The sequence below is a fragment of the Melanerpes formicivorus genome, unplaced genomic scaffold, assembly GCF_026170545.1.
Source record: "Melanerpes formicivorus ecotype bairdi unplaced genomic scaffold, bMelFor1.0.p_v2 SCAF_3, whole genome shotgun sequence".
Lineage (NCBI taxonomy): Eukaryota > Metazoa > Chordata > Aves > Piciformes > Picidae > Melanerpes > Melanerpes formicivorus.
The window spans coordinates 35,177,101-35,248,985 of NW_027142355.1; the positions used below are offsets into that span (position 1 = coordinate 35,177,101).

The 71,885-nt window shown below is 44.8% G+C and overlaps 1 protein-coding gene across 1 annotated transcript; it reads right to left on the reverse strand.

The window, feature by feature from the left end:
- Window positions 1-11,887: 11,887 nt before the first annotated feature.
- Window positions 11,888-60,735, reverse strand: SLC38A1 (solute carrier family 38 member 1). The gene is made up of 16 exons (XM_068170344.1): window positions 60,394-60,735; window positions 50,461-50,673; window positions 41,750-41,825; window positions 40,852-40,967; window positions 35,347-35,420; window positions 32,772-32,864; window positions 31,894-31,975; window positions 30,626-30,708; window positions 29,041-29,099; window positions 28,783-28,908; window positions 26,581-26,660; window positions 25,272-25,372; window positions 21,857-21,975; window positions 20,318-20,459; window positions 19,216-19,313; window positions 11,888-18,178 (listed from the first exon to the last, which is right to left on the reverse strand). Exons 2-16 carry the CDS (start codon window positions 50,577-50,579, stop codon window positions 18,077-18,079), a joined length of 1,470 nt encoding a protein of 489 aa, XP_068026445.1. The 5' UTR covers window positions 50,580-50,673; window positions 60,394-60,735; the 3' UTR covers window positions 11,888-18,076.
- Between the last annotated feature and the right edge of the window lie 11,150 nt (window positions 60,736-71,885).

Below are 71,885 nucleotides of genomic sequence, written 5' to 3' on the forward strand. Positions count from 1 at the left end.
GTTACTGTGAACAGTGTGGTTGTCAAGCTTGGATGATAAAACAATGGAAACAAAAACTTCTTTCTTGCTTTTTAAAATAAAGAAAATGGGTAAAATGCTTACCTCCAGCTGAGACCTTGATGGGTGGCTTACACTGCCACAGCAGCTTTTTCAGGGTGGCCTATCTGATGCATAGGAAAGGGCAGTATGGTTGTCAGCTGTGGTAGGGATGCAGGCAGACAGTCCTCATTGCCCTCATGTTGTAACCACCTCACCAAATGGTGACACGATGGCAATTCCAGACAATGCCTCTTGTAGGTTTCCTTAGGCAAACAACAGGGGCATCACAGAGGCCTGACATCTCTGAAGTCTTGAGAGGTCTCTGCAATGCTGCAAATCCAGCCTTCTCCATTTCCCATATTTGCCATCCCCATGGTCACCCCTTGGAGAGCTTAGGGCTGCCTGTACTTGTCCCCATGGTCAACACATGCTCAGTGGGCAAACCATTGCCTTGCCCAAATCTAGATCTACTGGTTGCTGAACCAGGAGCACACTTAATCAGCTGGGACTGCATGTTCATGTGATACTACTTTTCTTTCATCCTTGTGTGAGAGAAACTCGTTGGCACAGCTTGCTGCATGTGGCACTGGTGAACATGCTGTATAACTGAAGCAGAAGATGGCAGCAGCAGCTGGCAGTGTGAGCAGCCAAGCTGGAAAGGAGTAGGAGGGACAGTGCACAAAAAGCACTTCTCAAATCATGGTACTTATCTCTCAATTTTTCTCTTCAAATTGAAAGGAAGAGGACAGGGTTTAACACAACACTAGAATGAGTCTAAATTTTGCTCATGATTGGTTTTGCTCTCTTGCTTACATAACCCACCTAATCCTGCCTCCCAGATTGGTAAATCACGGCCCTCTTCTTAGGCATCAACCTGGAGGATTGTGATGAAAAGCAAATCTCATTACCCATCAGAACTGCAAGCTATAGAGAATGGAAAATAAAGAGAATTGTAACATTGCTGCCTAGATTGAATCAATTTTATCTTCATTCTTATCTGGTATTACTTCTCAGGGACACAAAAAACATCGTGCCGGAGACGTGGGGAGTAAGAATTGGACCAAAGGAGACCAGATGTCATGCTGAAGGTGTGGGATTAGGGGATCAGGGGCAAAACGATTCTGTGTTTCTATGATTCTATGTTTATTCCAGTGTCCCCAGTTAAGCCCTCAAATGGGTAGTCAGGATTTACAAAGAGATATTGAACTCTCTGTGAGAGGGCTCTCACTGGCTTGGCCAGTAATAGCAAGTTGAGGCACTTCTTAAAAATATGCTCTTACATATTGACCTGACCATGAACTGTGCTCTTGTGGCAATTTATCCCTATTGGGTAGACCAAACATCTAAGACATCTGACCTTTCACACCCTCCTTTGGTACTGGACGAAATGCAGTTTTGTCTTCCACTCTTTAGGACTAAGGCAGTGCTGAAAATATTTGAGGGGAGCTGAAGTGACCCCTAATTCAGTCACTGCCACCTTGAAAAAGGTTGGTGTTTTACATTAGTGACTTTTCTTCAGACAGACTTTTGTCTTAAAGTAAATTTGCTCTTTGCTGAGACTGAAATAAGGTATGGTCAATAGGTGCACAAGGAGGAAGATGCACTAATGCAGCAGTCACTTGCAGGAGCCTTTATTCCTGAGTGTTCTGGGAAGTCATGCTAGCTAAATGTATGCTGTTCTCCAAACCAGTTTTCCTTCAGCTGGAAAACTGCTGTCCCAGAGGAAGGGCTGAGCTAGGTGTTCACACCAGCCCCTACAGATTTCAAGGATGAAGAAAAGAAGGAACTCCTGGTAAAACAGCACAATCTTTGCTAGGCTGTCCGTTACCAGAGCTATATCGAACCCCCAGCAGATCAGGGACATGGGATCATTGCTCCAGCCTGCAAATGATGGATGAAGGCAAAGCCTTCTGAGCATGTACAGCCTCATCTCTCTTCGACCAGCTCTGATTAGGAACCTTGTGTTTTGCAGCAGCAGCAGAACAAATGCAATCATGAAGGCCATATGCAGTCAATTTCTGTTTAATTATTCATTGCATACCTCTGTGCTGTACTGAGGAACCCTATAGTACCCAGCTACTTTGAGGCTGTCTTCCTGAAGGTAGGCATGTGACTCTGCTTTCAATTGCTGCTGTAAATATACAATTCTTTATAAACTACCTCACAGGGATCATGTGGTTGCCTTTTTGAATAAAAATGCACAGACAGAGCTGAAAGAGAGATCTGTGAAAGAGTGGCATAGTAAATTGATATGTAGCATGCCATCTGCTTCCATGTGTGAATGATGTTATAACAAACTGCAGGAGGCACAGCTAAGACAACTGTGGAGAGCCAACTCCTTTGTGGTGTTAGCAGATCTTCTGCTGGTCTTCAGCCTAGTATCAATTGTGTGTTGCCATTTGCTGTGGCCAGAAAGCTGTATTGGCTAACTTCTACAGGCCTGGGATTAACAACACTCTGTGGTTTCTCTTATGTAAGGGCACCCCTTAATTTAATCTCAATTGCATTTGAGTTTTGCTGGGTTTATGAAACACATTGAGTATCACTAATCCACTGGACTGCAGTTAAAAAGCTTATGGCAAAGTTTGTTCTGTTAAACAGCAAGAAAACTATTGTAGAATTTCCCATTTGTTGGTGTATTTTCCATACAGGACCAAGATTTTTTACAGAATTCTTTGGATGATGCCAGAATAATGTTTGTGTTGGTTCTCAGTTATTACAAAGACATCATGGAAGCTGTAGATATTTGTTTTATCATTATTAGTGTTGTGATATCAAGGTCTCCTAAGTACAGGTACCAAATGGAAGCATCGTTGATACTGCTTGTCTTATGGTGCAGCAGCATGAGCTGTTGAATGGGTCACTGGCATTGCAGGGATAGGTTAGCTCAGTACCAGGAAAAGGGCAAGGTAGGTAGTTATGGGTGTGAGCACATTGCTCTTTTCAGCATTAGAATAGAATAGAATAGAATAGAATAGAATAGAATAGAATAGAATAGAATAGAATAGAATAGACCAGGTTGGAAGAGACCTTCAAGATCATCATGTCCAACCTATCATCCAACACCACCCAACCAACTAAACCATGCAACCAAGCACCCCATCAAGTCTCCTCCTGAACACCTCCAGCGATGGTGACTCCACCACCTCCCTGGGCAGCCCATTCCAGTGGGCAATCACTCTCTCTGTGTAAAACTTCCTCCTGACCTCCACCCTAAACCTCCCCTGGTGCAGCCTGAGACTGTGTCCTCTTGTTCTGGTACTGGCTGCCTGGGAGAAGAGACCAACCTCTGCATTACAGGGGCTAGACTGCTGGTGGTGCCTCAAAAGCAGAAAAGCAATGACTGAAAAATGGGTTTATTGTAGCAAGAATAGAATGGGATGGATCACAGTCAGTCCTAGCACCAGACCCATGAAACTGGGAATGGTTCAGTGATTGTCTGGCACATGCAGTGAATTACTTCTGCTCTCATGGGGTTTGGGAACTCAGATGGGGCCTGAGAAGCTGACTCTTCCCTGTCTTCCTGGACCCTAAGAGCAGGCAGGCAGAGGGTAAGGTTTCCTGGGCCTTCCTACTGCAGAGGGAAAGGGAGCCTCAGATCTGAGCTGCCCCCATGAAAATCCAGCTATGGCTACACCACCTGGGCAAGGGGGAGAGTGGAGGTAACTGAAAATGCTCAGGATCTTTGTGAAAGCACACACACACACCAAAATTCCCACTAATAAGCAGAGGGAATGAACATTCTAAGAATACAAACAGCATGCATTTTCTAAGCTATTATGATAATGAAACAATATTATGAACAATAGTATTACTAATATCAAAATGCATTCAAATTGCTCATGTTTTGACACGGAAATTCCAACCACAGAGCAGAGCCTGAGTCAGTCAGAAAAGGACAAAAACATTAAAAAGGGAGTTATAAATAAGCTGAGCTGCCTTATTCTCCCCTGTCCTCCTCAAGGCCCTTAAATGCAGGACAGCAGGTGAGTAGACTTTCTGACCAACATCTTGCCTGACCAGTTCTGAGGAGGTGTTATGTCTCTTGTGGACACTTTCTCCTTTTGCAGAATACATTGTTTTGTGCCTCTTTGCAGAACACATTGAACAGAGACTTTGTTAACTTGACTGGCTGTGCATTAGGTGCAGTTTGAGACTCTGTCCTGAGAAACAGCAGCTCCTGAGAAAAGGCTGAGAGCAGCACCTTGCTAAAAATGGAAGCATGGCTCATCAAGGGACCTGTATTTTCACATGAAGCTTCCTGACCCTCTGCCAGTCTTTCCTTACTTCAACCAGTATTAAGGTTATGTGTGCTACCTCTAAGTCCACTTCTAGGCTTCCCAGGTGATGTGCAGATTGGTGGAGTATCTCTTTATGGGGTCTACTTTATGGGGTCTACAGAACAAGAGGACACAGTCTCAGGCTGCGCCAGGCGAGGTTTAGGTTGGATGTTAGAAAGAAGTTCTATACAGAAAGAGTGATTGCCCATTGGAATGGGCTGCCTGGGGAGGTGGTGGAGTCACCATCATTGGAGGTGTTCAGGAGGAGACTTGATGGGGGTGCTTGGTGCCATGGGTTAGTTGTTTAGGTGGGTTGGATTGGTTGATGGGTTGGACGCGATGATCTTGAAGGTCTCTTCCAACCTGGTCTGGTCTATTCTATTCTGTTCTATTCTATTCTATTCTATTCTATTCTACTAAACTCCTGTGGCTGTAAAGCAGCTGAGATGGAAGACAGTTCTAAAAGAAGCAGCTGCTGACTTGAGGCAGGAAAAGCTACAGGCACCTGATGTCTTGCTGATAGGTTAAGGCTGTCACAAGCAAGGTGAGCTGGGCTGCTACCTGACACACACACTAGTGTTGTGGTATGACTATCATTTTTTTCAGACGTGGAAGCAAAGCATGGGGTATCTGTCTTATCCCAAACCTAACTCTGTGAAAAGTGCTGTGAGTTCCATGGCTTATGGTTGCCTTTCATTTTGTTGCTGAGGTGGATTTGTTCCACACATCATCAGAAGATTGTACACAGGAGTAACACTTCAGCTTCTCTGTGTGCAGATACAAAACAGCAGTGCACGGGGAATTACTTTTGGTGACCTACTTTCACTGGGGTTAAGAGCAATGTGTTTTCTATAGCATGCAGTACTGCTGCAAAGGAGTCACCATCATTGGAGGTGTTCAGGAGGAGACTTGATGGGGTGCTTGGTGCCATGGGTTAGTTGTTTAGGTGGGTTGGATTGGTTGATGGGTTGGACGCGATGATCTTGAAGGTCTCTTCCAACCTGGTTTATTCTATGTGATTCTATGTAAAGCCTATTGGTGCTTAGGGACATAGTTTAGTGTCGACCCTTCCGTGATAGGTTGAAGGTTAGACTGGATGATCTTGCTCTTCCACCCAGGTATATTCTGTGATTCTGAATAGCTCTGTGTATCTAATTATTGAATTAATCTAGTCCTTTTCAGTCGTGTTCCTACCAGTTTGTGGGGACTGTTGGTGAGTGACCTTTGTGAAATAAATTCTGTGCCAACTCAAGATCTTTGTGGCTAAATTTCTTTGCTCATAAAAATGGACACTCTAAGTGACATTCTTGTGAGCCATTAATTAACTCTAAGTTTTTCCAAAATGACAGCATTTGTATGTAGGTGCTAGAGACTATTCTGGGCTTTTGTGACTAGACTGTGGATTTGACTAGCCTTTGACTCATCCAGATCTTCGTGGAAGGTCCCTGGGATTGAAAATTTGCTGGGGAGATCCATGGCAAGGATACCTCACATCTCTTTTGCACTTTTGAGCCATAGAACATTCCACAGTTAATACTTCCCCAGCAAAGTAACAGAGATGTTACCAGCTGTCTGCTGAAACAGTACTGCCTTTGGTGAAGCACTCAGGGAATCCACTGAGACTGCACCTATTAAGTAGTGGGATTTGAAACACTTTATGTTCTTGTGGGTAAATGCCCTTGTCTTGTCTGTCCTCTTGTAAAAAGTCTGTCTCTCAGGGTCAGTTTTGATGAATCCTGGTCTTTGTGGATGTTATTTTCATTGGTCAGCTGTGCTAACTGTGATGTTTTCTCTGAGGTAGGTGGGTAGGTGCAGAGCATGTTGCAAGAGGTGTTTTCTAGCTATTTGCTTTGACCTGTTTCGTTTCCTGGCATCTGGACTGTTTGTAAGTACCAAAATAAAGAAAAGCTTTTCAATTTTAGGTAACTATCCTGAACCCTCAAAGAGGTGTTCAGATGCCCTCAGATAAAGTACAGGTTAATTCTGAAGTAAACAGGACTGGTGGCCTCTTGTGCTGAATAGAGGGCTGTAATATAAATATAGCCACATTCTTACTTGAATGAGCTGATTTATAATTGTCCTCTCTTTTAGCATAGTGAGATTGTTCTCAGGGAAGTCAAGGTGTTGGTGATGTGTGTTGCCTGGCATGCTGTAGTGCCATCCCACTTGCTCAGTGCTCTAACTGCCTGCATGGGACTTGCAAACTGCATGGTTTCATCCTCTACTCTGTGGGCTCTTGCTCTGGTCAGTCATGAGAAGGAAATTCCTCCTTGCAGCTTTTCAGATCATGGGTCCCACCAAAAGCTGAGTTTGTCCTGGTGTAATCTGAAGCAGACAAGGACAAGCTGGAGCACTGGACAAAGGAAGAGAATTATGTGTCATGCATGTTTCTGAGCATACTTCCCAGTCCCTAGAGAGCACTCTGCATCTTGGCAGGCACTGGCAGCCCTGTACAAAAGATTATAGGCCATTCTTTATTCTTTGGCCCAGAGCAGAGGTGAGAATGTCCCCTCCCCTCTAGATTTGTTTGGTCCTGAATGGTAGAAGCCAGAGATCACATCTTACTTTAGGCAGTAGCATCCTGCATGAAGATGCTTCTATATCGATACTAAGTGTGTTGAAGCCGTCAGCACAGCTAGGCCTCATTCGGGCTTTTTCATCAGCTGAGCTGGATTATTTCACTACCACAACTCTTTAAGAAAACAAAGAATTTGTGCATCTCTCAGAACCCTCAGTCCTGGGTTTTATTCCATTAACTGGAAGGACTGTGAGATTCTGGTTACATTAATCTGCCTCTGGAAAACGGAGAAGTTGACCCTGTTTATTCTGCCCGGAAAGATGCCAATTAGTGCTCTGCTCAAGTCAAAATGCAACAAAGGCTTGAATGTTCCTGTGCCTGTTGCTCAACAAGATTTTTTTTTTATCAACTTACAGGGAGGCCACGCTGCCTTTTCAAAGTGCTGCTGGAGGCCTGCCAGCAGTAGTAATAGAGACTCTGCTCATTGTTTAAACGCTATTGCATGCAAGAACGGCAGACCGATGCCTGTTTTCCGTTCATTTTACGATGATCTAATTGTGAGAGATGTGTAATTCCATGTTATGTCAGGAAAGTTGTTTCTCTAAGCATCTGGTACTTCTCTGGTTATCTATAATTGGTATCTGAAAATTAATAGGAGATCCAGCTTTCATGTGAGAAATACTAGTGGGAATTGTTGCCTTCACCAAGCATGAGAAGACTTCAGAGTCTGCAAGAACTGGCTTTGTCAGGGAACCTGTAATTTTCTTTCTTTTTTCGTGTGTGTGTGTGTGTGTAACATCCTAGTAAATTACAGGCTTTGGTTGTGGTTTGCAGAAGTGTCTTTTACAAATGTTGTAGCATCTGTATGCTGCTGTTTTTAGTGCAGCTGTTGTACAGGTCATTAATCTGATCTCACGTCGTAACAATTTCTCCACCCTCTTCGTGAGTTTCTTTGTTATCATAAGACTTTCCAATACCTTGGCACCTAACTCTGCTTTGCTCTCTTACAATTACCTGGTGTAGAACAACTGCTTTATTATCCTCTCTGTGCTTGGCTCCTGCATCTCTGCAGCACACTGCACATTCAGGAGCTCTGGAGGGATGGTCCTGGCAGCTGGTGGGGCATCTGGCCAACAGACCCTCTCCTCTCCTCCTCATCAGCTGCTCACCAGCACAAGTTCATGGCACAAACCTAAAGAGGCAAAATGGTGACCATGGATGCTCTTGCATCTGGTACTTGGTTTTCACCCTTCTCTCACTGCCACACACCTCTGTGCATCATCCAGTGCTGTGCAAGAGGAATGGTTGAACAAACTTCTCCTAAATAAGGTGAGGGGATGGCAGCAGCTGTGGCTGTGGGGCAAGTCAGTAATGAGTATGGTCCAGCTGTTGCAAAGCGTATGTGAAGCGAGTCCTGCTAGGAAAATAATAGAGTTTGGAAAGAATCACTTTTGGGAACTGAGCATGGGTCCCTAAAGTGTTTGGGAAGGAAGTAAGTGGTCTTGGGGACTTGTTGCAGGCATGGTCAGTGCCTGGTACATTCAAAGGGTGCAGTCAGAGGTAATGGTTGTCATCAAAAACTAGGTGAATTTCACCAGCTTTTCACAACTGGCAAGAGGACAGTGCTTAACATTTGCTGACCACTGGGCAAACACTCTCCCAAGGGGACATACCAGGGAGGAGGAGGGGCACCTAGTTACCTCTGGGGAAACTTTAAGTCAAGTGACATTTTTCAAGGAGGGGCTATGGCACTTGTCTCTGCAGTACGTTCAGACTCCTGTTAATGATACTTTTCCCTCCATTTTATCAGGGCAGCAGCCTCTGTGGACCCATAGCATGGCGATCTCAGAGGGTGGCAGTCAGCTGGGTGCCACCATCAGCCTCACAAGGTGGCTTTGCTCTGCAGATTTGCTCTCAGACAGGGCTGGTGTGTGCCACCCCAGGCCATCATGATTTACTTTCCTGGCTCCTAAGCTTCAACTGAGCTACGCCTTCTTCCAAGAACCCAAATAGCCTCATGTTTATCAAGCAGTGAGCTGAGGCAAGGCTGAGGCACACTGAGCGAGCAGCATCATCCCTTGCCAGTGCCATGGCAATTAGCAGCTTTAAGAGCCTCCATTTTCTGTAACTGTAGTTGAAAGATAAATGTGTGGCAGTTAATGTTTGCAAAACTCAGATGCCAGGCTGCCTGAAAACTTCTCTCAAACCGCACTGGGATCTGCGTTAAGAAGTCAGTGTTTCAGCCAAAGATTGCTAGCACCATCAACTGCAAAGCAAGTGGTGGTGTTATCCTGCTATGGGTCTGAGGAGAGCTGGTTGTAGGAAGCGAAACCCATGCTCAGTTTGCTGTGGGTTTGTGTTTAGAAAAGCTGGAAATGGATTTATCACTTGCCCCTGCTCATATAATTTCCACTTTCTCCACACTATTTAAAGTTGGTCTCAGTGCTTACTTCCAGCTCTCAGCATACCAGGGAATGTGAGTTAACAGCAGCCTGAAACTGGTCTTCAGTCTGAAGACTAGGTGCAGTTTCACATGAAATTTAAGTCAATTTAAGTCAAAGTAGGACCCCACTTGAATCATATGGCATCACAGAATGTTAGCAGTTGGAAGGGAATCTCGGAAGCCCTTTCTTCAGACACAGCTGCATGCCTTGCCCTAGGAAATAGTAATTTAATGGTTTGTTTCCACCTCCAAGTAAGGACTAGTCAGATGAACTTAGAGATCTGGCTGACTTTGGGAATACAAGAAGACCACACCAAGGCAAAGTCAGAGGTGTGTGGCTGAAAAGAAGGTTGTTGTTTCTTTCCTTTGGCTGCATGGTTTTAGGTGAACTTGAGGTGAAACTGTCAGACTGTGCTCCAGAAGGTGACAGATATTTGTTGTTGTTTTTGCAAGCAAGGGGGGGAAAAGGAACTATAGCTTCTCTTTTTGACTTCACTCTACAATGCATGCTCCTATGTCTTAAGGTAGGGCTATGAGATAGGAAAGCTTTGTCTGGGTAGAGAAGTGAGTGCAAATGATATACTGAACAGAGAGGCTATTAGACCTAGTCAGAGCAGAAGGTTGTACCTCTGTGCTCCTGGGATTATGGCTTTGTGACACTTCCCTGCTCTTGGGGAACTGGACAAAGGTTTGCCAAGGATCCTCGGTACATAAACCCTTCCATCACTTCTCCTGCAGAGGGCCTCGAGGAGCTGTGCCACCGAGGTGTTGTCTGTACTCATCCTGTTCAGCCAAGTAAGCTCTTCAGGCATATAGCTGAGACTCTAGCCAAGAGGTAATTCTTCTATATTGGGTGCTACAACCTGAGCACAAGTGAAACTGGTAGTCAAAAGCAAAAATTAGCATTTTTCAGACCCTCTAAGGCTTGGACAGAGGTTTAAGATATTACTATCCTCAGGCAGCCTCCTCATCCATCTGCTAATGTCTTTTGCTTCCACAACAGAGAAGATCTGACAGGGCTTTAGTTACTTCAGGCACCAGTTTGGTATCTAAACTCAAACCTAACTCCAACAGCAGCACTTCAAGCTAAACTGCTTGACTTTACTGTGTAACACACTGGCAAGCATTTGGATGGTCTTAAGAAGTAGGTAGAAACAAGCACTATGATATACCATAATCTTGAGCCACACTAGCCTGTGCTGACCATACACCCTGGCTTCAGGTCTCCCTTACAGCTGTGCCAGAAACTTTACATTAATGCTCCAAAGCATATCTGCTGGTGTTTTGTGCTATATACTGCACTGAGTCTAATATAGTTGGCTTTGCAAGAGCTGCATGCCCTGCATTCAGTGAAAATACTTGCGTATGTAGTATACCTGGACTTCAGCAAGGCCTTTGACACCGTCCCCCCAGAGCAAACTCCTGGCCAAGCTGTCAGCCCGTGGCTTGGACGGGAGCACACTGCAATGGGTTAGGAACCGGCTGGAGGGCCAAGCCCAGAGAGTGGTGAATGGTGCCACATCCAGCTGGCAGCCAGTCACCAGTGGTGTGCCTCAAGGATTGGTGCTGGGCCCTGTGCTCTTTAACATCTTTATTGATGATCTGGATGAGGGCATTGAGTCCATCATCAGTAAATTTGCTGACGACACCAAGCTGGGGACAGGAGTTGATCTGCTGGAGGGTAGAGAGGCTCTGCAGAGGGACCTTGACAGGCTGAACAGATGGGCAGAGTCCAAGGGCATGAGATTGAACACATCCAAGTGCTGGGTTCTGCACACTGGCCACAACAACCCCATGCAGATATACAGGCTGGGGTCAGAGTGGCTGGAGAGCAGCCAGGTAGAGAGGGACCTGGGGGTACTGGTCGATGGTAGGCTGAACATGAGCCTGCAGTGTGCCCAGGCAGACAAGAGGGCCAATGGCATCCTGGCCTGCATCAGGAACAGTGTGGCCAGCAGGAGCAGGGAGGTCATTCTGCCCCTGTACACTGCACTGGCTAGGTCGCACCTCAAGTACTGTGTCCAGTTCTGGGCCCCTCAGTTTAGGAAGGACGTTAACTTGCTGGAATGAGTCCAGAGAAGGGCAACGAAGTTGGTGAGGGATTTGGAACACAAGCCCTATGAGGAGAGACTGAGGGAGCTGGGGTTGCTTAGCCTGGAGAGGAGGAGACTCAGGGGTGACCTTATTGCTCTCTACAACTACCTGAAGGGAGGTTGTAAACGGGCAGATGTTGGTCTCTTCTTCCAGGCAGTCAGTTCCAGAACAAGAGGACACAGTCTCAGGCTGTGCCAGGGGAGGTTTAGGTTGGATGTTAGGAAGAAGTTCTATACAGAGAGAGTGATTGCCTGTTGGAATGGGCTGCCTGGGGAGGTGGTGGAGTCGCTGTCATTGGAGGTGTTCAGAAGGAGACTTGATGGGGTGCTTGGTGCCATGGGTTACCTGTTTAGGTGGGTTGGATTGGTTGATGGGTTGGACACGATGATCTTGAAGGTCTCTTCCAACCTGGTTTATTCTGTTATTCTATTCTAAGAGCAGGCAGCACGTGCTGTTTAAGGCATTATAATGATTTATAGTCATCCCTCTGAAAGAACAAATATGGCTCCAACAGTGGTTTAGATCACAATTTTAATGTTTAAAAACTATAGAGGTAACAGAGAGATTATAGAACTTAATACATTTTATTATTATTATTATTATTATTTACACACAGAAACTGAAAAATTGCATCATTTATTTGGATATGAGCAGCACAAAGTATGGTGATGTTAGCAGGAGCAAAATAGTACCAATGACTCACTTCAACAATTAGAGACAAGCTCATATCAAGCGTACACCGTTCAAACACTATTGTTTATACTGGATCTGGGTGAGCCCTAACATACCTTGGGACACTAAAACCAGGCTTCTATAAACAAGTTAAAGTTCAAGTCTTGTGGAAAAATACCTTTACAGTTTGTATTTTGTTGGCTATAACACTTAAAACATACACTGGTATTAATTTGAAAAGCTCTGGAGAAGTGACTGAATATAGGTGTGTTTTTTCCCCTCAGATTTGTGCTTAACAGTGAAAGCAAATGTTATTTCAAGTTTCACTTTCATCCAAGACCACAAAGCAAACATGGAAATAAATTAGTTCTTTTTAGATGCATGTCTCAACCTCTATTTTCCAGCAATCCTGAACCCCACATTTCTGTGCTTTACCAGTGAGAAGGTCTGTGCAAGGCTCTCGACAGAGGCACTAGAAGGACATACACAACTCCCCCCTGCCTCTTGTCGTCCTCACCCCTGTACACACAGCTGTAGTACGACCAAAACACTGGCTTAGGCCTCTTCACAGGGAGGGATATGCTAGCAGTCCCTGGCTGGGGATGCTCTGTCAGCCTCGGTGTTTTGATTGTATGATAACAGCTTGCCTGGCGCCGCAGCGGAGGAGCAGTCAGCTGCAGGACTCTGCAGAGAGGCTGTGGGCTAGAAATGGCACAAATTGCTCTGGTTGCTGCTCACCCCTGGCATGTAGCTTTTTTTCCTGAACTTCAGGCATTTCTGGTGGCTGAAAATGAAAACGCAGGAGTCCTGCCCTGGCTTCTGTTTGTACTAGTTGGGTAAATACAGGCCTGGATACAACATGGCATAATGCAGGGTCAGGATGCTGGCTGCAGTTCGCTCTGGGTTCTGCATAAAACCTTTTCAGCACTACTACCACCTGTCCTCAGCTGAGGAGGTAAAAAGTACCTGGGTACCAAAGGGGCCCTTTACAAGGGAGATATTTTACCCAGAAGGAAAACTGGTAACTTGCTGTTGAGAAACCAGGGAGTCACGCACTGAATTAATCCCAGAAATTTCATTGGACCTTATTAATTCTCTTGTTCTTGTTACATTAGCAATGTGATTATAATTTGAAGGTTAGGATTCAACTTGTGAACTCTTGGGCCAAAGGAAAGGATATACATTTTGCTAAGTCAGAAGCTGAAGTATTTGGATATCTCTTAAATTTATTCTTAATATGCAGAGCCTACCTCAACACTTCTATATCATGGGGGATAAACAACTGCAAAAATATACAGCATCCTATTTATTTACAATATATATATGTACATTAAAATGAAATCTCCTACAATACAACACAACTGCATAGATTTGTCTTCAGAAACATAGGCATGAATACAATTTGTGAATTCTAGACCTTTTCAGCCCTGTACTTTTTATTAATTCATTATCTTTTTTTTTCTTTCTTTTTTTCTTTTTTTTTTTTCACAGTTTTATTACAGAAATCCTTACATTAGATACAAATAAAACATTCTTTGTGTACTTAATAGGAAATAAGGATTTTCCTGACACCAAGGGCTTCAGGAAATTGTTTTAAGAGAGCACCTTGGTGCCAGGCTATAAAGCCATCTTGTGGAGCTGCTGATGGAGCTGAGTACATTCTGCTGTGCCTTCCTCTGACAGGCACTGGGGTGGGACGGTAGGACTGGAGGTGGGATATCACCACATGGAAAGTTAGTTTTTGACCAAGATGCTCTTTAGCCTTAATGTAAGGTTCAAGCAAAGAAATGTATTCATTTAAAGATAAGCTAGAGATACCATTCATTGCTATTGTTAACACTATCAGAGAGAACTCTCGTGCTTACGCGTTGTAAGGCAGATGTACAGACACAACCCACATTTCATCCAGTCTGCATTTTCATGTGTGACCACTGCAAGTGAAGCACAAGCTATGGGTCAGTGTGTGGGGCTCAGGAAAGCAGCCTTCAGGAGTGAATGGGCACCCCCATCCCTGACCTCACAGGATGAGGCAGGCTGTTCTGCTCTGGGCCTGCACACAGGCTGGCCACCACTCAGCGCATCTTAGCCCCACAAAAGGTTTGTGCTGGTGCACGGATTTGGCATTGGCCCTCTGACCAGGAGCAAGCATCACCCAGAGAGGTCACTGCTCCTGAGGGACTGTTCTCAAATACTAATTTCCTGTGTTTTATTTACTGGTGTGTTCACCATTGGACAGAGAAGGGCAGCTGTATTCTGCAGCCTTATGGGTGCTTCAAGTTCACAACTCTTTTCTTTGCGATGTCCTGGGGACTACAAAAAGCAGCAAGACCATCTTTTAAGTCTGGGATTAACTACTGCAGTGTCATTAGCAACTCCTGCCTCTAATGAGTCTTTCCTTGTCCAACACCACTCAATTGTTGCTACTAGGAAAAGAAGAATTTTAAACTATTTTGTTGCAGTTATTTTTAGGAGCAATTTTGCATCCAGACTATGACATTTGCAGTTCTCACAATAGTGATAAACTCTCTATGAGAAGAAAGCATGCTACCACCTACTAAGTAGATATGGTCCTCTGGATCCTATTAATTTAACATCAGAGAAACTCCTACAGCATTTCACTGTGCTCTTAAAATCCTAGCTAAAATGTGGGACTCGTACATTGTTGGCTACAAGTTCACTATTCCAAATGAACTGAATAACAGCAGTACATTTTACAGATAACCTCATACAAATATTGTCATCCATCACTGATGTTGACAGTTACAGCAGGGTCTATTGCATTCTGTTAAGAATGTATAAACCTGATGAGAAAACAAAAAGCACGTTATTTCACATTCATTACCACAGACATCAATAAACACATGATTCCTTTCCATAAATAGCTATAAATATGATGCCAGTAAATCAGCCTAAGCAAAATTCCCTGTGGGGTTTTTTCCTTTTCTTTATTTGTTGGTTTTTTTTTTCCTTTTTAGTTTTTTTTTTCCCCCCCAGAGACCCAGAAACAAAGTCTGTTTAAAGACTCCATATTTTGGGGTACCTATTTTTCAGTATCTAAGCTATGCTTTGGTGGTCCAGTACCATGGGTAGTTTCACTCTGTGAATACACCCAGCTCATTCTTCTCCCTATTTATCCAGTACAACTCCAGTATACAAATAAACTGGGGGAAAAAGTGTGGCAAAATAACAGAGGCAGGAGAAGGATAGCGATGGAGATATGGGAAGATGAAGGAGCAAGCAGTCACCAAACAGCCCTTCGAGTTGAAGCTGGGTGATGAAACCCAATAGCTGGCACAAGACTACAGGTTATTTGAGGGTGGGAAGGAGATGCCACAGTTGTGACCTTGCCAGGTCCCTGTGTAGCAGATAAGACTGCTAGCTCATACCTGGGTACTTGCAAGCTGCTCCCAGGATCTCCTCTCACAACCTTCTCATGCACAGAGCTGCACTGCTCTTAAAGCAGTACTAGAAAAAGGATAGTATAAGGAGATAGGAAAGCAGAAGAGTCCTAGAGCATCTTGAGGATAACACTGTACAGCATTCTCAGGTCTCAGTTAGGTTTTTTAGGATAAGATCCAGAGAGATTATAAGGCACCTCAAAACCTGAATGTGACCCCATCAGGCTGAGTCAGAGAACTGTGAGACGCTGTTTTCCTGCTGCAGTAACGAGGAAGGGTTGGATTCCTGCAAAAGGGGATCTACAATCTTACATCCCAAGGTGGGAAGATGTCTCGAAAGAGCTGTCAGGAGAGGGGAACCAAGCATAGGTGGGCTGTCTCCAGAGCTTGACTAACACTGCTTCTCTGTGAATAAGGGCAGAGCTGAGGCTCATGCAGAGACAGCCCAGAGAGAAATGGTGACAGGCAGCAGTGCTGGCAAGAGATTGAGAATAGCTGCAAGAAAACACCAGTGACCTCAGCCCCAAGGTTGAGTGCTGGGCGAAGGGGTGCTTGGGAGCCTGTGAGGCCAGGAGAAAAACAGAATAGGGGAACCCTGCTCTGCTGTCTAGCAAGGGAGAAGGCTTCCAATTTTGTTCTTGCTGAAGACCTGGGCAGCCTGCAGAGTCCACACTACCCTATTTGTGGATCACAGTGGAGCAGAATCAGGTGCTTCACTGCCTAGGCTGAGGTACAGATCTAGAAATCAGGATTTAGTAGACTTTGTTTCTACAGCATGAACTCTCTGCATCTCTATGCCCAAATTCCAAGGAAGGCCCAAAACTAACCTCTCTGGATGTTACCCTTAGAAACCAACTTTCGAGGTCCTGAGAAGTGCTCTTGTGCTCTCAACTCCCAGTGACATCAAGCCATTTATGACAAGGTTGAGGCAACTGAAGCAATTCAACAGCTCACAGAAATCCCAAGGTCCTGCATTCTCCATCCCTAAACTTAAAAAGAGCAAGCTGCAATGACAAGTTCCCCACAGCTGGCCACAGTCTACTTGCACAGTTACAAGAGCTACTGGGAACAAGAGGGTCACTGCATACTGACAGGTATGGCTCAAGCACATTGAGGGCATCACTCAGCCCCTGGGTGTAAAGTGGGGCTCCCTTTAGCCATTAGTTCTTTCAATGGGATCTGGTTTCATATTTTGAGACACATTTCAGCTCACATCATGAATGACACAAAGTGAACACATTTACGCTGCTGGCAGTGCGCTACTAGATGTCTGCTCAGGATGGTTAATGGTCACCTGCTTAGCATTTGAGTCTCTACAAGCAGTTCTCTACACCAGCTATAAGGCATTAGGCAAATGCTTATTTTCTGGATAACAGATGCAAGTTACAGTGTTTTCTGCTAGTGTAATTGAAGGTCTGTAATTGTTCTGGAGGATCAATGAGAAATGCAAATGAACTATTCTGAATAGAAAAAATGTTTGTTTAAAGAAACGTTACAGATTTCAGTTTCCATCAGAAATCCAGCAGTTTGGTAGGGTGAGGCAAATCCTGCTCCCATGGCTGTCAAAAACCATGCTGACTTCGGTGGGAGGAGGGTAAGAAATGAGAGAGAAGCCAGTCTCTACAAGGTGTGTACAGAATGGAAAATGCATGAGGTATGATTGAATGCATAGGTTTTGATAAAACTGGAGCTTGAGTTTCCCCCCCCCCCCAGCCCCTTTACTTTTTTTTCTGAGAGGAGCAGGACATTAATAGAGTTTAATATTGAAGACAATGCAGACTTCCCATGGAAATCTCCAAGTGTCTGTTTTTCTTCAGGCCCAAGTTCTTATGGTTTGGGGTCAAGTCTAGTTCTGGTCAGGCTCCAACTGAACTGTTTGAGGGGAATGATGGCTGGCGGTGGTGGCCGTCCTTCTGCTGCTCCCCGAATCCCATCACAAACACACACAGAGGTCTGTTCCCCAAAGCCGTAAAGGAGCCAAGCCCTGGGCCTGTTTCCCCAGGCAAAACATCAGAGAGAAGCACCAGATTTAGGACCTACACTAAACAACATTCATTTACACTCTCATGATGCTTTTTGTGCCCATATCCAGAATGCTACACTTGACCCAGTGAGGCAAATGGTGGACAAAACAGCAATGGAACAAACAAACCAACAAACAAACTAGATACGTACAACTGGAGAGCAGAGTTCTAGCTAAAAGAGAGATGGGGAGGGTGTGAACTGACATCACTCCAGTTGAAACTGGTAACAACAGGCACTGCTACCCTAAATGAGCAGAGCTTATGGTTGAAGGGCTAAGGATAACAACAGAATAATGCAGTTCATGGGTGGAAGAGGGTAAACAATAATTGTGATGAATTCCTATGAGCAATGCTCTATATAGTCTCACAGGCAACACGGATTTGGCGCTGGTCTGATAACTCAGTATTGGGTGACAGTGTGATATGCCTGTTGGAGAAACAGGTCTGTTTTCTGCAAGAAAGTACACCCATAACAGTATTTTCAGTACTGGATAATCATTATTTGGATTTGAATTGAGTAAACTCACAAAAGATGAAATAGGTAACAGAATGGATGGTTGAGATTTTGGTGTGTAGCAAACAGGGGTGTCTTCAGAAGGAGGTGAGCTTCAGAGGCCTTCAGCACTGGCTCCTGATTGAACCCAGTCATAGATCACCAAGGGAATGCTCACTAGGGAAAACATTATTCCCAGCGCCAAGAAAAGAGAAGCCTGGAACAAAAAGAGACGAAAATTAATGAACAAAAAGAAAAAGGCAATTAATTCAAGTGTGTTAACTTCTCCTCTAAAAGAGATTAACAAGGTGATATATCAAAGTTATCAACTAAAATGGGGTAGCATTTCTGGTAAGGACAAGACCCACAGATAATTAACAGATTAGTGTCATCAATAATTACTAAGAGAACTCTAAACCAAATTTTTTTTCTCCTTTCAATTCACTTCTTAAACACTGCTCATCCTTAAAGAGGATCAAGTGAACATTTTCAGGACCGATTGTCTCTGCTCTTTTCAAAGCATCAGGGAAGTATACTCATCTCATCAGATATGTGTCCACCAAAGTTCAGCTCTCTTGCCTTGATGCTGGTGGATACAGCCACAAGTGAGACACAGATTTCCTGCCTGTCTACTCAGAACAGGAAGGTCTGAACTTATGGGGATTCTAATGCATGCCCTGTTAAGACTAGGAATACACAGGAGCATTCAGCTGCAGCTTTTTCTGGGGCTTACAGGAAATCTTTCCAAGGCCCATTCCTATTTGCCTATGGACACCAAAGGGCTAACACTTCAGCTGGCTGCTTCTGGTAGAAGCATCCCAAGTCTGACCCGGGTCCATTAAAACCATGAGGAGAACTGCCAAGAGCACTTTGTGTGTTGTCTGGATCAACACATAGGAATAGAGAAAACTTGCTGGTCTGAAAGGTTTGCTGAAGCAGGTTGGAAAGGTATCTGTACCCTGCAGACAGCTAGAGCTGCTTGCAGAACTGCTGCCTGGTAGCTGAGGAAGGAACCCTCACTCTGCAGAACTAGGTTCCCCCAGAACACAAGCTGCCCTGTGTGGTACCTGCACTGCAAGACCCCCAAGTTAAGCAAAGCAGAAGGGCAGGCATGGCTGCTGACTTAACTGAAGCAAGGAGGGAAAGTAACCTAAAGAAGCTCACACATATTTTCAGATTAAATGTGTTTTGCGTCTAACATATTCTAAGAATGACAGGATGAAAATGTTTCTTTGCTGGGAAAGGAATGCATACCCAAATCCTCTGAGTCAACTTTGATCCATCCTGCTGTGTGATTTTTAAATACAATGATGAAGGAAGAATGAAAATCAGCATGTTGGCAGAAGTGACCCCTGCAAAATTAAAACAAATGAGTTTTATTAGCTGTCAGCACCAGCTAACTACTGTGTGGCTGATTAGCAAGAATAGAATAGAATAAACCAGGTTGGAAGAGACCTTCAAGATCATCGCACCAACCTATCATCCATCACCACCTAATCAACTAACCCATGTAACCAAGCACCCTGTCAAGTCTCCTCCTGAACACCTCCAGTGATGGCGACTCCACCACCTCCCCGGGCAGCCCATTCCAATGGGCAATCACTCTCTCTGTGTAGAACTTCCTCCTGACCTCCAGCCTGAACCTTCCCTGGTGCAGCCTGAGACTGTGTCCTCTTGTTCTGGTGCTGGCTGCCTGGGAGAAGAGACCAACCTCTGCCTGTTTACAACCTCCCTTCAGGTAGTTGTAGAGAGCAATATGGTCACCCCTGAGTCTCCTCTTCTCCAGGCTAAGCAGCCCCAGCTCCCTCAGTCTCTCCTCATAGGGCTTGTGTTCCAAACCCCTCACCAACTTCGTTGCCCTTCTCTGGACTCGTTCCAGCAAGTCAACCTCCTTCCTAAACGGAGGGGCCCAGAACTGGACACAGTACTCGAGGTGTGGCCTAACCAGTGCAGTGTACAGGGGCAGAATGACCTCCCTGCTCCTGCTGGCCACACTGTTCTTAATGCAGGCCAGGATGCCATTGGCCCTCCTGGCCACCTGGGCACACTGCAGGCTCATGTTCATCCTACCATCAACCAGCACCCCCAGGTCCCTCTCTGCCTGGCTGCTCTCCAGCCACTCTGACCCCAGCCTGTAGCACTGCATGGGGTTGTTGTGGCCAATGTGCAGAACCCGGCACTTGGATGTGTTCAATCTCATGCCGTTGGGCTCTGCCCATCTGTCCAGCCTGTCGAGGTCTCTCTGCAGAGCCTCTCCACCCTCTAGCAGATCAACTCCTGTCCCCAGCTTGGTGTCATCAGCAAATTTACTGATGATAGTGTCTTTTATTAGTAGTACAAAACCAGGATACTGTACCTACAACTCCAAAAATATCCTTCATGGTTGGGATAAAAATGACTAACAGGTTGATGATAACCAAAAGAACCAAAGTAACCAAAACATGGCGGTATAAATCAAATTTTGTTTTCCTAGCCAGCTCAAATATTGATGAACGCACCTGTAGGAAGAGAGAAAGAAAGAGTGTTCTGTTAGACACTGTCCGTAAACCAATTCAAAGCTTCCTCTGTTTATTTAAACTGGATTTTCATGTGACAACAAGCATTTCACAGGGGGCTCTGATGTAATGTCCTTTGAAATAATCCTTAATGTGGTATCACAGTATCACAGTATCACTTAGGTTGGAAAGGACCTCGAGGATCATCGAGTCCAACCTATCAACACAGACCCCATGACTAGACCATGGCACCAAGTGCCACGTCCAATCTTCCCTTAAACGCCTCCAGGGTCGATTACTCAACCACCTCCCTGGGCAACCCGTTCCAATGACGAATGACTCGCTCGGTGAAGAACTTCCTCCTCACCTCGAGTCTAAACCTCCCCTGGTGCAGCTTGAGACTGTGTCCTCTTGTTCTGGTGCTGGTTGCCTGGGAGAAGAGGCCAACCCCTTCCTGGCTACAACCACCCTTCAGGTAGTTGTAGAGGGCAATGAGGTCACCCCTGAGCCTCCTCTTCTCCAGGCTAAACAATCCCAGCTCCCTCAGCCTCTCCTCATAGGGCTTGTGTTCAAGGCCTCTCACCAGCCTTGTTGCCCTTCTCTGGACACATTCAAGTGTTTCAATGTCCTTCTTAAACTGAGGGGCCCAGAACTGGACACAGTACTCAAGGTGCGGCCTAACCAAAGCAGAGTACAGGGGCACTATGACCTCCCTGCTCCTGCTGGCCACACTATTTCTAATGCAGGCCAGGATGCCATTGGCCCTCTGGGCCACCTGGGCACACTGCTGGCTCATATTCAGGTGGCTGTCGATCAGCACACCCAGGTCCCTCTCTGCCTGGGAGCTCTCCAGCCACTCCGACCCCAGCCTGTAGCTCTGCATGGGATTGCTGTAGCCAAAGTGCAGCACTCGGCACTTGGACTTGTTGAATGCCATCCCATTGGACTCTGCCCATCTGTCCAGTCTATCGAGGTCCCTCTGCAGAGCCTTTCTACCCTCTAACTGACTAACATCTGCCCCTAACTTGGTGTCATCTGCAAAACTGTAAGCATACATGCAATAGGCATATGCATATATTCCTCTAACATGGAATTGTTCTGCACTTAAAAAAGAACTTCACCTCTGAGCCTGCTCCAGTGAAGTCATGTCAAGTAAGAGAGGACTCTTACGGATTAAATTTAAAACAGATTTAAACCCAAAAGGAATTAATTTATTTCCTGCAGGGAGAACTTCTCCAGAAGTTAGTGGGAGTCTAGTGTGGGAAAAGACTGATCCAAGCTCAAGCTCTTTTTGTAGCTCTAACAGCACTGTGTCTGGTCAACTGGTGAACTGTGGTTTGAAGAAAGGCAGCCTGTACAGCTGTTGCCAAGATGGGAGCCTTGTGGAGGTTTTTACTTACAGTGAAAAACAGCACTGGCACCGTGAGTATCACCGCAACGATCACAGCCAAGCGCACGGTCAGGATAAGGATGTCGTCTTTGCTCTGGTACTTGTGAAGCAGATCTGACTGCACATCGTCTATGGAAAAGACAGCAAGGTAAATGTCCTGGGAAAGGGGCAATTTGTTCACAAAAATCATTGCTTAACAACAGCCTTCTTGAACAACAAGTGATTTGTCTGCAAACAAAAGAGTATGGAATGAAACATTCTTGAGTTAAAACAGTGCTTTGAACCAAATCCTAATGATCCCATTATTCCAGATTAATCCTTTGGAGGGCTGATTTAGGAATGCATCTTAATTCAAGACAGCACATGCCTGATTGTAAGGTAAATTTCACTGTAGGGAAGACAACAGTGAGACATACACGAAAGTTTGCTTACATGTATGAAAAAATAAGTGAAGTGCAATAAGCTATTTCTAATTGGTTCTGTGGGCCTTTTTTTTCTTTTCCTGTTACTTTTCAAACGATCTAAAAATAATCAGATGCACTGCAAAGGCTGAACCGAATATAAACCACAAGGTTTTTGAGCTACATTAGTCTAAACAGTAAATAAACGTCCAGCAAAAAGCAGTGCCCCTGTTCTCAACCAAGAACAAAGCTATCGTGTCAGCTCTCAGTGGGATGTACTGACATTTGCACTCAAATCCCTCAGCAGCTCTCCCAAGGGCTGCCCTAATGGCTTTTTTTTCTTTCTCCTGAGCCTGCCACCCTGCAGCAGTGCCTGCAACCTTGGCCCCACGCCAGCTGGCGGCCCCAGCAGCCAAGACAAATCACAGGGGGTGCCTGATGGGGAGGTACTGGCTGTATTTTAATACGACCTCCTGCAAAAACGTTTCCTTGAAGCTGTGATAAACAGTGCAGAGCCGGTCTGCGTCTGCTAACCAACAGGAAAACCAAGTTGCTGAGGGATCTTCGCTTTTGTAACTTCTAAAAACAATAACCTAAGGGGGCAGCTGTTAAGCGTGCCAGGAAACATACTCACTGCCCCTTTTTAGGCTCATGTTTTGTTTCTGCCTGCTAATCTTAGAAAGCTGGTGGTAGAACATAATAGCTATTAAACCAAAGTCCTTAAAGGGAGCTTGGCAGCCAGGTCTCATTTAAAACCTTTGGCACTTGGTAAAATCTCAGGTATTCCTGGGGGCACAGGGATCTGTCTCGCGGCTAAACGCCTGCACTCCACCCAGGACACCCTTCTGGGGAGAGGCCATAGGTCAACACCACCTAGACAGTGCTTGAATCCCCACTAGGAGAAAGAAAATGCTCTCCCACCTCCCTGCAGATTAGGAGTGGGGTTTTCAAGCCGGGCACATGCACAGCTTCTGCAACACAGAGCTTACTCTGCTCCTGCAAGCACAGACTGCAACTTCTGTACCGCTCACGGACTGCAGCCAGGTAGGAAGTGAAGGGCAAGGCTTACAGTTGAAGGTCTGTTTTCCTTTCAGCTAGATACACCACAGAGCCCAACCACAGTGTGACCTTTTAGGGGAAGAAAAACACCTCTTTTCTGTAATTCTGCAATGTAAATATAGTCATCACTGCAACACTTTCGAGAACACAGCAAACAGACAAGTACTATTGGTGTAAAGAAGAAAAGGCCACAATAAAAATGCTGTTCTTACCCAGGTAAGGGTAGAGAAGAGGGTTAGAAAACTGTAAGCGCATATATGACAGGTAAGGTCTTGTCAATCTCAAGGGGAAGAAGGATCAAAGTGGAAGAATTTTATATTCCCTCAATGTCTTTTTTCTGCCTGTCATGGTACTGACCCTTGCAGAAGCCCCTGCAGAGCCACACAGCTTCCACCTGCAGGCTCTCGGTGCTGGGGAGCAGGGACGCCTGATGTGGGGAGAGAGAGGCACGTGAGACACCCCAGGGATTCCTCCGCCATTCCCCCTCAGGAGGGCCAGAAGATTGCAGCCCCTACCTCCTCCATGGACTCCAGACCCTCGTCCAGAGAGGAGCGCCACGGATCTGCCTCCTCAGATCCCTGGGGCAATCACATCAGAATCTGCTCCCTGCCAAAGCGAAGGGGTCCATGCTGATTTACACCCACTTGCTCCCTGGGGCTGCTAATTTGATGCATTTCTATGAAAACGTGTTAGACAGGAGCAGTTGGATGAGAATGGCTGTAGCTGCTGCCACTTACAGCACATTGTGGTTTGATTGGGAAAATCAGAACAGATGACCCCAAGTTACATCAATACATGCAGACTCAAGGCCTCATAATCCAAATGAGAGCCTGAGAAAACACATATCAGATAGGTACACCTTAAAAAAAAGAGTCACATTTCTTATTTACTTATTTTGTTTTGCTTGCTTACATGGCTTACAATGAGGAGATTGTAATAAAAAGGTCACTTGGAATCGGGTGGAGAAGACTAATGACCTTTGGGCGACTGTGAGGTGTGGTCGTAAAAGGCAAGCATCATCTTGTCATCTGTCTTGTAACCCCTTAAAGGTCCATGGAAAAAGACACTACTTTCCAACATTCCCATTATACTGGAACATGGGAGTAGCTTCCTGAGCAACACTCCTATTTTACCCTACTTAATGATTACCTTTAGGGAATACATGCTACCCTTTTGTGATACAACGTGATTTGTGGGGTTTTTTCCTCTCAGTGAATTGATATGTGTGAAAAGAGGGTGCAAGTCTCAAATACTGAAATAACCATCCTTTGGCAGCTGGGCTGGGACAACACTGGAAACTTCCCCACCTTCACTGCCGGTTTATGTAACCAGGACCTGAAGGGGCCAGCTCTAGGGACAGAGGGAAGACATTTGGTCCATCATGTCTGTGATGAGTGTGTCGAGAAGAAAATGGAAATGCTGTGATCATAGAATCATGGAATGGTCTGGGTTGGAAAGGACCTCTGAAGGTCATCTAAGTCCAACTCCCCCTGCAGTCAGCAGGGACATCCTCAACTAGACCAGGTTGCCCAGAGCCCTGCCTAACCTCACCTTGAATGGCTGATTTTATCCTCACCTCCTAGGACCTACTCTCAGATCTGTCTCATTTTATACAGATATGCACGCTTCAGGTGTTACCAACGTACACAACATTCGGGTGAGGACCTTGAAACAAACATTTTAGTGGGACCCAGCTAACCCTCAATTCTATTAAACAAATCTCGCCCTTGTATTTGAATATGTCCTTTTGCAAATAATATTTTCACTTGTGCTTTTCATCCCCAGGGCAAAAGGAGGACAGGATTTGGATTTGTACTTTCAACGTGAAAACTTCAAGGAAAATTATTTGCAAAAGTATCTGAATAGAAGCAGATGGGACCTTCCCTTCCAGCTGGGGTAATGCTATTAGTTTCCCATGTATACCTTATTTTTTTTACTGTGATCAGTAAAGAACTGCATACTTACCATAGAAAGTCAAATAGCCAAATATGGCAGTCATAAAGTACATCACAAACATGGCAAAAAATGAGATATTAGAAACCAACTGCATTTTTTTCTGTGAACGGCTGGAGAAAGAAGAAACAAATAAAAGACATAAAATCATTGGGTCAGATTTTTCAACAGCTATTTAAAAAATGTATTAAGTTTTTTTGCACAAATATAGTAATTCTAGGGAGACTCATGAATGCATCTTAATTTAAAACAGGAATTCATCGACAGCTGCACAAGGAAGTGAAACATCGGGGGCTTGAGAAAGAAATGGTGGGTCTGCCCCATAGCTCTGCTCCCTGGCCATGCCTGCTTAAACAGTGAAGGGTGAAACTGAGTGGAGAGGGACAGCCCTTAAACACTTCAGTAATTCAATTAAAAGGTAAAAATATAAGTACAGTAAAACTATACAGTGAAACCCCCCCCCACATTCTGAATGTTTGCTGAGTACTTGAGTACCCATGGATAGAAAAGAATGAATGTATGCAGACCACACTAGACCTGAGAAGTAGGTCAAGTGTAAACATTTCATTCTGGGGTATTTATTCTGAAATATTCACACTCCAGCACCTAAACTTAAGACTTTTAAATCCACACAGGGCTGCCCTAAATAGGCACCTGGGAACCTGTGGGAATCACTTGAAACTCAAAGCACCCGGCAAGTGGCCAGGATCTAAGGGCACCCATGGGTCTGAGAGACTCTGACCTCTCCCCCTGGGGCTTCCCCCATAGTTCAGGATTCCGCTGCAGCTTCCCACCAGCAACGTTGCAGGCAGGCCCAGGCTCCAGCTCCCCATAAGGCCTGCCTCCACAGCTCTGCCCAGCCATAGGTATCAGTGACACAGCCATACCAGCAAATGTCTTTTCATAGAGGTGAGGCTTGAAGTACTTTTTATTCTTCCCCCACCCCGGTACAGCAGAAGGTTTTTAGTTGCGCTGGAACAAACACCATGAGCTAAACACACACCTCTCTCCTATGCCAAGTAACAATCGGCACAACTTGGCTCTCCTCAGGCTGCTGTGTACTTCCAGAGAAAACTCCCAAAGTGTTGCATCATCCTCAAGCTCCCTCACCCCCGCCCCAGCAGCACGCCTGGGAGGCCAGATTTCCTAGCCGACAGCCACGCTCATTGGCTTGTTGGGTGTTATTAAAGCACATCTCCTTCAAATGGCACAAATGACTCAGAGCACCTCTGCATTAACATTTTCCATGTAAAGTGATTCAAAACAATGAACTGGGGTGGGAAAAAAAAACCAAAAAGGGAAAAACAAGAGAAAGGCTTACTCTTTAAGCTCGCTGTAAATCGGGAGGACTGATGGGTGGCACACAAATGCAAAAGCAATGGTGGGCAAAGCATACACGGTCTGTTCGGAGAGAATTTCAGAAAACATATTAAGGAGAAGAATTTTCCCCTGTGGTATGAAGAAATGATCCATGTTCAACTACCTCAGCTCCCAGAACTCTGGACTCTTCAACCTAACGTTGAGAGCCTTCAGAGAAGGCAGAAGAGCTGTCAAATTAGCATGTGTTGAATGAAACATGGAGAACAGCGCTCTCTCAACAGAAGGACAAAGTCTTGGTGCTGGTTGTGCAAACACAATCCTGCCTGTTCACAGAGCGCAGTGCTGGGTGCTGGTTTTGCTCCCTGGGATAGGTTTCCCTGCCCAGCTACTGCCTTGGTAACTAGCGCACCGCCACGCGTAAAAGGGACGTATGGTGAGTCACCGCTACGCTACCCTGCCTTGGCATGGAGAGGGGCGCGCACCCCTGGTGCTAAGGCTGAAGTCCTGAAGACGAAGCCCATATCCAGACTGTAAGAAAAGAGAAGAGGAATGCAGAACTTACAAATAAATGGATATTTCAAGGTACCAGACTGAGTCCCTTCATTTCCCAGGCCAACAAAAAGGGCTAGGAGGGCTGTGGAGGGAGCATGCTTTTCCTTGGGGAAAGAGAGAGACCGTTACGTCACCAGGAAGTGCAGGGGGTCTCCGGGAGGGACCTTACCAAAAACCTGAGTGTGTTTCAGTCCTCACCATACAGCCAAACTTAACAAATGATCTCAGTGCCCAAGCACCTCCATTCTCTCCAGGGAATCGATATGAGCAGAGACCACACAAAAAAATAGGTCCTCCTGGGAGTACAAAATGAGTCCACCCCTACATGCAGCTCTCCTCTGCCCTCTGAGATCTGCTTGTGCTAGTCACAGGCATCCCCTTCCCACAGAAGCTGTCCTGGAGTATGTCCCAGGCCCCACAGATTCAGTGTGCATGCCACAGCACAGAGCATGCAAATGTGGAATCTCCATCTGTGGAGATACTCAGAAGTTGCCTGGACACAGTGCTGACAACCATCTCTAGGCAGCCTGTCCTGAGCACAGGGGTTGGAACAGATGACCTCCAGAGGTTCCTGCCAACCTTGGCTATCCTCTGATTCTGTGAAACTCTCTCCCCTTTCACACACCAAAGCTGCTAAAATACCAAACTGTTGACTCTGAGGGTAACTCCCTAGAGTTCAGATCTAGGGTGCCTAATTCAGATGGACCAATCCATCCAGTGTGCCCCCATCAACTGAGGCCAATATTGACAGTTGTTGTAGGAGAAGACTGCCCTTCAACGCTGTTTAAAATATACCTACACCTAAGCTGCTAGTGCACACCAAGTTAACTAATTCTTGGTCTGTCACACTCTATCTGAGTTGATACTAATCCCAACTAAAGAGAAGTGCTTGGATTGGCTTCTTCAGCTGATGCTGGTATTTATAAGATTGTTTCAAAAGATTACTTTTTGCATGCATGTGCTACACATGCATATTGCCTACGAATGCAGCTGTGATGCCCCGAGGAGCCTGCTGGGTAAGGTGCTGTTTAATCAGCACTACTCCCCAGCACAGCTAACAGAAGCACCCTTCCTGCACAGCTGCAAGCAGTTGCCTTTTGCTTCCTCTTGACACAACTTTTCCTGCAGCTGTGTGGCGATGGAGAAAAGCATCCAGCTGAAAGGCAATCAGATCTTTGCCAGATCAGCTTTCAACTGTATCCTTTTCGCAATGCAGTTTACCACACGGCTACAGAAACACATATCCTGTCACAAAGTGGTTTGTGTGCAGAATGACAGAGGGATTACTTCTGAACTTTGGATGTGGGAATGGCTTACTCAGCCTCTGCTGAACCACAAGCCTAAAGGCACAGTTGCAGCATGGATAGGAAGAAGCGGTGGAAAGGAAATCTCTCCCAAGGAATACATTAGTCATCCAGTGGCAGCTTGGGCTCACAGCTGCAGCACATCTACTACCAGGGCAGAGCAAGACCGTGAGGTGGTGCATTCAACACAGCATCTCCAAAAGACTGGGCAAGGAGACACACTGTGCATTCTACCATGTGGAAGCATGGAGATTCAGGCTCTGTGCAGTGCTGACTGGATTAAGAACACAGAGTGCAGGTGTATGTATAATGTGAAATAAAAATAAGTATTAGAAAAAGAAACATACCTTGGAATTAAAGATAACATACTTTGGCTTACACATATGTTCATGTGCTGAGCTATTTGATAGGATAGATGAGGTGGCATTTAGCTCTGGTATACCACAGGAAATTTGAAACTTCTTGTAAATAACCTAGAATAAGAGTGGAAGACAGCTCATTGCTAAAAATAATAATAAAAAGAAAATCAAAATTAAAACATCACAGAAATTGTGAATACCCCATTAAATGACTGCCATCTAACCAAGAAAGCAGGCTGAACTTACCACAACCAGGAAAAATACCATGCAGCTTAATGAAAATCCACTGGTGTAGCCAAGATACCCTGAAAAGAATTGAAAGGAAATTACTCCTGTCTTGGTTTTTACTTCTTTTTGCTGCTTCATGAAAAAAGTCTAAATGTATCATACATTTAATATGTATCCTGAGTTTCTGGACAGGGCACGAGCATGTCCTGCAGGTGTGGGAGCCTGGCATGTTGCAAGCCCTCCAGCTTTCTGACAGACCTAAGCTTTGCTGGGGCTGGTTTGACTTCCTGAGGGTCAACTTTACAGCAGTTTAAGTAATTTTTACTTTCAAAGAATTTTACTTGGAAGGAACCTGAAAATGTGCAACTGCCAATATAACATGACCCTGATGCCTGATATGAGCCCTGTTAGTTAAGTGTGTTATTCTTTTTCTCAAAAGATTCCCAACAGGACTTCAGCACCAAAATTGTTACCTGGTTTAAAAAAAAATATATAATCACAGCATCACAGTATAGCCAAGGTTGGAAGAGACCTCGAGGATCAGCGAGTCCAACCTATCAACACAGACCTCATGACTAGACCATGGCACCAAGTGCCATGTCCAATCTCCTCTTGAACACCTCCAGGGATGGTGACTCCACCACCTCCCCAGGCAGCACATTCCAATGAATAATGACTTTCAATGAAGAACTTTCTCTTCACCTCAAGCCCAAACTTCCCCTGGTGCAGCTTGAGACTGTGTCCCCTTGTTCTGGTACTGGTTGCCTGGGAGAAGAGACCAACCCCTTCCTGGCCACAACCACCTTTCAGGTAGTTGTAGAGGGCAATGAGGTCACCCCTGAGCCTCCTCTTCTCCAGGCTAAACAATCCCAGCTCCCTCAGCCTCTCCTCACGGGGCTGTGCTCAAGGCCTCTCCCCAGCCTTGTTGCCCTTCTCTGGACACGTTCAAGTGTCTCGATGTCCTTCTTAAACTGAGGGGCCCAGAACTGGACACAGTACTCAAGGTGTGGCCTAACCAATGCAGAGTACAGGGGCACAATGACCTCCCTGCTCCTGCTGGCCACACTATTCCTAATGCAGGCCAGGATGCCACTGGCCTTCTTGGCCCCCTGGGCACACTGCTGGCTCATGTTTAGGCGGCTGTACCTAACAGCATGTTTGTAGACTCATGTCTGAAAATGCCATCCTCTACACCCATCTTACCTCAAAGTCCAATACCACCAATTGACCTTACCACCCAGAATTTCAATACTGATAGAAAACCAATTTATTTTGTTGCAATCTCAGTTTGTGCACTTATTTTTACAGGATACACCTTGCCTTAAGAAACAAAGACCCTCTTAGGTATAACTTTTCAGAATCAACTTCCACAGTTGAATGGATGAATCCAGTTTATACTGAGATCAACTGGTATGACCGTTTAAACCTACTTGCTCCAAGGTGATGAAAACACAGCTTATTTCTGGAACAGAGAGGCTGTTTAGATTACAATGACAGAACTTTGAAAAAACTGTGTCTATTTTTAAATATAGTTGAATTGCCAGTGTGGCTCTCAGTGTCCAATCTCCTTTATTTCATTCCCACAACAGCATTTGTGTCTTACCTAAGTTCTTAAGGAGGCATAAAGGGAGGATTATACCAAATGTCACTGTGACAACAAGAATCCGTCCATCCACGTACCACTCCCTGTACAAAAGATCAAAAAAAGCACCCATAAGCACACCTTAAACCCTCTCTAACTTTGCTCACACTCAGACATCCTTTTATTGATGCAGTTACAGAACTATCTTTGCTCTCCTTATCCTACAAGCTCCAACAAAAGGAGAGATGAGAGCTACATCTGTATGTTGTGGACTCTCTAAGTATCCATCCTTCAAAACATTGCACTGCTCTGACTCAGACACAGATTTTCATAGCCACTAGACGAAATATCACACTACTGCTGAGATCAGTGAGTGGGACTGAGAGGAAGAACAATATCACTCTCTGTAACCTGATATTAGCTGCTCCTCCAGCACAAAGAAAGATCATGCAAAGGCCCACACACGGAGCACAGTGGGGCAGGGAAGGCCACCAGGATCTCTTTGCTAAACCACATCAGCACATGTCTGGACCAGCAAACCAGGCTCCTGCAGGCTGGCATGCAATAGCCAGCCTGAGGGTGTGTCTCTTTCTAGCAAAGTGTTTTGAATTGTGCTGGAAAGCAAGAAAGGGGAGAAGTATAGTTAGTGATGTTCTGAATGACCTATTTCCAGTGCGGGGTCCAATTTAGCATAGAAGTCAGAGGAATGGGATCTCTACCTTCTTCTCATGAAGTATGGCACACCATATAACTCAGTGTAAAGGATATTTTCAACTACAAATACTGCCCCTCTACTAAAGAAGCTGGTTAAATGACAAGGAGTGATAGTGGCAGAAATCCAAATATAACATTCTGCTATTGTCATATACTGGAACCGAAGAACCTCACACTACAGACAGCATTTCAGGGGCAACACCCTGTAACATGCTAAGAATTCAGGGAAATATGTAACTCCTTGAACTTGCAGTGTTCCAAATATCCTCAAGTGCTGCCTAACACTGTAGAAGATTGGATCACAGGAAAAAAGCTTTGCATAAATCACAATTCTTTAAAGATCTGTATATGAAGAGAGTGACTACTTACTATTTAACCTTTCATTTCCTATCCCTCCTCTTTTGCTTCCTAAAGCTGTTTTGGTTTTTATCAATCTGCTGAGATATTCCTATGAAATTCTACTTTGATGACCCCAAAAAGTATCCAGTGCTTAAGAGCTTTTACAAACATACACTTAAACTTATCTGCATAACGTTAAATTCTAGAATCTAATGACCAAAATGAATTCAGCTTACCAGAAATTTTCTTCTTTTCCCATTAGAAACTTTATGGCAGAAGGCAGCTCATTTTTGACTATGAAGAGATAACTCAACATTGCTGGAGGAAGAAAAAAAAATCAGTAAGATATCTTGTGGAACAAGTACAGAGAAGCATCCTGAACCTTCTCCCATAACAGCACCTGATGATAAAAGACCCTGAACTATAATTGTCTGTAAAGTACTGATCATTCAGTAATACTGAATTTTTAAAGGAATGCATGTAAAGTGCTAGCCACAGCTATGCTAAGGAGCATGAAGACAGAATCACAGAGTCATAGAAATGTCAGAGTTGGAAAGGACCTCAAAAATCATCCAGTTCCAATGCCCCTGCCATGGGCAGGGAAACCTCACACTAGATCAGGTTGCTCAGAGCACCATCCAGTCTGGCCTTAAAAAACCCTCAGGGATGGGGCTTCTACCACCTGTCTGGGCAACCTGTTCCAGTGTCTCACCACCATCATGGTGGAGAACTTCCTAACATCCAATCTGAATCTACCCACTTCTAGTTTTGCTTCACTCCTCCTAGTCCTAACACTTAACACCCTAAAAAGTCCCTCCCCAGTTTTCTTATAGGCCCTCTTCAGATACTGGAAGGCCACAATAAGGTCTCCTTGGAGCTTTCTCCTCTCCAGACTGAACAGTCCCAACTCTCTCAGTCTGTCTCCATAGGAGAGGTGCTCCAGCTCCCTGATCATCTTCATGGCACTCCTTTGGACATGTTCTAGCACTTCCATATCTTTATTGTAATAGAAATCCCAAGATGTCACTGAGAGAAGGAGAAGCCTGACTGGTTGTAGCCGCAACATTAAGATTTTCATGGGTTTTGTTTTTCAGTGCCCCTCAATCTTCTTTACCTCCAATGTTCTGGAGAGATGTGGATCCAAAGATAATAATTTTCCCTGGGGTACCAAAGACCTGCTCACCCAGCTTTTCATACACCATGCAGCCTGGATGAAAAGAGATGAGGAAAAACATTCACAAATACACCAGTGAAAGCTACTGAGTAGAAAGCCTTATGATTCCTTTTCAGCTAACCACCCATCTGTGCAGCTGTATCTACCCTTTGCAGGCAAATAGAAAGCTCCCTTGTAATCACTAGGGCTGAAACTTATGTAGGAATGTTTTCTTGACGTCTATAAATGTTATCATTGGCTACTAGTCACTTTTGACATGGAAGCTCTTAATGAAGCTATAACACTCCTTTAATGAGTCTGTCTATACCCTTAGTGACATGTTCAGTTCTGATAGCCCCATCCTGGCATATTAGGTTTGCACCCACAGGGAGAGTGACGTAAAAAGCCACCTCCCCAGGCAAACCTTGGTACAGCAGGATTCACAACTCAGCACTGGCAGCCTGGCCACAGCAGACACAGTACTGTGATTCTGCAGTTTTGTTTGCTTTGACTAAATGATCCAAACAAGGGCAGTCACTGTTTTACAGGATGTTTCACAATTTCTAATGGCAAAGCCATAACTTGTGAATTCCCAGTGTGGTGTAGTTTGGGTAGAAGCAGGGAGAGGTGAAAATTATAACTAAAACTTCTTTTAAAATATCTGTCAGCCTTGAGGACTTCCTCTATTAATTGGTTTGTGTTTCTGTGAAATGTTTGTTTCCTTGGCTGTGTGCTGTGGTTTTAGAGTGGACAGAAACTCTTTTAACCCCTCCCCAAAGGAGTAAAAGAAAATTCTCCACTGAGGATTGGAAAGAATTGGAAATAACTGGAAGTACTATTCATAGTTATATATAACAATACAAAATACACACATTTCATATTCAGCCTTTGCCCAGCTCTTCAGCCAAAACCTCACTAAGCTTCCAAAACCTTCCCCCCACCTCCCCAGGCCTCAATGTCCCAGGCCTCAAAGCTCCCCCTCACCCCTTGCCATACCTTCCTACCCAGGCCCAAATGATGCAGTAAAAATTGGTCAGGCCACTCAAAGCCAAAAGCCTCAACTCCCCTGATACACCAAAGAGATACCAGCTCAACAGGCTGGGAGAATAGAGAGGGGAAAAAGGAAGAAATTGACTATGCAGCCAGTTTATATAGGGAAGGGAGATGCAGGCTGATGGGAATGAAATAACACAGATTACACCTTTCTGGTGTCCACTTCCTGGGCTATCAGTTCCTTTGCAGGACTTTGAACTCCGTGGCTAAGACATCCCAGTCTTAAACCCACAACACTGTGATTTAGGCTGAGAAAAAGACTGGACACAGTGAAGATGGCAAGATACACGGGAACAGAAAGAGAAATGTTGCAAGTGTTACACTGTACAAATGATTCAAAAAATGCATCCCACTGTTTGGTTTTCTCTCTGTTCCCTTTACATCTGACATTTCTGCTTTGAAGTTGTATAAACAATACGTTTGAGCTTCAATGTACCAGCAGCAGAGAAACCAGGGCTTAGATTCTGGGAACTAACAGGACACAAATGTGTCCACAACTAGGCACAAGTAGTTAATTTAAGTAGGCAGTTGCTGTCATTATACATGCTGTAACAGTAGCTCACATGTGTCTAAATCACACATTAAAATATTACAGTGTTCTTCTGCACAGATAATTTTAAAAATCTGGCTTCAGAGATGACTACCCAATGAAAGAGAATCACAGAATTGTCAGGGTGGGAAGGGACCTCAAGGATTATCTAGTTCCAAACCCCCCGCAATGGGCAGGGACACCTCTCACTAGATCAGGTTGCCCAGAGCCACATCCAGCCTGGCCTTAAAAACCGCCAGGCATGGGGCTTCTACCACCTCCCTGGGCAGCCTGTTCCAGTGTCTCAGCACCCTCATGGTGAAGAACTGCTTCCTAACATCCGATCTGAATCTCCCCACTTCTAGTTTTGTTCCATTCCCCCTAGTCCTATCACCATCTTAGACTCCAGAGCACACTGAAGTTTAATACTTACTGTAGGTAACTTCTAATCTCTGTGTTTAGAATGTATTTTGCTTACAGATACAATTCTCTCTGTGGAGCAACTGTTCCCTTTGGTTTTGTTTTAGGAAACCTCCTACTACACCATAAAGGTGATCAGGGATTTTACATTAACCCTTAAGGACAAAATGCATTTCCAGGTAAGCTTCATCATAGGCAAAGATTCATTGTATTTCATCTTGCAAGTGGCTTTCTAATGCAAAGAAACAACATGAGCTGTTCCTTCTAGCTCACTGAAAACATCTCACAGTAGCAAAATCCACTCTTTGTTCTAAGTTTTTCTCTTTATAGTGATAGTCAAATGCTGTTCTCTGTTGCCATGTCATAAAGTCTTGCTAAATCTGGGCTTCTGGCCCAAAATGTTTCAGGCTTTTCTATTGTGCCTGCAAAGTGATACCCACTCCATCTTACATGAAGCACTTGGCCTTATTTGAGAACTGTTCACCTCTTTTCTTTATTGTTCTACTGAAATGGTGTAACAACATCTTCCATTACCTGTTTCCTTTGCACACACCAACAGGAGATATATTGAATAAATAGACAGCAGTGTCACCGAAACCAAAAGCAGCCTGCAAAAGAACGGAAAGCAAAGCTTACTGTGAGCTGAGCTCTAACATTCCATATTTCACAGCATATTCCTGTTGACTCTGAGGTATACTTCTTTGACAATGCAAAATGTACATGTGATTCACTTGCTGTTTGCAGGTCCACTCCAGCACTGTGCAGGTAGAAAGCCCTGCATGTGAGGGATTCAACCAAGTAAAGCTTATCAGAGCTGCAGAACATAGCTTGTTAGCGTGCTACACTTCCACATACTGAAAGAAGAAGGAATAAAGATATCTTAGCAGGTAAGAATCAAGATTTAATCAGAGCAGGGATGAGCCAAGTATGTTCCTCACCATACACTCTAAAGATTTTTTTTATCATAGTCTCATAGTATCAGACAGGGTTGGAAGGGACCACAAGGATCATCTAGTTCCAACCCCCCTGCCATGGGCAGGGACATCCCACACTAGATCAGGCTGGCCAGAGCCTCATCCAGCCTGGGCTTAAACACCTCCAGGGATGGGGCCTCAACCACCTCCCTGGACAACCCATTCCAGGGCTTCACCACTCTCATGGTGAAGAACCTCCTCCTCACATCCAGCCTGAATCTCCCCACCTCCAGCTTTATTCCATTTTCTGGAAGCAGAGTAAAAATTTCAAAGGGAAATCCTCTAATTAAGGACTTCCATAACAAATGGAAACACGTTTTCCCAGGACATGTTTCATATGCTACCAAAAAGGTGCCAAAATGTTGTTTTAAATGCCTCTCAGTCTCCAAGAGGAGTGTAGAAGAGAGAAATTAAGGCTAGCTGGTTAAAGGCAAAAACCAAAGGCCTGTACTTTGTCTAGGTGGGGACTGATATTCCCTCACTGTCACTCTGGTCTGCTGTGATCCATAATTTGACCTCACACAGAACTGCAGGAAGTAATGACCAAACCGCTTATGTAGAGAACTTGCTGGCACAAAAGATCATTAGTCAGTGCTGGGGGCTAAGTGCATAAAACCACATTTGCTTATTGCTCTGTGTCTTTAAGCCAAGCACCATGTGTGCCTTCCTTTCCAACGGTCTGACACACAAAGACCTGATGATGTTTTCATGATGTGTGTGACGAACATTCAGATAATCTGTTGGCAATTCCTCTTTTTTATTATGACAACTACCCTCAGGACACCAAGAAAAACAAGCCCAAAATTTAAAACAAGCTGCTGTCATAGACAGACAGCAATACATCTTTTTCATAAGAATGTTTATAAAGAACAGGATGAGAAGCCACCTCCTCTGACTTTTTAATTGTTTTAGACTAGCAATGCTTCAGCGCCAAATAATAAACCACAAGTTTCTTGGGACCAGAGGAGCAGAGAGAAACATAAAGAGGTTCTAGCAGGAACTGCTCTTTTGCTAACAAAGAGTGATGGTTGACAATAACAACACACTCTGTACAGCCCAAAGGGTGTTTCTCCTCACGGAGGAGACGGCAAGGGACATTGCACTGGCTGAGGTCACTCTGCTCCGTTTTTCACAGATTTGCTAAGCCCTGCTCCTGCCCATATTCCCTACAGAGCTGTTACACGCCTGTCTGCCTGCAGGCATGGTGCTCACAACCCCCAGTGCTTGGCTGCTGGGCTGACTCACTCCCAGCCCCAAATGGCTCCAGCTCCACATGCCAGCATCAAGACTATTTTAATATTAAAAACTCCTGTTTTTCAGGCTCTGAGCTCATGGAGCCTTTGCAGCAGTAAAAATAACACTCCCAAGCAGCCAGGTATTTATCTGATCTGTTGTCCTTAGCTCCCCATAGGGTTCTTACAGAAACACTTGGCATTTTCATTAGCACTATATGAAAAACTTGTTTGTGTTAGGACTGTGGTATGGACAGGGATACTCATGCCAGAACCACCCCTTGGAAAGGAATGAAAAAACTGTGTGCCGCTCACTCTGCACAAATTCAAAACAGAAGCAGGGGAGCTTGCTCTGCACTTGCAAGAGCACTCCCCTAATTTTTATTTTTCCTGCATTTAAAGAAGTACTGCCAACTATGCAAGCAACCAGAAGATACACAAGTCACCTTCCTCCCACAAATCCAGAGTAAACAGTTTAGTGCAGGGGACTGGTACAGTGCTGGGAAGAACAAACTGTTTCTGCAATGCCATTGCTGTTTGCTCCCAGCTGCCACATGAGTCAGTCAGCTGAAGCATGCATTGGCCCTAGCCCTCTGTGATGTCCCTAACTTTGGAACCCATGAGGCTCTTGTGCAGAACAGCTCTGAACCCTCCTAAGTCATTGGGTGCAGAAGAGTACGGCAGAACATGGGGTTTGCAACAATAAAGCCTCCTGGAGAGTCAGACTGTCAGATTGCCCTAAACCTCTGGAGGAGTTAGGTTGCAGCTTCATGACTGCTTCCAGACAACCCCAGCAGAAGCAGCTGTAGAAAGGAGTGTGAAACTTCAGTTATAGTCTCATCTATCAAGCCTCTGTGCCTCAGCAGGGTTTTTCAGATCACATGCAGTGCCAGATAAATGCGGGCTGAAGGCACCTTGCATGTGGCCAGCCTGTTTTTCTGCAACGTGATCCAGCACTCTGGTCCTGGCTCTCCAAGACGAAACCACAGGCAACAATAAGTGCTCCTGCCATCCCAAGGTGGCCTGTCCTATCTCTAACTTTCCAAGCCTTTTGTAACATCTTTCTGCAGTAAGGCTTTCTCCCATTTTGCATACATGAAAGGGTGTTCTTCTTTGGTCTAGGCTGCAGTTATCAACAATACTGAGATTAAGTTCCTTTGGACTCAGTTGTTGTGCCTAAAAAGTGTGAGACTATGCTATGGCACTAAGTTATGCAAATAGGATGTGAGAGGACACACTCACTGCCGTGCTATTTTGCAAGTCTTATGCCAAGAATATAGGATCCAAACTGATCCAGGTGTGCATGGCAGTGCACACTTCACACTGCGGAAGCCTGTGCCAGGGGAGGTTCAGGCTGGAGGTCAGGAGGAAGTTTTACACAGAGAGAGTGATTGCCCATTGGAATGGACTGCCCAGGGAGGTGGTGGAGTCACCATCACTGGAGGTGTTCAGGAGGAGACTTGACAGGGTGCTTGGTTGTGTGGTTTAATTGGTTGGGTGGTGTTGGATGATAGGTTGGACGCGATGATCTTGAAGGTCTCTTCTGGTCTGGTCTGGTCTGGTCTGGTCTGGTCTATTCTATTCTATTCTATTCTATTCTATTCTATTCATTTGCTGTGAGTATGGATCAGGACGGGTCTGCTTTGCTGGCACTGAAAATGCTTCTTTGATTTTCCTGCCTCTGCTTTCTGCTCTTCAGGGTTGGTGCATGCCAGCACTGGATAAAGAAACCTAGAAACTTTCCAGAACTGTGCTACTTAAGAGCAATGAATTTAAGTGCTTTCTCATGTTCAAAAAGCAATTGGAGTATTTCTAGGACTCCAGTCACTTGTAAAGCAAAATGTTTCTAAGATCTCTCTGTGACAGTGACACTATACATTTATGGGAAAAATGCATTGTCTGAGTGTGAGAAAAGATAGAAGACTGATGGACTAGGTTTAACTCTGAAATTATTGCATGGTAAAAGAACATTTCAAGCCATCCAACTTTTAAATGTAACTACAGACACCACATTAGGATCCTGTATCACCAGGCTTCAATGGAGAAAGCTCTGCTGGCATGGTCAGTTAGGTCCTGCTAACTTCCTTACCTGTGACCTCAGCAGGCTGGTCTATCTCCAGGCCAACAGATCTAAAGGCATTGTAAACCCAACAGAAACAATTATCCACTTTCAAATGCACAGAGTTGATTCTGTAGAGAATGATGCTGTTATTTATTGTATAAAATCTCTACATTCAGGTTTGGCAGCTTTTTGTGCCATACAGTGGTACAGACCTACACACTCACTACTTGGGCCAAAGCGAACCCAGTCACCATCACTCTTCACTAGAAATTTCTCTGGTGTTCACATCTCTGGTCTGATCTGCTTACAAGACACTTCCTTTTTACATAATTTAGAGCAAATTTTCATACTGCACTTAACTTGCATTAAAAACTGCTCAGAGAGCAAGAGAATGAGACTGTAGAAAACTAAAGCACGAAGGAGAAACTGAGGACGTTCCTTGGCTGAGACGCGACTCTCACAGAAGAGGTAACAAGGCTGAAGAAAGGGAAGTAATTTTTTTGTCTGATTACAGCAGTTTTAGCAGCTACCAGTCTGTGCCCTCAGAGGTGTGCTTGTCAGAGCAGGGGTGGAGTATCACATGCAGGTTAGAGTGCTTGGGGGAAAAAGCAGCAAAAATAAACTAAACTCAGTCACTTTTCATAAGAAACATGTACAATACAGTCCAGCTACTTTATAGCCTAGTTTGGTCACAACACACTTATGAGAATTTGTGCATTCTTATATGTAAATGGAGGAACTCCTTTCATTATTTCTAGATTTTACTTAACCACAGCAAATTGTAAGCTAGCAGCATGGATGTAGCTGTCCTGGCATAGAAACCCCAGAACAGATGGCTATTTCACCATCCACTCTGCTAATATACAGGGCTCACATTATGAATGTCCCAAAAAATTAAGTAATAAACACAGTCCTGTCTTTTTAGATTTGACATCCAAGAAATGACACCTCTTAAGAGTAACTTGTAAACTCAGTGACTGTGTTGAACAGCCCTCAAAGACTGTAAATCATTGTAATTTTTCTCCTCAATGAACATTTATCAGTGGAATTGGCACACAATTCCCAACTGATTTCCTAACAATTGCTTTTCACAATGAAACGTCTCATGCTGCAATCCAGAATAACACAGAACAGCACTATGTCTTACTCATTCACTGGCATCATTTCATTGTTAAACTATAAAAGTCTCTTCTCCAAAATGCCTTTTTTTTTTCCTCTGGAGTTAAGTATTCTACCTCAACTCTCTTTTAATACTAAAATCTTGGCTATATTTATGTTGGCTCTCCAGGACTGTCACAGAAGAAACTGCAGAAGCTGTGGGAGTGAGATGAAAATATTATATGTAACATATTAAAAAATACAAATATTCTTTCTCTTGGGTTAAAAAAAAATAGTAGTTATTGCACCATGCTTTGATGAGATCTTGTGACACAAGCAAGAACTATCCCACTGCAACTACTGCCACTATTTCCAATGTATGTGTGCCATAAGACAAATCCCTGGCTAGGCTCAGGTCTGCAGTAAATAACATGGACCTAATTAGGATTACAAGTAGTGGCTTTCCCAGTTCCCTCTCCCCCCCAGCAAAAAAACCCAACCAAAACAAAAGGATGGAAAAAAATGTCCAAAACTTGTAGCTAACATTTTCAGGCTCGAATGCTGTAGTTCATTACACATGGACTGTAAAAGCCTCTGATTGCTGGCAGTGTACTTGTTCTTGAAACACAGTGGAACTGCATGGAGATCAGCCACTCTCCATACAAATACTTACAGAAAAAGGAGAATTCCTGTGTTGGCTAAGGCAAAAGCAAGACCCAAAATCCCGCTGCCCATAATTGCATTGCTGAGGTTGAAGACAGACATCCCCAGCGAAGTAGTTCCTGGGATCTGGAGAAGTAAACACAGACAGTTTAGCAACAATTCGGAATAGAGCAGAGAAATGCATCTATGCTTCAAACTAAGCATCTGCAGTATAGCAGAGAAAAGTAACTACTGTTCTGGAAATAATTTCAGTTGGTTTGAGAGAGGAAAAAGCATTACTGAACCCTGTCACAGCTACACTCTTGATTGTGGTGCTATAGATTTTGCCAACTGACATAAATGGTGTAGGCAATACACAACTCACATTACACTTACAATTTAAAACCCTGTCTTTAACTGTGCCTGTGAAACACCTTACACCCGTGATGTCTATATTGTAAGACCATCAGGAACCAGCAGGATTTCCTGCCTAACACAGACTAGAGGGATTCCCTTGCCTCAACTCAAGCAAAATGCTTGGGGTGGGGTTTTTTTCAGTTTATCATAGTATCAGTCAGGATTGGAAGGGACCACAAGGATCATCTAGTTCCAACCCCCCTGCCATGGGCAGGGACACCCCACACTACATCAGACTGGCCAGATCCTCATCCAGCCTGGGCTTAAACACCTCCAGGGATGGGGCCTCAACCACCTCCCTGGACAACCCATTCCAGGGCTTCACCACTCTCATGGTGAAGAAGTTTAGTTTTTTTTCCTTTGAGTGCTCAACACAGGCAGTTCCTAGTGGAACCTGAATTTCAGTTACAATTGTGTCTGCCCAGCACATTGGAAGACACTATCTAAAAGCCCATCACAGACACAACATGCAATTCATTATGGCAGGGAAAAGAACAGCAACTGAGCCTTACATATTCATCGCATTTCTTCTTCTCCAGGTGGCTGTTTGTGAGACTTCTTCTGCTTTCCCGATCCGAAATAAACTTACTGAAAGAAGTGAGAGGATTTATTTCCAGCAGGTGTTCAGAAAATGTGAAAGCATCAATTCTGTCAACAGCATGTGATTACAAAGTAGGCAACATAGAAAAACTATATGCAAGAAGGTCAAACTTGTAACTATTTAGTGAGTCAGATTAAGCTCCACTCCAACATACATTAGCATGACATCTAAATAAATCTATATATACAGAATGTTTTTAAAGAAGATTTAGGAAAGCAGCAGCACCAATTTTGTGGGCAGGGAAGTGATTTATTTTCACAGACATGAAGGGGAGATACTTCTCCAGGTGTCCTGCAGACAAGTATGTGACAAATACCCACCCTCCCCCAACCTCTGCTCATGGGGTTAATATACTAACACCATTTTATAAGGCAAGAAGCTGTTCCCTGTAACTGAGTGGGTCACATATCTATTCTCTTCTCCTCATTATCAGGTCCTGAAGGTCCTGGGAACCAAGTAGACAACACAAATATCTTTATTCTTCCCCTCTCTATCGGCCCTCAAGGCTTCTGGCTTCTTTGCCAGACTCGAAGGTCCCAGGCACGCAGCCCATCAGGCAGTGGTGATGACCCCTCACAGAAGAGGGACATGTAACAGCACTCAGAACACTCTGTACAATCAAGCAGTTACAAGTCCTATGTGGGGATTTCAGACTGGCGCTGCTGCTGGACAGTGAGACGTGGGACCCTCCAGTGACCAGGGACACCTCCGCTGTCCTCTGCTGCTTCCAAGGACTGAGGGAGTGATTCATACATTTTTAATATGCTTTTTGAATCTAGACTATGGTTGCCACACTGACACAGAAAAACATGTGTTAAGATTTGACCTGATCTGCAGAGGGTCCAAGTAATTAGAAATCATGAGTTAAGCTGTGTTATAAATTCTGTATTATGCTACTTACAGACTGTACTGTGTTGATTCTGTTTGTAGAAATCCTGGGCCATTCTAGTAACAAATTTGGTGCTATATTTACAATATCCCAATATGGGAAAAAAAATAATGAATTGTACTCTACAAAGGACCTCTTAAAGAGTCTGTCTGTCCCCTCAGTGTTGGGTTATGGCATGGCACCCTGAGAAATCCTAAATTGCCACAATAAGGTCTATATGGCCAGAGTTAAGAGGAGGAAGAGATGCTGCATGCATCCAGACCATCCTGAATCTGGTGATGTGTTCTTTTGGAGCACCATTCTGTGCTACTGCACTTTCATTTAAGTGTCTTTCAGAACTGAACACTGAATTCACCATAGTGCAAACTTTAGACACTTCTGTACAGGGAAACATAGAATAAACAGCTTTTCTCTCTCTGCACTCTTTACTTTTTCTGTATCCTTGACATATCCACATTTAGGAACTTGTAGTCACCAGAACAAGATTTGTCTCCTGTGGCTGTGCCAGTATCCTTGGGATTTACAACACTTCTGATTTGGATGAGCTGTTATTTTTTTTCCCAGATCTTCTCTTCAGCAAACATTTTAGTTTGTATAAAACATTCTTTCAGCTTTTCATCTTTTGAAGGTTTATGCACAATTAAGTCCTTGGCATCCTCATTAATCCACAGATGGTTCTTAGGCTGCACAGGATCAGCCATTGTACATGTTACAGATCTAACCAGGGGCTGTCACCAGGTGTCAGAGACTCTTTTTGTTGTAGGTAAATTAAGGCAGTTGTTCTTAAATTAAAACAGACAAACATGCTGAACGGAGAAAAGCACTGCTGTCCTTTCCCACAGCTGGGAACATCTACTGGCCAGGGATGCATAGTTCAAATTGTGACTCAAGACTATGCATCATTTGAGCACATCCAGCAGTATTCAGGCTGCTAATATAACACAAAAACAGAGCTCCATCAAACTTCTTTACTACCCCAAGTGTGGCCTAATTACTAGCGATAGGTGCTAGCCCAGCTTCTAAGCGTATGCCAAACTATGCAGTTGCAATGCTGCCGACTTGGCTCCCACAGATGGCACACTGGGCCCAGAGCTTTCAACATTTTAGGTACTACATACACCTTTTGAGTTTATCCCTTAAATCTGGACATAGCTGGCAAAATGTATGTAGGACTTTTATAGAATAGAATAGAATAGAATAGAATAAACCAGGTTGGAAGAGACCTTCAAGATCATCACGTCCAACCTATCATCCAACACCACCCAATCAACTAACCCATGCAACCAAGCACCCTGTCAAGTCTCCTCCTGAACACCTCCAGTGATGGCGACTCCACCACCTCCCCGGGCAGCCCATTCCAATGGGCAATCACTCTCTCTGTGTAAAACTTCCTCCTGACCGCCAGCCTGAACTTCCCCTGGCGCAGCCTGAGACTGTGTCCTCTTGTTCTGGTGCTGGCTGCCTGGGAGAAGAGACCAACCTCTGCCTGTCTACAACCTCCCTTCAGGTAGTTGTAGAGAGCACTAAGGTCACCCCTGCGTCTCCTCCTCTCCAGGCTAAGCAGCCCCAGCTCCCTCAGTCTCTCCTCATAGGGCTTGTGTTCCAAGCCCCTCACTAACTTCGTTGCCCTTCTCTGGACTTGTTCCAGCAAGTCAACATCCTTCCTAAACTGAGGGGCCCAGAACTGGACACAGTACTCGAGGTGTGGCCTAACCACTGCTGGTTTTGTTGCTATTTTGACCCACCTGTTGGCCCGCTTTGACTTTCTTGGTATCAGCAAAAACATGCTATAGGCTTCTCCCATATATTTAAAACTCCCATATATTTAAAACTTCAGTAACTAATTTGCTGCCACACCATGCCAGGTTTACCAATCCTAATGCAGCTGGAACAGATAGCTGAATCTCCCCCACTCTTTTAAGAAGTAAAAATCAATTGCTTCTAAGACAGACCGATCCAAAAGAAACTCTCTGAAGTTCACCATCTAGGTGAACACCCTCTTCCCACAATTTCATCCCTATGGAATAAAATCTCAACCTGATTCAGACTGTGTGAATCTTTCTTTTGTGGTTTTTTTTTTTTGGTGTGTCTGTCTAAAGCCCATCTCTTGAACACAGGCAGCAGAGTGTGAACAGTTTGAAAAGGACATTCCATCTCTTTCTCGAAACACCCCGCAGGCAATTTGTACAGGCAGGAGCACAGAGAAGAGTTTTGTCTCTTTTGCATTTGTAAGTGCTGCTGGGAACATCTGTGGGCTTTGCCTTTTTCTGTCATTTACGGAGATCATGTGTCATTTCAGATTTTGTCAGAGTTGTGAGAGAAGTAACTGGTCTGCACCCTCTACTTTTCATCCTTTTGCAGCCAGTTCCCCCTCCCCGCCCCACCCCGCTAAACAATTTTACAAGGCTAACAAATTTGCAGATACTGTTATTATTGCCATAATTGTTGACAAAAAAATAGAGTTAAAGAACTAACACACGATAAAGACAACTCTTGAGCAATATTGCTTGAATACAGTGTGACCATGGAACTTTCCATTTGAATACTTCGGTCAGAACAAACAGCTTTTGGAGAACTGGTACCTTCTGTGGCCAAGAAACACATTATTTCCTTCTGGCAGGGACTTTAAGAAAACCAGTCTGATTTGATAAATTGATGCAAAGTCCTTTCTTTTGAGTTAGTCCTACATTAAAATGGGCTGGGCTTATTGCCCAGCCTCTCGGTTTTTTATTACAAGTTGTGCTCCCCATCCACCCCAGGTTTACCTTGTCACACTGCACATTTTTCACCGTTCATGCTGTGAAGGACATTGAGACACTTGAACGTGTCCAGAGAAGGGCAACAAGGCTGGGGAGAGGCCTTGAACACAAGCCCTATGAGGAGAGGCTGAGGGAGCTGGGATTGTTTAGCCTGGAGAAGAGGAGGCTCAGGGGTGACCTCATTGCCCTCTACAACTACCTGAAAGGTGGTTGTAGCCAGGAAGGGGTTGGTCTCTTCTCCCAGGCAACCAGCACCAGAACAAGGGGACACAGTCTCAAGCTGTGCCAGGGGAAGTTTGGGCTCGAGGTGAGGAGAAAGTTCTTCACCAAGAGAGTCGTTCATCATTGAAATGTGCTGCCCAGAGAGATGGTGGAGTCACCATCCCTGGAGGTGTTCAAGAGGAGACTGGACATGGCACTTGGTGCCATGGTCTAGTCATGAGGTCTGAGGTGACAGGTTGGACTCGATGATCCTCGAGGTCTCTTCCAACCTTAGCGATACTGTGATGTGTATGGGAGGGCAAAGTCAGACATGAGCATGTGATTACCAGGCTCCCAAATCACAAGGTACGTAGTATTGTGCATAGCTTCTTTTACAGGGTGCTTCCCAGCTACTGCCTGCCAGCCCCAGGACAACCTGCTCAGAATGCTCAGTAGCGATGAGGGCTGTGGGGGTCTGCTTGATCCAGAGGCTGTGCTGCATTTGCTACTGTGGGCAAGTCCAGACAAGACAGTTGCCTTGGGACCACATTTGGCAGGTAGTACTGATGTACTGCACAACAGCCTAAGTTTCCCATAAATGAGATGCGTTACAGAACATAAATAAACAACTAAGTGTTAAAAAAGTAGGGGGTAGGTAATCCAATGAACTCAATAGAAACAAAATTTCCCAAGATTTCATTTTTTATCATTTTAGTTGTTGGGTTTTTGTTTGTTTGTTTGTTTTGCTTTTTAATTTGAGGGGTTTCCTTTTCCCCTGTAGCATATAAAAGGGAACATATGTTGGAATACTGGAATTTCTAGTTAAACTGTGACATGCATCTGCTCTGCTTAAGATGTGTGCTTAGGAAATGAGCTATTCATTGTCACAGAATGTTGTGTATTTGACCTAAATATGACGTGGATTAAATGAAAGAACTGTTTACTCCATCTCCTTGCAGCCCTCCCAAGGACTAGAGGCTACTGTGACAGGTGCTGTGGAAATGCTCAGTGGGACCGTCTGTGCTACCAAAACCTTGTGACTCCCTGACAAGCACAAAATCCATTTGTGCTGTTTGTTTTCTTCACTTCAAAAGGTTTATTCAGCATCCAAAAACATAACCTGTTGTTCTGGCTTTTTTGCTTTTCTGTCATGTTTCCTACAACACAGATGAGTATGAACAGCTTATTCAGAACTTTTCAGATACATTAATATCCTGGGTCAAAAATAATCAGCTCATCCTTGTGGCATGAAGCCTCATGGTTGGCTTGGAAAGAATTTCTTCATCTAATTCTTTTCCTGGTTTGATTTAGAGCAAAGCAGAAACTTGGTCTGACTGTTAAAGTGGTTTTAAAAGGACCATCATTAACCATAGTTTCCAATTTTAATTATTGAAAGGCTTAAATGAAAAATGTTTGATTAAGGCAATGCCTCCGGCTAAGCAACGTTAGCCAAAAACAATTTAGCCATCTCAGATATGTTTAAACATAACTAAAGTGATATTTGACAATGCCTTAAAATATTTCTTAAGGAAAGCTAGTTTTGCCCAGATGATAGAATTTTATCCTTAGGTAGCTTCTTAAACCAAGCATTGATTTGAGAATAGGAAAGGACTTCCAGGCAGGAACAAGAAATACAGAAGAAAGCCTGATCTGACTTAACGCTATTAAGCCTGGACCAGATCTGGGTGTATCTGCTTACAACTCTGTTAACTGAACAAGGGCTACTGCTAATTTACTAGTAGCTGTATACCAAGACAGACATTCATCCAGCAGCTTCCCCAGAGCAGCATCAAAGTTACAGATGAGGAATAAGTCATCTAGATATGGGTTTACAGTTATGTGCAGAGACAGCTAAGTTTTATAGCCAGGATACATGGTTAAAAGACACCAAAACCATGTCTGGATTTGATGCAAGTATCTTTATCAAAGTTCTCAAAAGAGATTTAACATGTGCATACAAAGAAAAGCCCCTCCAGTACAGACCCTTTCAAACAAAATCCCCATCTACATATAGAAATGCATGTTTAGGCCCAGAAAAAGCTGAAAATTCAAACCAAACTAGGAAATTACTTTCCAAGATCCAGAAATATTTGGAATTTACAGCTAGACCTCAAATCAGCTTCTCCTTGTTGTATGTTCTTCAAAAGACCCTTAAAACCTACACTCTACATTGAGCTTGAAAAATTATGAACTGGCAAAAAAAAAAGGATTAGTTTAACGTGAAAGACGAAGTGCAAAATCAAACAGATTTAAACAACAACAACAAAAATGTTAGTTGAAAATTACAGATCTAATCTAAAGCTCAAGTGAAATCAACAGAAAAAGTCCCACTAATTTTGCTGGACTTTGGAGTTTCACAAGGCCTCTCACCATGTGCCAGGCAGTACAAAATGCGTTCTTCCATATGCCCATTAACCTCTAATGCCATGGGGACAGGGTGCTTGCCAAAAGCCATGGAAAGGGAATGACCACAACCTTTCAGGATGCATTTGGCACAGAGGAGGGTCTGCCCACCTGCTAATCACCTGTGCCAGCACTGAGGTGCTTGCACAGGGCAGCAACCGTGGGTGGCTCGCCACAGCCTCAGCCCTAAGGAACATCAACAGGCCTGCGCCAGTGGCAGCGCGCTGCTGCGCTGGGATGCCGTGGCCACTCCAAGCTAACAATGGAGGGAAACGTGAATGCACCTGGTTATATAAGCCAAGATACTCATGTGTGGGATACATGCTGAATGAAACTATGAAACTATGCTGCCCCATGAGCACCCCAGCAGAGGGAGAATATGGTTATACTGTGCTACATCCTATAGCCAAATGATGTTCTGAAGAGGAAAAAAGTTATCCAGAAAGAAATGGAAATCTGTGGAATATGTTATCCTTCCTTAAGAGCTAGAACAGTAATAAACTTACACCTCTGAGTTTCTGAAGCCCTTTCCTCACCCCACTTTTCTTCTTACCTTTGCAGGCAGCCTGGATGCAACCCAGACCTTGCCACACATACTACACCCTAACTCCACAGAGACTGCAGAGGATTAGGTACATGCAGTACCCTCCTTCCCCACCCTCCATAACTGTCCACTGAAAGACAAAACACTAACAGTGTTCTTTTGCTTGTAACAATTACTGGTGGCACCAGACAATTTGGTGCTGGAGAGGTGCAGCTGGCCTGGTGCAGCCACTCCCTCTCTCAAGGATATAAATCCTCAGCAGGGAGTGAAGTTACCACTGTCAGCTCCCGAGCTCCTTGCCTTACAAAGAAAACCAGCAGGAAAGTAAGCAAGTCCAAACTGGAACTGGGATGGTTTGGCAAAGTAGGTTTTTTTTTTTTGTCTTGCTCTGTCTTTTTTTTTTTTTTTTTTAATAGAAGTGGTTTGTGTTTTGTTTTGGCACTTTTTATCAAAGCAGTTGCATCAGAGAATTGAAAATTCCTGACCAGCTCTAATCTTCATCAGTGCAGCTGCGTTGTGGTCGCACTACTGCGTGGTGCAGCTGGCGCCAGCCCCAGGACTTCCCCAGGGTGGGTGGTGGGGCGAGCAGGCTGACACACTTGCTGAGGGGGCTTGCCCATGCCACAAACCAGAGCCCCTTGCTCGGTCCCAGGGTACAGCTGGCTAGTTTTTCTACTTGTGTGGTATGGCCAATTCCACATGCTTATTCCCACTCCCGCTGCCAAGCTCCCTGTCCACCTGCACAGCCATGAAAGCCATACTATACTACCCTCACTTAGGAAAAACATAGCTCTTAATTTTGTTCTTACACGAGAAAGAGTTTCTCCAAGTAGACAGAGAAAGTGCTTCCAAAAGGAAAAAGAGCAAGGGAAGAGGTTTTTTGAAAAAGACCATAAACACAGGTGGTGGCAGCCCAGCAGTTAAGGAGCAGAATGATGCCAGCAAAGGCTTCAGAGCAGCACAAGTGCTAGACCCCTATACAGACACTGGCTGGCTGAAGTGCTCCACCTTGATTTGCAATATTTGAACAGGAAGTTTGATTGAAAAACAGCTTCTTGTTTTACAGTTCCCAGAACCCAAACAGGGTCTGTCAGCAGGTCTGTTCTGTAAACAGGACAGCTCAGCACCTGTTGGAGGCTGGTAGGAAAGCCTGAAGGACCTCTGTCAGGTGGAGCAGCCCACTCTGTGGAAATGACTCATAGGAAATCCCAACAGCTTAATAATTTAAACCTAAAGGTTTTCACTGATATTGAGAAATGAATTTTTAAAACTTGACATGAGTTAGGTACAAGCCTCTGCTTTACCATCTTGCCATCGCTGCCTCAGGGAGGCACAGCTGCTGCCTGGTTTTATCTCGTTGAATTGCAAACATGGACATTTGCTGCCAACTGCACCAGCTGTAAATTCCCAGGAGGCTAGATGGCATGGAGGTGGTCAGGCTGGTAAAAGTTGTTCTCTCAGAGATCAAAGGTCAGCAAAGAGATTTGTCCCTAATTAGGCCGTTGGTTTAATTGCATTAATTATTATTACTTCTGTGCTGTGCGCGAGCAGACGTTTCAAAACGTTGGCTTTTTGCTACATTGTATGTTTGTGCTTTTTATTAGACTAATTTGAAGGATTCAAAACGATGAATAAATTGTCACTCAGCTTGCTTTATCTGCTGTTGCAGCCTATGCCCAACAGATGTCACATATGAAATTCAAATTACGTCTTCAAACGGAGCATGACTTGATAATGAATAATTCAAGACGCACGCTGCAAATTAGAATGCTGTTTCTAAACAGTGTGTTTCTTAGCACAGGCAACGTCAGTGGAAAAATACTCACCTATTTATTTGGCCATTTTCCACCTCTGTGAAATCATTTGAATCGTTGCTGATGTTATCATCTTCAGGGACGGTCATATTCTGCAATTCAGTGAGTTCTAATCCAGCTTTGAAAGGCATCCTGGGTGAGAAATGGTACCTACACAAGGGTTTCTCCAAATATTAGTGTTTGGGTGGTATCTGGTGAGTGAACTGCAGCTCCAATGTCAGCAACCTAAATAAAACACAAAGAAAAAAACCAAGATGTGTATCACCAACAGCAGGTAATATCACCAGAAGAAACCAGTGAAGCCTGGACAGGAAGGACCATCCTTACCAACTAATTTTGTATTGTTAGAAGGATCTCATATTATAGCCTAAATGCACTGCAGAACAGCAGTCACCTTATTTGCCTTAATGAGATCAGCTTCACTAACCTTACAAATTTACCCAGTCCTACAAACAACTTCTGACAGCACTACTCATACTAGAGAGAAAGTCAATCTTACTGGTTTCAGGAAAAAAAAAATTAACTATCTACAAATTAAAGACAAAAATAATTTGCTTGTCCAAGGACCGTTTCCAATATTCAGTGCTCATCTTCTGTATATTCTCCATTCTTACTTAAAAATGTAAAATCTACTGTGTCTGTGCCGTTGCTAAGTGGACAGAACAGAGGGATGGAGTTATGCCAGTACTCTACTACTACTATCTGTATTCCAGGTGGATGAATATGTAAGGGGTTTATTGTGGTTGATTTTTTCTTTTGGTGAAGTGTGCAGAGGATGCTTTGTGTACGGTTAAATGCATTCTGAACAACAAACAGAAACAGACAAAGCCAAATCCCTAAGCTCAGGTATCATAGGAAGAAAGAGTAATGTGTATCTTGTGTCAAACAGTTATTATCTAGGTGATCAGGTGATCTCTCCTCTGATAGATGTGTTTCATAAAAGCACCAAGAAAATAACACCAAAGGCAGATCAGACCAGTCTACTACAGTGACAATATTTCCTCATCAGCAATGCAAATCCATTGAAAGACTGATATTTAGAATAAGCCTTTATTTAGAATAAACCAAACCAGGTTGGAAGAGACCTTCAAGATCATCACATCCAACCCATCAACCAATCCAACCCACCTAAACAGCTAACCCATGGCACCAAGCACCCCATCAGGTCTCCTCCTGAACACCTCCAATGACGGCGACTCCACCACCTCCCCGGGCAGCCCATTCCAAAGGGCAATCACTCTCTCTGTGTAGAACTTCCTCCTAACATCCAACCTGAACCTCCCCTGGTGCAGCCTGAGACTGTGTCCTCTTGTTCTGGTACTGGCTGCCTGGGAGAAGAGACCAACATCCGCCTGTCTACAACCTCCCTTCAGGTAGTTGTAGAGAGTGATAAAGTCACCCCTGAGTCTCCTCTTCTCCAGAGTCTGGCCACTCTCAGCTGAACTACAACTGCAGCACAACGCCGAGGCAACAGGATGTTACTCACAAACAAGCTCCTGCACCGCAACTCTCCATTCCCATTTTATGAATTAATTTCCTGCAGTATTGCCAAATAGTTATACACCCTGGGGTATGTGGCAAATGCTCAGTTGCCAGATTAAGTTGGGGATATTTTCAAGTTCTCAGGCTACCTCAAACTTATCAAACAGCTTTCTTGAATTAGGAGCATCCCTGGCTTTTGCAGGGCATTATGTCAGGCAGGACATAGTTCACTCGTTCAGCTATGACGTCTGCCCATTCTGAACTAAGTTTTCAGGGCCAAATTCTTCTGATTTACACCACACCCCCATGCCATACAGAGAAAAGCTGTGCAAGTGAGCAGGTTTTTTTCCTGTGAATACTCTCTCAGAAATGTAATTTTAAAGTTTATACGTGTGCTCTTAACATTTCCTTAAGAGCCCAACTTGTTCAAATTTCAGGTGCAAAGGTAAAAGGTGAGCCTTGAGGCTTGCAGCAGGGTAGGATCTGCTCTTTTCTACCCGAGGAGCAACTAAGCACATGGTTACGGTAGCAGACAGGGCCTGGTACGAGGATGGTGTTGAGGAGATTGTGAGCTGGGTCCTTTTCAATGCCTCTGCAGAAGAGATTTTCACTACAGATACTGGGGGAGCAACCACTTGGGTATTAAAATGTTGTCACAAGGAAGAAAAGAAAACAAAAAAGGATGCAGGCTGATGATAAATAAATGCAGACTGGCAAGCAAAGGGTGGTTTTAGCAGTGGCATTCTAGAACAGTCTTCCCAGAGGCTGCAGGGATAAATTAGTCTACCTATTTTGGAAGAGAGGCACCATCTTTTTATAAAAGGAGAATGCCACAGGAGACAGCAGCTGCTGAGGTGGCAAGGACCGAGCCTGCTGAATCCTAAAGCTTCTTGTGACCATGAGCTCCTAAAATAAACAATTTCTTAATAGACCTGACAACCTATGTACCAAAACCTGTATCCCCTGGCATTTAAAAATCCATGTAAATGTTTGTCTAAGATTCAAGAAAGGAAGCTTTCCCTCTGGGTGTCATTTTGCATCATGGTCCCCCCAGGAGGATTTTTCAGAATTGCCTTGACACTGCCTGTGCTTAATAAAATTTCCCATTAAGTGTTTCAAAAGCAGGTGCTGAAATTAGTACTCCAGTGAGGTAAACAGTGTGCTGGAGAGCAGACTTCACAGCTCACTGGTGCAGCTCCTGCTCCACTGTCCTGCTGCTCTGTAGCTGAAATGCTGCAAGGCCAGACTGGCAGGAAAACAGCTTCCTGATTTATTTGCAAGGAAACTTTGCTGTGCAAAAGTGACAACCTTTTTTGTTCAACAGAAAACTGACTGAATGAAGATGGAGTTAAATCTTGGAGCAAGCAGTGCCAGCAGAAGCATCATCAATCATTTCAGCAGATCCCAGGTTTCAGGCAGATGAGTTGCTCCTGACGCATCATGACACCAGGCACGAAAAGCTTTGAATCTTGCCTTGGGCTCTTTACTAGGTTATGTGACTTATTAAAACAAACAAACAAATCCCCAAACCAACAACAAACCCCCAAAACAAAACAAAAATAACGTTGAGTGAAATAATGCACTGTGTTTCCAAGTAGGAGAAAAACCTTATCTGAGCACCAAAACACAAAGAAGGTGATGCGACATTGGCGCGGGTAGGGAGCGAAGCTTTAGCTGTCACAGCATGGACACATCACAAATCTTTGGAAAAGAATAACCACCTTGTCTTTAGCACCTTCATCTGTAAAATCAAGGTAATAATAGCAACAATAACACTCAGTTTGTCAAGTGCTTGCAGACTCAGAGGGAAAAGATGGTAGAAGTGTGATACCTGGAAAAAAACCCACTATGCGAAATGCATTATTTTTTGCAAGGGTAACTTTACCTAAGATATATATAGAACAAGCACTTTGTCACTGCTATTCACTCTAGGCACCCTCCACAGTCAGCAGAGCACAGGTGGTCCCATGAATTTCGCCCCTAAACCACCTATTTTAAATTTCTAACTCATGGATGTGACAAATCACAGAGTTTAAATAAAAATCTACAACCCCAAAGGTTAGGGTTCATGCAAACCACCTTTGCTCCCTACAAGTCAAGTGCCTGCTCCAGGCTCATCGCTTGGCCTCTATAGCAGAGCCTAGTACTGGTGGAGGACAATCCACCCCAGCCCACTAGAGAGGTTTGCAGCCACAATGAGGCTGTTCACTGCAAATGCAGTATCTCTTCCCCCAAGGGAGCTTTGAGGGACCTGGGGGTGCTGGTTGATGGTAGGCTGAACATGAGCCTGCAGTGTGCCCAGGCGGCCAGGAGGGCCAATGGCATCCTGGCCTGCATCAGGAACAGTGTGGCCAGCAGGAGCAGGGAGGTCATTCTGCCCCTGTACACTGCACTGGTTAAGCCACACCTCGAGTACTGTGTCCAGTTCTGGGCCCCTCAGTTTAGGAAGGATGTTGACTTGCTGGAGCGTGTCCAGAGAAGGGCAATGAAGTTAGTGAGGGGCTTGGAACACAAGCCCTATGAGGAGGGGCTGAGGGAGCTGGGGCTGCTTAGCCTGGAGAAGAGGAGACTCAGGGGTGACCTTATTGCTGCCTACAACTACCTGAAGGGGGGTTGTAGACAGGCAGAGGTTGGTCTCTTCTCCCAGGCAGCCAGCACCAAAACAAGAGGACACAGTCTCAGGCTGCGCCAGGGGAGGTTCAGGCTGGAGGTCAGGAGGAAGTTTTTCACAGAGAGAGTGATTGCCCATTGGAATGGGCTGCCTGGGGAGGTGGTGGAGTCACCATCGCTGGAGGTGTTCAGGAGGAGACTTGACAGGGTGCTTGGTTGCATGTTTAGTTGGTTGGGTGGTGTTGGATGATAGGTTGGACATGATGATCTTGAAGGTCTCTTCCAACCTGGTTTATTCTATGTTCTATTCTGTGTTCTATGATACTGTGATAGGCAAGCTAAGCAAGTCGCCACCTCAGGTATAGGTGACACTAATGCTGTGGGAAGGAAAAACAAAAGGCTTCAACTAGCTGATCTATATCGGAAGCAGTATGATGATATTTGTACTTTAAGGCCTTTAAATTCAAGAAATGCCATTAAATAAATGCAAACAAAAATACTGTGTTGGCAGAAGTTCCCAGACTGAGCTTTATTTCTAATTCACACTGAAAGGCAGTAAATAATAATCTGAAGAGCAATTGTAGCAATACCAATCACTTCCAGTCACCGTGCCTGCTACTCTGCCCAGCCTTAAATCTCTCAAAAAAAAATGAAAACTTCCAGAGAATTGTCATCAAAGCTCTCTCTCCAGACACATACATAGTAAAGAAGAAGTGAGAATTTTGCTCTTACATCAAACTTTTCTACTCCAATGAGCAAAAGCTCCTTCCTGAAGCAAGAATCACCTCCAGAGAAAACCAAAAAGAGCTAATGACCCTTTCTAAATGAACCTCAAAGGTCTGTGTTTGGTAGCTGATCCAGCTCCTCCATTTAGTAGAAACAGCACTGTTCTGGCCTGGAAGGTTGTCTTTCTCTTTAAACATCCCAATCCACGCCTTGGATAGTTTATTCATCATGTGTTCCTTGCAGAACATAAGAAAGATTACAACTGGTCACAGACTTCAGAAGGAGGACTATGAGATGACACAAGAAGATAAAATGAGTTTATTTTTCTCAGGGACACCAAGACCTTCATGAGCCATCAAAATATATTTCAAGAACTGGAGTTATTATCTCTATTGCCCTCTGAAACATTAAACAAACAAATGAAAAAAACCAACCAAAAAAAATCCCTCCCAAAACCCCAACCAAACAAAACCCCCCAACCAACCCAAAAACCCAACAAAACAAACCATCACAAAAAAACCCCAGCCAACAATTAAAATCCCTGCAACTCCAGTTTTCTTTTCTGTTAAAATTCCACAGGAACAGTAATAGGTTTAAAAAGTTTGTATTTGAAAACAAATAAATGTGATAATTCAGGCAATCTAACTTTATTTCTTCTGCTGGCTCAAGCACGAGGCCTTGCTGGACAGGATCTGGAAGAGGTGTAATATCAGCGAACACTTTGCTAGAAGCGGTGTTTCTAACAGTGACATCATCACTCCTGGTGGTGATGGCTTCATTTACAGGCCCTTTTTTTATCCCCCATATCCTGCAAATGACATCATTAGAAAAGTGCCATCTAAGACACACAGCTGCCCCAAAGTGGACCAAACACGCAGGAGGTGTTTGGGTAAGTGGTTCAGTTGGACACCATCTTGCCCATCCCTGGGTATGGCTTTTGTCACATGCCCTTGCACGCTCACCAGGCGTTCTGCTCATTGCATGCTTCCTGCAGTCAAATGGTCTTGGGGATGGCAAATACCCAAGCCATGCTAAGCAAGTTTAACTGTGGAATTCAAGATAATTTGCTTAAAAGCTGAAATATGACTCAACTTTCTCGTCAAAGGGAGTTTTGCCAAGAGCTCCTCTTCGTCGGTTAAGAGTCATCAGAATCCAGCGCTTGAGTTTCACACTAGCTGATTTTATTCCTGCAGAGCCTGAGATGTGATACATCTTTCTTAGCTCACACTTTTGAAAGTTCTTTCAAATAAGGACAATATGACCAGCAAGCCACCACGGATATAAATAATGAAACACTGACCCTGAAACTCTGTGTACGGACTATTCACTTAAATGACAAACCCCAATAATAGGCTTCATACGTAACAGTATCACGTTGGGAGGCGGGGAAGCAGCTATCTCCTTTTTGTTCAGCATCAGTGACACCTGACTTGTGGAACATAAAGCTCCTGATTTACTCCTCCTCTACAGGAAGGACAAAACGGAGAGATTAGAGAAGAGCCATGGAGATAACAAAGAGCTTGGAAATTAAAGACTGACTCACATCCACTGAGTAAACATCTGCAGTGCTAGAAATGTCATTGCCTCCAGCTTCTTGGTACTGCCCTTCTGCAGCAGGCTGCAGCCACGGGAGAGCCAGAAGAGAGCTCACTCTGGTCCCACCGACGGCCCAGCCTCAGCAGGTTCTAGGCTGCCACAGAGAACCATGGAGGTGCTGGCACAAGCCTGTCCTGCCCACAAGCAATACCACCAGTCTGAGAGTAATGCAGTGGCCCTAAGGCCTTACAGCTGCTGCAGCTGTTTGCTTGATGGCTGCAAGCCATCACCTTTTATTTCCAAGTTCCTTCTCTTGCAACACAGCCCCATGGTGCAAGGGATGGAAACAGTTAAAAGAGAAGGTGGAGGAGGAAACAAACAAGTAGCCAAAGACTCAAGAAGAAAGGTCAGAAAATGCTATAAAAAGTCAGGATGCTATTAAAAAAAAGAAACAATTAACACAAATGTGGATTCTCAACCTTTATCCTGGTACTTCATGACCTTGTGCTGCAACAGGAAAATGTTCCTGCTCTGCCCTGTTGCTCCCCACACTGCTCTTCCACGCTGCCATAAAAAAAAAGGGAAGACAGTCCCAAATTAAGTCTCGACGGGCTACTCAGCTGATCAAAGGCAGGCAAATAAGAAATCATAAATTCCCAGCCTGATTCACCCAGTGATTCATTACTTTAGGCAAAACACTTAAAGATGAGCCATAAAGGAGAATGGGTTTAACTACATTTTTGTTTTGAGGCCCTTCCCAGTCAATTTAGGAAAAGCATTTGGCAAAGGAATACAGTCACATTTTTTCCTAATTATATTTCTCTGTGAAATCCTCTCAACAGTCTCAGTTTTGCTGAAGAGGTCCCAGAGCACACCGCTACCAATAAATGAACTCTTTGTCTTCCATAAAAAGTGGAAGCACTGTACAAGTGGGGCTTTAAGAGCAAGAGCAACAAAATGGACTGTCCAGATGTGTTTGTAGGGGCTAAACAGCAGCTCTGAAATTCTTCTTTGAAATAAAATTCGCACTACAAAGGAAGATCTCTTTGCAGAAGTTCATATGTAGCTCACTTTCTCCTGCCCCAGGTTACAATTTCTTTGCTTCAATTTTCCTTACTGTTAAGAGACTCTCAGTGATATTTGCCTGATAAACTTGCACAAACATTATGCAAGCTAACTGCAAAAGGGCTGTGAAACACTTTCAACATGAGTTTTCAACCAGCTGCCAGTTTTCCCAAGGGTGGCCACTCAAACTTCTTGGATTGGATTAAGGTCACAGCAAAAAAAACCAAAACCAAACTTATCAGAAAGGAAATAGAATTCAGGCTTACAATATTTAAATATCCCTGCAACATTTCATTTACCTTCACAATACAAACTTTTGAAAGTGGTAGTTATTGTCACACTGTGTGCTAAGCCTATTTCTACAGAAATGAGCAAACTGGAGAAGAAAAAAGCAGGGGAGGCTGGGGGCAGCATGGGAGGAAAGAGAGTCCCATTTCTGCTCAGTCATCACTCTTCCTTTGGTAAAGGCAAACACCCTAAACCAGGAAAGCCCAATGAAATGTAAGACGGAGATCCAGGATGAGCAGCCCACAAGCAGCCCAGCTGAGAGCCTTGCCTACCTTCCCATGCTTTAAAACCCTTGTAAAAAGCACGACTTGGACATGAAGGACAATTGATCCTCCATGTTGTACAGTTGTCTGCAGAAAGCCTCGAACAACTCAGAGATTATCCTCTACTCAGGGGCATGGGGAGTATGGCGCTGGCTGCCAACACGTCCCCTGTCCTCACCCAGGTTGGAGAACCCAGTTGGTCCAAACTAAAGCATAAATAGTCTCAAATGACAAGCCAGAGGATGCTGCAATGTGCTTCAGTGAAGTGCTCTCCCTATGGTGCCTCTTAAAATGGGAAAAAAAAAAAATAAATAAATAAAATCCAAAAAGGCAAAGTCAAATAGGAGTCATTCAGTACGAGAGTGAAGCTGATCCCGTTATAGTCAGTGAATTTCCATGGAGCCATAGCAGAAGGCCTCTGCTCACCGACATGGCAATCCCTACATTTCTGACAAGTTTTGCCAGTCAGCTTCAGCAGGGGTTCCTAGCCTGGAAGGGTGGGTACTGATACTCTGTATCCTTCAGCAACAGATAGATTTTAGATAGATCTAACAGCATTTTAGATGCTTTATAAACAAAGTTGGTACTTTGGGGGCAAATGAAGGATAGAAGGCTCTTTCTCCTCCTGTAGCTATTTTTACTTCTAAGATGGTTAGACTCACAATGTCTTGTCTTTTTTTTTTCCCCTTCCAGAATGGATTTTATCCATTAATAAAGATCTTTTGCTAATATTTTACTTTCGCAGCCGCGGCTGCTCCATGTTGTTTTATTTCGCCTTTCAAGCACACGTAAAACCCAAACAGACATATGGTAAACGAAGCACCACAACGCGAAGGTTACTACCATTCGGAAGAGAGGTTAGTGGAAATGCCCCAAAGCAGTCCGCTGGACACTGAATAGCCTAAGGAAATGTGGCGGGCTCAGCTGGTGGCCCAAGCAGACTATAGCTTTGCTTTCCATAAAACCAGCTGCCACACACGGGGCTTATTTCAGTCCTAACGTCACACAGACAGAGCACGGGTTTACACACCTCCTCGTCTCCTCTTGCACAAGGAGAAAGACACATCCTAGCTACAGGTTGCACTGTAAACTCTGCAAAACAATGGAACAAACCTTCTACCATAGAAGCAAGTTGGACTCGTACACACACGTGAGCAAATGCACACCCAGGCCTTTGAACCTGGCTCTTTTTGTTCTCGCCTTCGGCCCACTACGAGCCAGCAGCTTAGCTGTTACTATGTATTTACGGCCAAACACACACGCACACGCGTGCGCGCCGTGGGCCCAGCCTGCATTTTCCGAATACCGCAAAACTTCCTCTGCCCCTATGGCAGCGCTGGACTTAAGCGAAAGGCAAGAACGTTTCCCAGCAAGGCAGGGCTGAACCCGCGGCCAGGGTCTTGCGGGGGCTGCGGCACAGGCGGCCCAGCCGCGCAGCTCCCGCCGTCACGCTTCTAGGGTCTCAAACGGATGTTTTTTGGGGGGTCAGTTTTTTTTTTCGGGGGGCCGGGGGCCGACGACTTGGTGGTGGGGTTTGTTGGTGCTGCCAGCGAAAGCTCGTAGCGGCCGACTGCCATTTTAGGGGGTTTCTGAACGCATGCCGCAGCGGCTCGCTAGGGCAGCATCTCGGCAGCCAGCCCCGCCGCCGCCCCGCAGCGCGCCCCAGCCGCGGGCAGATGCCGCATGGCCAGCTCGCTCCCTCTCCCGTCCCCTCCAGCCCCGCCGCAGCGACGTCGCCGGGCTCAGCCGTCCCCTCCCCGGCTCGCAGCGCGCATTTCTAGGGTTTGAAATCCTCCGCGCCCAGGGTCAAGAGGCACGTTTGGCGGCGGGAGGGTGCGCACACGACATAGACAAAGCGCGGCGGGCGGCGGGTTGCTGCTCGCGCTGCGCGGCTGCGGCGCGGAGACAAAGGCTGCGCGGGGAGCCTCGTCCCTGTCCCCGTCCCCCCCTCCCGATTGCATCAGCTGCTGCCTACCTTCCCCAGGAGCTGTGGGGATCCCCCAGGGAATAATCCACTCTCTCCAGCGGGAGCCAGCCGCAGCACCCCGACAAATGATTACAGTGATGATAGAAAATGAAATATTTAGGGAAAAAAAAAAAAAAGAAAAAGAGGTGAGGATGGGGGGAAATGAAATTGGCGGAACGAAGAAGGCGATGAAGATGCCGCTCCTCCTCTTGCCGCGGATGTGTGCATGTGGAGGTGGGCGGGCTGGCGGGAGCGCGCAAGGCGCGCCGCCGCGGCCGGGGCCGCGCCTCCAGGTGCTGCGGAACGCGGAGCCCCCGTGGCACCGCCCACCCTCTGCCATCCTGCCGCACGTGGTCCCGGGCAGGGCACCCGCGGGCCTGCCTGGGCACCCCCTGCTCCTGGGCTGGCCCCCCTCCCCGGCACCCCTCTGCTCCCCGGGCACCCCTACTCCCCAGCGCCCGTCCACATCCAGGTACCCTCCTCTCCCCAGCACGCCACCCCTCCTCCTCCTCCTCTCCGCCGCTCCCCAATATGCCCTCGCTCCCCGGTACCCCCCTCCTCCACGGTACCCCCCCCCGCTCCCCGGCACCACCCTGCTCCCTGGCACTCCCACCCCGCTGCCCGGCCGCACCTTTGTTCAGCACCTTTATTTTTAAATAAAACATTTTAAAATTCCTTTTTTACAGCAACGACAGAAAAAATAATTTTATCTCTTTCCCCGCCACGGCTTGCCCGCACCAGAATTCCTCCTGGCCGGCAGGCTGGGTTTTTTCTGGCGTTTTCCCTGAAATGGCCACGGAAGATCTGGCATCATCATGTTACTCAATTTCCTGTTTCGTCATGCAAAATGTATATATTGAAAATGCTGCCATTTGTGTGAGAGGTCAGAGCATTTCCAACTGGGGCAAGACATGCTTTTCAGATACCAAGGGGGATTTGATGCCCAGAGGATTTGCAGTAGCTTGTTATTTCCATACTAATCTCTAGAAAGCACTATATGAGCTTTTTGGTTTGCAAAACCCACTTTTAAAGAACAAACCCGAATCAAGGTGGCATTGCAGCTGACAATTTGAAAGCACAGCCCATGTGATGCAAGACTTGCGCAGAATATCTCGAGGCAAAGAATGAAGGGGTTCTGGAGTGTGCAGATTTGGGGGAGGTTTGCCTTGCCCTCCACAGAGGGGAGACAGCTGCTGGGAAGTTCTCGAGGTAGTGCTGCCAGCAGCTTCTTGAGGTGTTTGCACTGGAAGTTCCCCTACCAGGTCTTCTAAATGTCAAGCCAAAAAAAATAGATGACACACATGAAGAACTGTGGTTTTCAAATTACCGTCTTTGCATGTCCAGGTTGGATTCCCATTCTGGTGCTTGTACTGTGTTGCTGTTTGGGTTTTGTTTGTTTGTTTGTTTGTTTTTCACTAGGGTAGTTCTTTGAATATGAAGTGCCATCAAACAGTAATTTAATACCCATCACAACCCTCTAGGTGGAGAGCCATATCATCCCAGTAATGAGTGAAGCCAGAGGAAGAGCTAGCTGCCCAAGGTCATTAAGCAAAGGGCTACACTTTCAATACTTCCTCTAGCAAATACAACTCTCTGGGGCTCACACTAGGACCCTCCTCAGCCTCACAGAAATTTCAGATCAACAAAAAATGTGGAGTTGGATTCTAAGCCAAGGACTTGTCTCTTCATCCAGCCTAACGTGCAAGGCACCATGCCCCAAAGCAGAGAACAAAGTATTTGTAATTCACTCTTACTCAATTAGACTTACTTCTCTTAAACTGGCAATCAGCCTCCCCCTCAAATTACTGAATAAGAAAGTATATTACGTAGCAGGCATGGTCAGGTGGTATTATAGGGAATAAGAAGAAACTACTTCATTTCTTTGAAACAAAACCTGTATCAGACTGACTGTCAATTAAATGGTTATTGGTTTGATGCTTCCGGTTACCACCATCTATTTATACCTGTGAAGGCAGGCCTTTTCTACCTTGCAGATAATTCGATCTTACCCTTGTCATGCACATTCATGGAATCACAGAATCTTCATGGCATATCTTCTCACAGCTCCACAAAAAGGACAGCACTTCTCAGAAATGAAAACCAGTTTACCTTGCACTTTCAGTATTTCAAATTTCTCCACTCTTGTTCCCAATATCTTGCTGATTTTTTTTACCACTGTTGGTTCTGTCTGCCTTGATCTGCTGTTAAACCTCCATGCTCATGACCATCACCTTCTAGTTCTAGATTTTATGATTTCTTGTATGCTTTTTTTCCAATAATCTTTTATGCCATTCACTTCTTTTGGAACTTATTTACTCCTGTAGGCTTTTCTCTTTATCCTTTTCATGTGTAATCCTGTTCTTATGTCTGGTTTCAGATATACTGAAGATTCACAAATTTCCTTGTGTATTTCAGGGATAGTGTTTTTCTTCCTCCTGTCCATCTAGAACTGGCAGTTCTCTTCTTGGATGTCTTTCAATGAACTTTTATCTAGTCAAAATGGATCCTCTCCTCGTTCCTCTGAAATAGCCCTGAGCCTTTCTCTGTCTATGATAACACCATTCCCTCTTTTTGTTCAGACTTGCAACTTCCAAATGTTCTTTAGATTATATTTCAGCTGCCTAAAATGCATCAGCAGCAACATTCATTTTCAGAACAATACTCTGAAGTGCAATGTTCTTCCAGAGTCTGGAAAATTCCCTTCTGAACTGTCCTTCAAGAATTTATGTTTATAGACTAACTTAAACTCTAATGGAAACTGTGGGTGTGCAACAAAAACTCTACCTACATAACAAAAGCAAAGTTAAATCAAAAGACAACAGATATTTCTTCAGATGACTAAACTATCATACGTGTGATCATTTGGCAAGCTTCTCTGTGTACAGTTTCTGAATCTTCTTTGGGTGCATTTTATTGAAAGTGGGCCATGGTTGGACTGTTGTCTTTTGCTTCCCAATTGCAGTGAAGACAACAAGAGATTCCAAGCACAATTATTGCACCTGGAAGAAAGCTAACGACAGAGGGTCATTAAACTTGGATGATTACCCATTCAAATATTTTACCCTTGGGCAAATACATGGCTGTAGCCCAGGGGAAGGCTGGAGCCTGGGTCGGGGAGATTCATGGCTGACATGTCAAGCCTTACAGGAGGAACTGGAGATGGTTAGAGAGAGAGTTCTCTTCGCATCTATTTTAATACATCCATCATTGGCATGTTTGAACTTACGTGCTAGTGCTTGTGTGAAAGAGCTGAATAGAAGAGAACAGATCAGAAGTGGAAAGCCAGCTGAAGGAGAAAAACCTTGTGCCTGGCAAAGAAACTACTTGCTGCCAGAAAGTGACCTTGAGCATCTTTGAAGTCCCTGACTGCCCTTCAGGAACAACCAAAAGTGATGTGAAAGAACAGGGCGTAGGCAATGGCTATTTTTGCACCTCATTACTATATTTAAATCCTGTTCAAATTGAACTGAAATGCAGAGAGACTTTTGGGTTGTGTTTTAAATTGTGTTTGTTTGGGGGGTTTTGTTTGGTTGGTTGGGTTTGTTTATTTATTTATTTTTATTTGTTGGTTGGTTTTGTTTTTTTGGAAAGACTTCATGTCCATTTGCTGCATAGAACCGACAAGCTAGGGCTTGATAAGGCAGCATCTAAGCTATGGGGCTGTTCACAGGAGGGGGCAGTACTGTTCCTCGTTTAGGAAGTAGACAGAGAGATCCTCTTCCCAAAAAGGCTTCACAGAGCCTGAGTACTCCAAGAGTGTTGCAGATGTGCTGCAAGGAGGAACAAAGGGCTGGTAGCTACTTGGGCTCCGAGTTGTTCAAGCCCAAACACACCATGGGGCCCACTGAGGTGGATTAATTCTTCTAGGGTGGTACAGTGGTACAGTGCAACTTTCTTCTTGGAAATAAAGTAAAAATTTCAACAAGTATCTATAATTTCTCTAGTCTGTACTGCCAGGATTTGCTATCAGATAAAAATAAAGGTTTCTTGGAAATCTACTGCCATGTTAAAAACCTGGTGGTTCCTAGCAGGCTCTGATGTTGATTGTGTGACATTAGCTGACAGGGGTATTTTGCCTAGCAGCTGAGCAAGGGAAAACATCACCAACTACTTATGATGCATAATGTACGATGTGTACATGACTGGTCTTGCACGATGCTCTGAAAACTGCCCACACTTGTCACACATTTTGTGAACACTGATAGCATCGGCTGTGTTTAAACATGTGTTCAGCCGCCTCCAACTCTGCATGTTGAGACAATCAGTTTTCAAGGGCTGTGAAATCTTGCATGCATGTCTGTGACTCTGTGATCATGAGATGTTATCATTTGTTGGTTTCCTGACAAAGTTTGGTATACAGCTACAATGACTAATCTTGGTTTAATAGGAGGAGTCCTCCTCTGCTGTTCCTCTTTAGATTAAGGAATTCATAAAACAAACCAGGTAGTTGTGCTGTTTCTCCTTACCTTCTAATCATCTCCTTCAGCTCTTTCACGTAGTCAGAACGAACATTCTATTGCAATGCAAAGGTTTCAAACTTGCAGGAGACTCATCTGAGACTCTCAGAATCTGAGGATCTCAGGTAGTGATAGGACTAGGGGGAATGGAATGAAGCTGGAGGTGGGGAGATTCAGGCTGGATGTGAGGAGGAGGTTCTTCACCATGAGAGTGGTGAAACCCTGGAATGGGTTGTCCAGGGAGGTGGTCGAGGCCCCGTCCCTGGAGGTGTTTAAGCCCAGGCTGGATGAGGCTGTGGCCAGCCGGATGTAGTGTGGGGTGTCCCTGCCCATGGCAGGGGGGTTGGAACTAGATGATCCTTGTGGTCCCTTCCAACCCTGACTGATACTATGATACTATGATAAGGAAGTAGCGGTGTCTAAACCAAAGAAATTTGAAAATATGAGAGATACCTGTAGTGATAGTAAAATCTTAATTTAAACACATTTTCAGGGTGTGTATAACAAAGTACTCTTTTGTTTAATCACTTTTAAAGTGTTGCTTTTTACCACCGATTTATAGTGCTACAGACCAATGTATATGATCTGAGTAGACAATAAAACTTTGGTCTTCCTGAAATGAGTAGATTCAGACTTTGTTGTAACCATATACCAAGTTGTATTACAGCACAAAGAGGTCCTCTCTCTTTTTCTCCAGAAAAGGACTATTTTTTTTCCCATTCCATTTGCACAGAGTGACTTTAAAGTCTTGCTCAGGGAATAGCAATATCCCTCAGAGTTATTATATTATATTATCATATCATAGTATCAGTCAGGGTTGGAAGGGACCACAAGGATCATCTAGTTCCAACCCCCCTGCCATGGGCAGGGACATCCCACACTAGATCAGGCTGGCCAGAGCCTCATCCAGCCTGGGCTTAAACACCTCCAGGGACGGGGCCTCAACCACCTCTCTGGACAACCCATTCCAGGGCTTCACCACTCTCATGGTGAAGAACCTCCTCCTCACATCCAGCCTGAATCTCCCCACCTCCAGCTTCATTCCATTCCCCCTAGTCCTATCACTACCTGAGATCCTGAGAAGTCCCTCCCCAGCCTTCCTGTAGGCCCCCTTCAGATACTGGAAGGCCACAATTAGGTCACCTCGGAGCCTTCTCTTCTCCAGACTGAACAGCCCCAACTCCTTCAGTCTGTCCTCATAGGAGAGGTGCTCCAGCCCTCTGATCATCCTCATGGCCCTGCTGAGTTATCTGAAATGGTTCTGGAAACTTGTAACTCCTAGTCCCAGCATATGGCATGGCAATGGAAGATGGAGTGCACCTAGGAACATGTAATAATTGGTAACTATTGTGAATTAAATCATACTAAAGATAATTCCTTTAATTCAGGACAGGCCTGCTAGCTCACAGCCCAGTAATTGAATTCTCCTCTGTTAAAAAGATAAATTAAAAACAAAAAAAAAGTTTAATAAAAGAATATGAATAAGTATGAAATATGAAGCTTGAATTCAGTGTTTGGGTGCCAGCATTGTGCATCTAAATCCACGTAATTAGAAGCACTCAAAGATGCCAAGCATCTCTTACTGCCGCTTAAATTCTTGGGAGCTGAGGGAACTTAGTATACCCAGAAATCAGAGTTCTCTTCTATCCGGCTGTGTATAAAATTAGATGCTAATCTGTAAGTATCCAGTCACAGTATCACAGTATAACTAAGGTTGGAAGAGACCTCGAGGATCATCGAGTCCAACCTATCACCACAGACCTCAGTCTTCATATACTGACCTTATTGTAATCTAAAAATAATGTATCTTGGAGAAGTTATGGGATCAAGAAACATCATGAAGTAAGTGAATTTGGGTGGGGGAGGGGGAAGTAAATTCTTATGTTTGACAAGTTCCCTTTAATCAGCTTCTCAGGATGATGGTAGAATGATGAACTCACAGTAAACAGCCAACAAGCAACCAATAAAGATTACCTTTACGCACAATAAATTCATAGTCAGGGAGTAGGGGACTAGCCCAAGATGAAGTCCTTTAAGAACATCTTGATAGCTAATATTTATTGAAAGGATAAACCAAAGTAAAGTTATTGACATTCCCAAGGGCATGTCAGGAAGCATGGCTGAAATGCAGCAAAAATAGTAAGTTTATTTAAAAGCTGAAGTTGTTAACATATCTGTAAGACCAGGCAGGTGCCTAATGAGGTGCCAGCTACCCATCCCATTGTTCCTCTGCTATTTACATGAGCTTTTGCAGTTCTCTAAAATGCAAACAAATTCCATTTGCATTAAACCTAAATGAAATCAGTGAGAGCAAAATTTAATCCATAATTTACAAGGCTTTGGGTATCATGTATTCTGTAGAAGTCCTCCCCTGGAGACTGACAGTGCTGTAGGCAAAAGCAATGCTCCGTGTCTGTGTTCCATGGCTATTAAATGTGCATGCATTTAATAATGTGTTTATGGAGGAGTTAGGTTCTGTGGAAAAAACCCACTGAACAGATAAAATTAAGCTAACTGGAACTTCATGTTTTAAATATAGTAAAACTTCCTGATCTGCTTGAGACAGGGAAGTCTCCAGAACTTGCTGGTGTGGCTGGTTCCTCAGAGGCTCCCTTTGCAGCGCAGAGCTGGTCAATGCCAGCCGCACCTCCCTGACATGCTATTGAGATGAAGCTGCAAATAAGGAGAAAAACAGAAATAGCAGACAGCTCTGCTAGCAGTTGTGCTTTAAAAACATTCTGAGGTACCTCTGCAGTAACCTCTTTCTCTCTCTGGTCTTGGGATTCATATAGCAGCTGTCATTACAGTAATGAAGTGATTAAATCTGCTCTGTTGCCTAATTACAGGACTAGAAATGACATGCATGCCTGCAATCTACTTAAGTGCTCCATACCTGAATCCTCTGATTTCAAGGATAATCTTTGGGAAATTATCTTCAAAGCACTCTTTTTGGTTTTTTTTTTTTTTTTAAGTGCACTTGATTGCAGAGTCTATCATGTTGTAGAATTATTGATTATGGTAAGTATTTTGAACTTACACAGCGATTACACAAGATTATGGAACAGGTCATCTTGAGTGCAATCACACAGCACTTACAGGATGGCCAAGGGATCAGGCCCAGCCAGCATGGATTTAGGAAGGGCAGGTCCTGCCTGACCAACCTGATCTCCTTCTATGATCAGGTGACCCACCTGGTAGATGTGGGGAGGCCTGTGGATGTGGTCTACCTGGACTTCAGCAAGGCCTTTGACACTGTCCCCCAGAGCAAACTCCTGGCCAAGCTGTCAGCCCATGGCTTGGACGGGAGCACACTGCGATGGGTTAGGAAATGGCTGGATGGCCGAACCCAGAGAGTGGTGGTGAATGGTGCCACATCCAGCTGGCAGCCAGTCACCAGTGGTGTGCCCCAAGGATCAGTGTTGGGCCCCATGCTCTTTAACATGTTTATTGATGATCTGGATGAAGGCATTGAGTCCATCATCAGTAAATTTGCTGATGACACCAAGCTGGAGGCAGGAGTTGATCTGCTAGAGGGTGGAGAGGCTCTGCAGAGAGACCTCGACAGGCTGGACAGATGGCCAGAGTCCAAGGGCATGAGATTGAACACATCCAAGTGCCGGGTTCTGCGCATTGGCCACAACAACCCCATGCAGAGCTACAGGCTGGGGTCAGAGTGGCTGGAGAGCAGCCAGGTAGAGAGGGACCTGGGGGTACTGGTCGATGGTAGGCTGAACATGAGCCTGCAGTGTGCCCAGGCAGCCAAGAGGGCCAATGGCATCCTGGCCTGCATCAAGAACAGTGTGGCCAGCAGGAGCAGGGAGGTCATTCTGCCCCTGTACAATGCACTGGTTAGGCCACACCTCGAGTACTGTGTCCAGTTCTGGGCCCCTCAGTTTAGGAAGGATGTTGACTTGCTGGAACGAGTCCAGAGAAGGGTAACGAAGTTGGTGAGGGGCTTGGAACACAAGCCCTATGAGGAGAGACTGAGGGAGCTGGGGCTGCTTAGCCTGGAGAAGAGGAGACTCAGGGGTGACCTTATCACTCTCTACAACTACCTGAAGGGAGGTTGTAGACAGGCAGACATTGGTCTCTTCTCCCAGGCAGCCAGTACCAGAACAAGAGGACACAGTCTCAGGCTGTGCCAGGGGAGGTTCAGGTTGGATGTTAGGAAGAAGTTCTATACAGAGAGAGTGATTGCCCATTGGAATGGGCTGCCTGGGGAGGTGGTGGAGTCGCCGTCATTGGAGGTGTTCAGGAGGAGACTTGATGGGGTGCTTGGTGCCATGGGTTAGTTGTTTGGGTGGGTTGGATTGGTTGATGGGTTGGATGCGATGATCTTGAAGGTCTCTTCCAACCTGGTTTATTCTATTCTATTCTATTCTATTTTCATCTAAGAATCTCCTACTATCTTTCTACAAGGGGCAAATATTATTAGTCCCATTGCAGATTGAAGACACGGAGGAGGAGGAATGAGAAAATGCATTTCTTATTTAGGATTACTGTCAAATGGTGGAGCAAGACTAGCTAGCACAAGATTAGCTACCCTTTCCTTTAATGTCCTTGATGGGATCCTACAAGGAAAACATCTTCTGCTGTATCTGGAAGAGCCTTCTGTGCAAGTCCTACTGCTGTAGATTTTGCATGCAAAACAAGACTGCTCCACTGCCAGTTGGATACATCTGCATGTATTCTTTCCCAGAGCAGTTCCACTGTTCTTGTACAATAACCAGGAAGTTCTGTGTGGTCATCTTAATGATAGGAGAAAAGACTTCTTAAAATACTTTAAGTGACTGCCTAAATTATCAATACATGCTTCTACAGAGATAGGTCTGCCTTCATGCGTGCTCCTGAAACTTTTGGAAATGGAAAGCTGAACCTGTTTCTTAACAACATTTGTTTTATTGTGTTCCAGCATCCCACCTAAAATGCAGTGCAGAACTGTGGGCTTACATCCCTCTGCTGAGTTTACATGTCTATAGCATCCTATCTTGGACATCTGTTATGACCAGGACACCTCAGTCAGCACAATCTGCCTTGTCTTACAGCCTCTTCTGGTAAATGCAGGTTATTGGAAGATGCTGTTCACTTAGCAATGCATAAAACTAATGGTGCACATTCTTACAGCAAACAGTATAATTGTAATCAGTGGAACATACAGAACTCAAACTTTGTTGTAATGTCTTCATACCAGAAAAGGGATTCATGGAATCATAGAATCAATAAGGTTGGGAAAGACCTCAAAAGTCTTCAAGTCCAACCTGTCACCAACACCTCATGACTAACTAAGCCATGGCTTCAAGTTCCACATCCAATCCCTTCTTGAACACCCCCAGGGATGGTGACTCCATCACCTCCCTGGGCAGGACATTCCAATGGCTAACAACTCTTTCTGTGAAGAACTTTCTACTCACCTCTAGCCTAAACGTCCCTTGGCATAGCTTGACACTGTGTTCTCTTGTTCTGGTGCTGGTTGTCTGGAAGAAGAGACCAACCCCCACCTATCTATAACCTCCCTTCAGATAGTTGTAGAGAGCAATAAGGTCTGCCCTGAGCCTCCTCTTCTCCAGGCTAAGAAACCCCAGCTCCCTCAGCCTCTCCTCACAGAGTTTGTGCTCCAAACACCTCACCACTCACCAGCTTTGATGCCTTTCTCTGGACATGTTCAAGTGTCTCAATGTCCTTCTTAAATTGAGTGGCCCAGAACTGGACACAGTCCTCGAGGTGTGGCCTAACCAATGCTGAGTACAAGGGAAGAATGACTTCCCTGCTCCTGCTGGCCACACTACTTCTGATGCAGTCCAGGATGCCCATTGGCCTTCTTACCACCTGGGCACACTGCTGGTTCATGTTCAGCCTACTGTCAACCAGCACCCCCAGGTCCCTTTCTGCTTGGCTGCTCTCCAGCCACTCTGACCCCATCCTGTAGCGCTGCATGGGGTTGTTGTGACCAAAGTGCAGCACCGTGCACTTGGACTTGCTGAACATCATTCAGTAGTTTTGACTCCAAATGTTTTCTCCCTTATACAAGTTCCTCTTGTTCTTCATCTATTTCAGAACATGAAGAAAGCAGGTCACATTTTAACAAAGCCACATCAGGGGAAAAGTACAATAAAATTTCTAAGACCCATGCCTAAAAGTTTGTATAAAAGGAATTACCCTGACATAAGTGGTGATGGAAAAAAACCTTACAGGATCAGATTACACACATGCTTTACCAGTAGGCATAGTGCATACAGCTTTGGGTAACCAGAAGGCAGAAGATACATTACAATATGTAGAATACATAAATTGATATATGTTACTGTTTCATAGCAAAATTTACATATACATATATATATAGTGTATATTATATATTAGCAGAAGTCTACTGTATCTCTTAGAACTTTCTGGTCGAGTGTAAATGGTTTGCTTTGTCCCAAATGTGATTCTCACCAATTGCTTCTTCTCAATTTGATAGCGTAAGGACGATTCAAAGTTTGCTTAAGTCTTTGACTTTTAAAGCTTAATAGGTTTTAATTTCAAAGATTCTTCCTCAAGTCTAACGACTTTGTGTTTCCAAAAGTTGGAGATGAAGAACAAGTGGTTACTCTTGAAGTATTGCAAATATAGTTAACTTCCAAGCTTCACATGAATGCTAAGAAAAACAGTAATGATCTGGATGGGGGCACTGAGTCCATCATCAGTAAATTTGCTGATGACACCAAGCTGGGGACAGGAGTTGATCTGCTAGAGGGTGGAGAGGCTTTGCAGAGAGACCTCGACAGGCTGGACAGATGGGCAGAGTCCAACGGCATGAGATTTAACACATCCAAGTGCCGGGTTCTGCACATTGGCCACAACAACCCCATGCAGTGCTACAGGCTGGGGTCAGAGTGGCTGGAGAGCAGCCAGGCAGAGAGGGACCTGGGGGTGCTGGTTGATGGTAGGATGAACATGAGCCTGCAGTGTGCCCAGGCAGCCAAGAGGGCCAATGGCATCTTGGCCTGCATCAAGAACAGTGTGGCCAGAAGGAACAGGGAGGTCATTCTGCCCCTGTACACTGCA

Excerpts from the sequence above, each read along its gene's own strand:
- SLC38A1 (XM_068170344.1), bottom strand. The coding sequence starts at position 50,579 with ATGCCTTTCAAAGCTGGATTAGAACTCACTGAATTGCAGAATATGACC. Across the intron at positions 41,826-50,460 it reads GAAAATGGCCAAATAAATAG|TAAGTTTATTTCGGATCGGG; the intron begins GTGAGTATTTTT and ends CACTTCTTTCAG. Across the intron at positions 29,100-30,625 it reads ATGCCTCCTTAAGAACTTAG|GGTATCTTGGCTACACCAGT; the intron begins GTAAGACACAAA and ends AATTCTTTTCAG.